The 67,500-nt window shown below is 37.3% G+C and overlaps 1 long non-coding RNA gene across 3 annotated transcripts; it reads right to left on the reverse strand.

The window, feature by feature from the left end:
- Positions 1-20,550: 20,550 nt before the first annotated feature.
- Positions 20,551-53,117, reverse strand: LOC107675877 (uncharacterized). 3 transcript variants are annotated; one of them, XR_001632646.1, is made up of 4 exons: positions 26,042-26,128; positions 25,365-25,436; positions 21,029-21,094; positions 20,551-20,948 (listed from the first exon to the last, which is right to left on the reverse strand). It is a non-coding gene; the product is annotated as an uncharacterized LOC107675877 (long non-coding RNA). The 3 variants fall into 3 exon arrangements; XR_001632647.1 differs by lacking the exons at positions 25,365-25,436; positions 26,042-26,128 and adding an exon at positions 52,990-53,117; XR_001632648.1 differs by lacking the exons at positions 25,365-25,436; positions 26,042-26,128 and adding an exon at positions 22,121-22,191.
- Between the last annotated feature and the right edge of the window lie 14,383 nt (positions 53,118-67,500).

Raw genomic sequence — 67,500 nt, forward strand, 5'->3', positions numbered from 1 at the left:
GCAAGAGTCAATGTGTCACACACACACACACACACACACACAGCATGCCCCAAAGAGCTAGTGCAGACAGACTGTATTTTGTTAGTGGACTTTTCTTGGCTACTATGTATTGTGACACTCTCTATGTCTACGTGTGCATGTGTTTTGGCACTTCTCTAGGCACCGTATTCTGGTAGACAGGTGGTAACATTTGTGGTGTTTAAACATTCAAGCATGTATGAGAATGTGTGGTGTAGCTACTGCAGACAGATGGTACATTTACTCTTATGTAACCATGTGTGCATGTGCGTGTGGGAATGAACAATGTAATCAGCGTCGTAAAAGAAAGCAATGGGAAGAAAATAAGTACTTTTAAATGTAAAATAATACTGTAAATTGTGTGTTCAGTAACACTGGCGGTCTATTCTCGCAATAATTAATATATTCTGTTCATTTACAGAGCAAAAGGACTTGAATGATGTGATTTCATACTACATTTCTGTAAATGATGACTGCAGTGTCTCATGACAGCCTGTTCTCTCTCTCTCTTTCTCTCTCTCTCTCTCTCTCTCTCTCTCTGTGTGTGTGTGTGTGTGTGTGTGCGTGTTAATGTTTTCTTCTGGACATATAACTGGTCAAGGCAAAAGTCATCAGTCATAGCAGACTGCAGTAACTGAAAACTCATCCATGCCATCAAAAAACACTCGCTTTTTGAGGATCCAAGCTGTATTTAGCTCGGTGATCTCTGCGTTTTGCCCCATTTTCCTTCTTTCTTTAAGTCTTAAGTGACAAATCAATAGCGTCCATACTGCAACGCATAAAACTAAAGTGTGTTTTTAAGTGTGTCACTAAAAAAAAAAAACTTATTTTCCCACTGTGCAGTAGCTATATATAGACTATTGTTTAAAGCAGGCTATTAATACATGAAAAAAAAAAATGTCACTTATTTACAGAAATAGATACTGTGGCCCCAAAAGAAGTATTTGGACACTTAAGACACAATGTATGAATGTTATTTCTTTACAAATGTCAAACAAAGCGTCATTTATTCTAATGAAACTTGGCAAATGCTCACTTTGCACACAACTAAAACGTCAAAAAAAAAGCCTTTGTTAGGCTAAAAACAATAGTTGTACTTCATAATTAAGAAGACAAAGATGTTTGTACACCTTCTAGTTGTCAGACGTTGGTGTAACTGATTTCACATATCCACTAAAATAATTGCTACTGCAAAAAAAAAATGGTTAGCTCTTAAAAAAAAAAAAAAAAAAAAAAAAAAAAAAAAAAAAAGCTCTAGTATAATTTATTTCTAATGCATTCATGTATTTAGTTCATCCAAAAATGAACATTTTGTCATTGTTTACTCACCCTCAAGTTGTTCCAAACCAGTATGCGTTTCTTTCTTCTGTTGAATATAAAATAAGATATTTTGAAGAATGTTGGTAACCAAACCAGCCACTGACTTCAATAGTATGGAGAAAAAAAAAGAAGATACTATAGAAGTCAATGGGGACCAGCAACATACTTAAAAATATCTTCTTTTGTGCTCAGCAGAAGAATGAAAATTATAGGGCGAGTGAATGGCAAAATCACTATAATTATCCATATACTTTCTGGGGTCACTATATGCACATTTTCTTCATGCATGACCTCTTCTCTGTCTCTCAGACACAGAACTGTTCAAAATGCTCCAGGTAACGTTCTCATCTCACATCCTTTTAGATTATCTGCTCATCAATAATCCACAAGGCTTTATTCCTCTGAATCTGTAGCTCTATATCACTATCACTGTGTTCTCACCTTATACCAAGCTAGAAAATCACCCCTCCGCTCGCACTCCACCTTTCAAAGATTCATTTTTCCTCCCTTACACTCATTTATTTCACTCCTTCCATTTATCCATACAGTAATCTGCCCTTCGGTGCGTGACAAGACAAATCGTAGTGCTTCTGTCACTCGGCACAGAGAAGCAATAATAGAGTTTGGAGACAAAAAAACCTGCTTGAATGCCTGGCCAAAAGTTTGAAAGTCCTGGAAGACACACAAAAAGCACATTTTCAGCCTCATTATGTTTGGAGAATTATGGGATTTGGACATTAGTTTAGCTTTGCATCATATGAGAAGTATGTACATTATTATAATTTCCAGTGGTCTATAAATCTATTTCTATAATTTTGACAGTTTTACAGGTCTGGTCTACATTTTAGCTACTTCTGGTGAAGAAACACCAATTTAAACAGAAGGAAGCTGTATAACCGACAAAAACAATGCAAAGCAACTAACCACAGTTGTTTGACTAACATTAGACAGTATAAAAAAAAAATGCAGAAGAATCGGTGTTATTATTGCATGCTACTACAGCATCTCAAATAAACCTGAAACTCTTGACGATTTGAGGGCATGAAACTTACAAACCTTCACTAACTAGTTCTTCCTCAAAAGCCTGGGAACTAATAAATCGTAGATTGGTTAATAAATAAATTACAAACATGCTACAACAATTAAGTAAATTACAAACTAATTAAAAACAAACAAACAAATAAAACAAACCTCTTGCAATCCAAAACTGAGATTGGACATCTAATAACAGTGAACAAAAACTAATTACAAAAATAATTGCAAAATTAAACAAATAACAAAATAAGCAAGCAAGCAAACAAACAAATAAACTAATAAATAAATAAACTATCAAATACATGTAATACATACATACATACATACATACATACACACACTCAATTTCACACAGCCAAGCAATAGACTGTGGCTTTCTTTGAGAAAAGATCCTGCAATCTGAAACTGAAATTAGATGTTAAATAAAAAAAAAGAAAAAAATAAACTATTGCGTACAGAATAATGAAATACATTAAAATAAATAAAAATAACAAATGTACAACACAAAAATGTCTGTGTGTGTGTGTATGTATGTGTATAAATAAATAAATAACACATTTATAATAAATACAAAAGTGTATGTATGTGTGTGTGTGTGTGTGTGTGTGTGTGTGTGTATGTATTTATGTATGTAGGTAGGTATAAATAAATAAATAAATAAATAAATACCAACATAAATTTCCCACAACCAGCCAGATTATAGTTTGCTTTTATGAGAAAGATCATGCAATCTGAAGATGAGATTAGACGTTCAATAACAGTGAAAGACTATTCTAATAATGCTAAATAACATACATCATATCTGCTAACCTCCTGCCTTTAGGACTGTGTAGATAAGAGAATGTGTGTCAAATTCAACATCATTCTGAAGCACATAAACCAATATGATGAAGAGTGTGAGTGACTGTATATAACCGCAGGTGGCCTGACCTCTCTTTTCTAATAAATTCACTCACGGTTCCCCAAGTGAGTCCAAACATCTCGAAACAACATTTCCTCAAGCACCGATCTGAGACCAGAGTGCTCCCTTAATGTTTAACACCTGCCGTTAAGAGTGAAGCAGAAAACTGCTCTCAGATCAGTATCTCCAGGCGTTTTCTCTGGGGCGCTGGTATCCATCAGTGGCTGGGTGATTTATAGAGGTAATATAAAGTTCATTCACAGCACATTGGCCTGCTGTTTTTCTTTGTTTGTGCCCCTGTCAGCAATCACGATGCAAGCAGGAAACGCCGCTCTCTAAATTCCAACTTTTGATCAAGACACCAAACCACATATAGATGAGGGTCTCTAAGTGCCTTTTACAGTCTCAACACATTTAACTTCCAGTCACATATTGAGAAAAGAGAATTAGCTATGACAGCTATGATATTATTATTTATTTTTATTATTATATATTATTTCATATTATTTTCCCCCATGTATTCAGCCTGTTTTACATCAGTAGCAAATCTCAAGCTATAATATTTTATAATAATGTGAACTTATGAATAGAGGACATAAGAAAATATAACTGGTTGGACCAATAATGGTTCCATGTTGAAAACTACTGAAAGTCTATAAATAAATCAAATAAAATAAATTCAAATATAAACCGATTATAAATAAATAAATACATTACAATAAAATAAATAGATTAAATAAATAAACAAATAAATAAATAGTTATCTAAAAAGTTTACATAAAAACAGATTACATAATAATAATAATAATAATAATAATAATAATAATAATAATAATAATAATAATGTTTTACTATAATATTATTGAATAATATTTTCCCCACCCATTCCCCAGCCTGTCATAATTGTCTCCAGACACTTACATCAGTAGCAAAACGAATTATATTACAAAATAAAATAATTAAAATAAATACAACAAATAAAAACAACAAATAAAAATAAATAAATAAAATAAATGAAATATACAAACAAATAAAAACAAACAAACAATTTTGAATGGGCCATCAAGACATTTTTTTTTCTTGTAGAAACATGTTTTTTGCTTGCATAATGATGTAGCTCTGCCAACAAGTTAATTGGCAAACATAACCAGCCAACCCTGAACACTTGCTACATGACATTCCATGGTAACTGAACCCTTGACCTTGTTGTTGCCAGCGTCATGTTCAGAACTACATATTTAAAGAACTACATATTTAAACAATGGCATGTCGAATGCATTTAGTAAACATTATTCTACATCCTAAAACTGCATCCTGTCGGTATGCTAATACAACACACTTACACGCAAATGCCAATTTGTGTATGTGAGAAAGCAAGAGAGAGATTCGGGTGAGAATGTGTGCAGGAAATGTGTGAATGTGTGTAACTCTTAGAGAAGGCAGGAGCGCAGTGCAGGGCAGATGTTTATGAGCATTGCTAATGAATGAAATGTGCCTGGAGTGACAATTGTTTTAACAGTTTCTAGCAATCGTTGAGAGAGGTCAAGGAGTGAATGAGTGAAGAAGAGGAGGTGAAAGCAAAGCATTACAACACAAATAAAAGCTGGAAAGAAATATCTGTGGATTTATGGGCTAATTACAAGTCTTCTGCACAGCAGTAACATCAAATTTACGGTTTAGAGAGAGTTATCTCAGAACTCACAGCTAAACATATTCAAATGCATCCAAATATAGTTAGTGTCTCAAAATGGTGAACTGTAGCATAACAGTTTCAGCAAAGCTTTCTAAGGGTTTGGCTGGCTGTCAATAACACAATGCATTTCCTGTCCTCTGATTATCCACGGGCACATCAGGCAGCTGTGTAACTACAATCCAACAAAAGCCCTGGGAAATAGCGAGGCTAATTGCTGAATTTGCATAGGTAATCAGAGTTTTGAAACGAACCTAACTAATTCTGAAATTGCATTCAAAGGTTCCGGCTATTGTCAATAGTAGTACGTTCATTAGTGGCACCCACAATTAATGCAATCAACAGTGTGAGTGTGTGTGCCAGGAATCATTAACGAAAGGTCCCTCCGATCCTGTTCTCGTCAACTGACTGTTTCCAAAAAAACAAGATATAAAAGATTGTCTTTTGAGGGCTTATATTGAGACGAGAATTTCTTGAGGGCCCGCAAAGGTCAATTTTAGGCCCGCTTTGGGTCATTTGGTTCTTGAGAAGGTTCTCCATTCAGAAGTTCTGTCTATAGTCAAAAGTAGCACATTCATTAGTGGCAACCACAATTAATGCAGTCAGCTGTACATCTGTGCCAGGAATTATTAACACTCTGCACTCTGTTTCTGTCCTCATCACAATTAATATTTAAGAAATGAAAGACATTTGAGGCCACATATTGAGACCTACTGTAGAGTCCCAGAACACCCAGAACGCGAAGACTTTTCAGAACTTCAGAACTAAATTGAGAATGATATGAATTATTTGAATTTGAAACGGCAAACAAGATGCAGAATTGTAATTTAAATTAATAAAATACAAGAAATTCAGCCATTTTTATTAAAGATGATAGAAGATTTGTATTATTATTTTTTAAATGTCATGATAAAATTGTTTGAAAGTTTAAAAAAAAGTTAAAAAAAAACATAGAACTATTTCATAAATATTTCATATTATAAATTGTATAGTTGAAGTAGAATTAAAATGAAGTGAAATTCAAAGAAATTAATTTAACTAATTTTTTACGAGAAAAAAAAAACGTTTCAAAGTTTTGGGAAAAGTTTAGAAAGCCTTGGAGTATAAAGGTTTATAAGATAGAATGATAGATTAATCAAAAGAACAAATGATAGAACAAATGATTGACCAATAGAATAATTGACCAAACAATAGACAAAATGATTGAATGATAGATAGAACAACAATGATTGAACAATATATACATAGAACAATAGATAGACAGAACGACAGATAGAATGATCCAACAAAACAATAACATATAGTACAATAAATACAGAGAACCGATAGAATGATCAAACAAATTAATGATAATGACAGAACGATAGAACGATCGAGCAAATGTATGATGAATAGAACAATAAATACACAGAACAACAGATAGAACAGTCGAACAAATGTATATATACTGTATAGATAGATAGATAGATAGATAGATAGATAGATAGACAGATATACAGATATAGAACACCAGAATGATAGAACGATAAATACACAGAACGTTATATACAATGATCAAACAAACTAATAATAGAACGATATATACACAATACACAACTATATAACTAATAACAACATAATACACAACAAACAGACAGACAGATAGACTCAGAAAACATTCGGTCACACAGATACACATCCACAGTGTGAGCATCTAAAGTAAAGGCCTCTGGCTCTCAACACAATGAGAAACCAGAGAACAGAAGAGGTGTTCAATGAGACTGAGGCCAATTGATGAGAAAAAGAAAAGAAACAATGAAAGACCTACACAAGAACAGAAGAATATCAAGCTGTGAAGCTCCTGGACCCAACAACACACAAACTAATCCATGAAACGTGTGCAGGTCTGTGTAAACAGACACTCAATCACACACACAATGGCAAAACACCATCCCTGATAATCGCTCACTTGTGCCACCTCACATATCACTCCTTATTTGCAATTAAAGAGTTGATGACAATCACTTCAGAGGCTCTCTAATTCAGCAGCTGTCTCAGTACGACACACCAGCATTTAGCGGCTGATGAGTCGGCTGCCTTATCTGCGTGTGTTCTCCAGATGAAAGCTGCGTTCCTCTACCCCCCACCCACCATGTTTGTTTGTTCCTTGTTTATCGACTGGCTTCCGATTCATGCACGCCAAAGTTGAAACTGTCGAGGTTCAAACAAAATGCATTCGCCGCTAATTACCCACAATTCTTCATCTCCACCGGTCGATTCTTCTCCCCCCTGCTTAAACATGCATGTATTTGCATAATAATGAGAATTGCGGTTAGTGCTGAGAAGGCTGCCCTATTTCTGGGGTTTGTTAGAAAGCGGTGCGCAGAGGATGCAGGTACGCCTCTAGGGGGCATCGCTCTGGGGTACGTGAATGCAATGGCATTAGGCTGAGGGCTAAATGTGGACGGCCCTGGAGAGGGAAGAGTGTCGTGTCAACACACATCAAACGCTGAGATAAATGAGCAGTCGTGTTTGAGGCTTCACACCCACACCCTGAAAAGCCTCATGTGTTACAGTGGCATAATAAAGGGTTGTTTTTATCAGAGTTCATATGCAACAACCAAATAACCTCAATACTTAATGGTGCTTGTTAAGATGAACACCACTACTTTTGATCAAACTACGAATGATAGCATTTTAGAGTCAACAAATTATGAAATAAATAAATAAATCCTGAAAAAAAAAAAAAAAGACTTTAGTAACCACCTCCACTCAGATATTGCTAGCAAAGTTTGTAACTACACATAAAATTAAGTAGAAACACTGACATTTTATTTTAAAACAAACTCCAGTAATCTGTGTTTTCAACTTTTAAATACAGGTCTTTATTCCTAAATAATTTCTACTTACAAAAATACAAGTTATAACAAATTAATGTAATATTTTGAGAATAATGTCAAAATTACAAAAATAAAATCACAGCATTACAACTTTGTGCTGCTTTTTTAATATTGTGGTTTTTCACAAAAATACTCCAATTATTTTATTTACAACTTTTTCTTGTAAAACACGCCAATAATATTTATATAATAATATATTATATAAATATAATATATTTATTTACATCTTTAAAAATATATATTTATACAGTAAAGGCCTATATTTCTAATACACATTTCTTATTTACAAAAATACAGCTGAAATACTAACAAATAAATGTAATATTTTGAGAACAAATGTTAAAATTATGATAAAATCATAATGTTTACCATTTTTAATGTTGTGATGTTTCCCAAAATATTTCTACCTAATTACACAATATTTTGGCTTTAATTTCATAATTGCAACTTCAATCTTCATTATTTTTTATTCAATTCAATTTTTATTATTTTAACTTTTTTTTTAAATGCCATGTTTTAAATGTCATGTTTCATTTAATATATAATTATAAAGCCACTGCGCGTTTATTATATTAATGATACCTCAAATCATGCTATTTGTTAATAGGAAGCCTGCAAATGTTACAATACAAAATAAATCAGACTTTACAAAAAAAATGGTGGAGTCTCTCATAGATTTACTTTGAAGGAAAGAATCCAGGCCATATCTAAAGCACAACAATCACCAATTACTTTATCTCCAGAAAATATAAAAATCTAATTCTAACATACTATTTGCAAAGGAGTGTATCAGCAAAGCAGAATTAAACATCACTTTCTCAATTTGAAACCTTTTTTTTTCTCTCCTTCACAAGACATCACTAGAAAGAAAATGATTAGTGATTAAATATATCTAATGAAAAAGCAAACTCAAGAGATTCTCAGAACCCGGTGTCAAAAGCTTCAACTTCTTAAAAGCCTTTTTGTTTTCAGTGCCTGGAGATTAGAAATGAGGCATGATGGGAAATATTCTAACAAATTCACAACATTTAATGGCATGCCAGTTCGTACTATGCAAAATCCACTGACTTTCTCCTTCTACTGAGCTTCCCACAAATGGTTCTGACACAGAAAACACAGGTAGCATGTAACTTCAGGCAATTTATTAACCTGACCATTATTAATGGCGACCTATTCGACTAATGAACCCGGTGTCGTCTTGAGCCTATTTCAGGGAATACTTTTTTTTTGCACATTTATCTTTAAACCACTGCACTTGCATCCAAGATGGATGTGCTTACCATTTAGTAAGTAATAAAAACTCTAATAGCAGTTTAATGTGGATTGAAATATTCATATGCTGTGATCGAGGTTATTACAAATCTGCATAAAAACACAATAAAACGGGAAGGTGTATTAAAGAGAAAGAAAGACTGTCTGCAAGTTCTATTACACGGACAGATTTAGCAAAGCAATTGGTACAGGTCCCTTAGATTACAAACGAAGGGCACCTCATAAAACGGACAAGGCCAACACAAAACATGGATGGTTATAAAAGCGAACGGAAACCTTGAGCTCTGCCACATCAATGGCTTTCACAATCATCAATCAGAGCAAGAGCAAAGCCGTTCTGCCAGGAGGACGGATCACAGGAGAAGCACATTTTACAGCATCTCTCGCCTCTGAAGTCAATGACAGCTTGATCTGAGTGCAGGTCCTCATCATGCTCTAAATCTGATTATTTGACTTCTCCAAAACACACTTGGCTGGCAGGCTACATATATGTGACAGCAGAATACAGGTGCCTGATCTGCAATTTATGAGGTAAATATGGTTCTGTTCACACACAGTTCTGTTATAAGTAAGACTGACAAGTCACATCACTCTTTTGGGCTGCGTTTCTCAAAAGCATCATAAGCCTAAGTTGTTCATAGCTCCATTGATGACAATGGTTCTATGATCAACTTAGGCTTACAATGATTTTGGGAAACGCAGCCTTGGACACTTATAGCTTGTCTGAAAAAAAAAAAAGAAACATCCATGTTTTTTTTTTTTTTTTTTTTAACTATGCAGTGTATTTGCCTATTTGCCAAAAAAAACTCTTTTAAACTTTGTAGTGTGTATGTGGCTTATTTGCATAAAAAACAAACCAAAAAAGGAATGTTTTTAGACTTTGTTGTGTGCATGTGGCCTATTTGCGTAAAAAACAAACAAACAAACAAAACAAAACAGCCACGTTTTTAAACTTGGCTTATTTGCATAAAAAACAATCCAAAATAAAACAAACACCAAAACAAAACAAAACAAACAAACCAAACACAAACAAAAACAGCAGTTTTTAAACTTTGTAGTGTGTATGTGGCCTATTTGCATTACATACAAAGTGTGTTAGTTGTGCTTAAGTGAAATAATCACAGCTAGATTTGTCTCGTGTAATTTTTAGAACAGTTAGGGCTCATAATTTACTGTTATTTGTGCTACATAAAACTTTACAAATGCATACTGTGTTGTAATGCTTTCATTACTTGTGTAGCAGATGTCTTCAATACTTAGTGGGATTCTGTTGTTTGTCATTGCCAAATTTAAAAAGCACACATAAAAACTAAAGCACTGTTTGAAGGTTATTTTGGATCTGAGTGTCTGCTTAACACTTTAAATAACTATTGGTTAATTAGTGTAGCTGCTTTGTAGTTTTATTTGAGAAGGATTTTGCAGCACTTACTGACACAATCTGGGATACGTTAATATTAGCCACCAATGCCTTTTAAATAAAAACTTGATTAATAAATATAATAATAATAAAACCGATTTTGAGTTCCACTGGGTTTCATTTTTGAGTGAACTATAACCTCAACACACCCAGACATCTGCTGTCTGACAAATGTTCTCATTAACTTGCTGATACCAGAGAGGCAAACTAAACGAAAGGTTATGAAAGAGCATAACCATCCATTTCCTTCATGACATTAGCTGACTTCATTCACATTTAAGTTGAGTCTTTACAGCTCTGAAAAGAACCTTTAAGCTAAAGTGCTAAACTCTATTAAGGCAAAAGTAAATGAATAAGTAGACAGTGCCTGAATTAAAGGAGAACATGAGGGAATCAGGGAGGACGCTTGGCAGAATTAATGCACGTTACACACTCACCATTAAAATGCTTTTTGATGAAATCCATGGAACTAGATGAAAAGATAAGGAAGATATATTCCTACATTCCCATCGCCACTAATGACAACACATGAATATCTTTGATGGGCCTCCTGGAAGAATCTGCATTTTCTCCTTTTTACTTCTGTAAGGGAAACAGGTCAATTTAGCTCAAAGGGAATCATTTATAATTGATAAATAAATCTCAGTAAAATACTCCTTGGTGGAGGAGTAAAAAAACGTCTTGAAGGCTAATAGAGCTACTAACAAATCTCATTAAAAACTCATTAAGGGATCTGAAATTCATGATGCTAAACTAAAAAGTTCGGAAATGAATGACTGGTACATTGATGCCTGAGCTATTGCATTCAAGGGAGGGCTCAGATTTCAATAAAACACAGCTTGGGGCTTTATAATATATTTTACTTTTGACTGTCATTGCAGACTTTCCCTAAAACCTCCTTTTTAAAATCAATAGATATTTGTCTCCTAGATTGTCCATAAAAGTGAAGACCACTGCTTTTGAGGTGTAATTGCTATTTGAGTTCAGAAAGCATTTACGACACTGTGACTGTGAAATCTTTCCACGATGGTGTTCTTTGGAGTCTTTATGAAAAAGATCTTGTCAGTCACCATTCAGGTGGCTCTAGAAAAAGAAAGAAGATCTCTGATATGATCTACCAAACATGCTGTTGTGAATTCCAGTCATGAAACCTTCAAATCGCTTCCTACAGCATGTGAGTTGTGTTTCAAGCCTGGTTGCCACTTTCATTGATGGAGATAGTAGAGACGACAGGAAATGATGGAGATATCATGGTGAAAAGGGATTCAGAAATTATATAACTAAAAAAAAAAAAAAAAAGGCAGTAAGAAAAGACAAAAGTAAGACACAAAGTAAGTAAATAAATATTATTGTATTTTCAGTATAGTTAGTTATTTTTTTAGTGTGGGGACATAAATCATTTTTATTTTATTAAATAAATGCATGTATAAATAAATACATTAATTAATTAATGTTTTTTTTTGTTTATTTGTTTATGACCCTACACTAAAACTAAAAATGGCTACACATTACTAGTGACTTTTTTAAAATATAGAATATATTGTAAGAGTTTAAAAATTCATAACACGACTGCATTAAACATGGAAATGGAATTAGATAAGATCAAATGGCCCTGAGAAATGTAATGCTGCTATTTAAATAATTCAGTTAACATTAAATTTGGCAGCAAGTAAGTAAAAGTAAATACATAAGTAGATAAATAAGTAAATGCATACATAGATACATACATACATGCATTCACATATACATTCACACAAGGCCAAACTCAACTATTCCAAGACCTCATCGTGTTTTACAAAAAAAAAAGTGGATTTTTTTTTTTCCCCAAATTTTGTTTGCCAACAAAATTCAGCCAATGTAGCCAAAACCACTACCCTCAATCTTTTCTTTGGAACCAAAATCAGAGAATTCACAGCATGCTTCTGCCTCCAGCTGTATCTGGCTCGAACGTGGCCCTCCAGGCTCAGGAAGAGGTCCGGTCCCACATGCTGGTCCCGTGTAGACGGGGCCCCGCTGAAAGGCGGCCATCCCTCCTCCACTCCACCCTAAAGGCTAATCTAGCTATCACCTTCCTCCCAGCACAGCTCCGTTTGGCTCTAATCTCTCAGCCAATGTGCGGCTCCACCGTGAGCTAATGCCATTCGACACACTCAAACCAACACACACACGCAGATGGGGTAATATGTGCTTGAAGAGGGTGGGGTGGGAGGCAAGCTACTCAAACACACTGTGAATGAGGAGGATCAAGAATATGAGAGCAGGATTAGCCCACTGAGAACATCTACTCATCTAGTCATCCAGATTAACAGGCTAATGATATGTGGGTTTATTGGAAGATAAATACAAAAAAAAAATTTTACCAAAAATTCCAGATGAAATGATTATAATAAAGTATTCTGCAGTTAATTTATGAACAAATGTTCAATTAAATCAGGGTATTTTTTGGGGATAAATTAAAAGATAGTCTCCAGCTAGCAATCAACAGTCTGGATTAAGAACAAAAAGATGTGAATAAATAAGTAAATAAATAAATATACAACCTTCATTTAAAAACATAAAAATAAAAATAGGCTGCCACAAACATTATTGGAACTCTAAATCAAAGTAAAGCACCGCTGGCTGTGTTTCTTTCCACACACACCTACTTTTCTTGTTGATGTTGTTTTGCGTGAGCCGCTCAAAAGGGAACTGCACCCACAGGGAATGTTTAGTTCCACTGGTGAGGGCATATTTCACATAAATATATATCTTTTTCCCTAAAACTGGGACATTGCTTCTTGGCATGTAGTGATGTGGAAGCGTACGGCTTAGTAAACCATATTGCTCGGAGTGCTGAAAATAATTGACCTATTCAGGCTCTCTTCAACAAGCTTTCTGACAAGGTCATCAGCAGATGACACCAGCTGATAGCAGAGCAGCGCGGCTTGATGGAAACAGACTCTCAGTCTCTGGGGCTCGCTGGAACTTAGCCATGATCGCATTTAATCATCATGAGCCCATGCTTCACGAATCCATCCTCAACAGAGCCCAGATCAGACCACAGATACATGACCAGAGGAAGGATGAATGCATGGGGACGAAAGAGAGAGAGAAGGAAGGAAGGAACATCTAGATTTCTAAATATTCTAAAGATGCTTGCTATGCAGTTGCCAGGGTGTTTCTATGTTAGATTTTTACATGTTCTAATAAAAAGGTGATTGGTACTTGAACAAAAGTCAGTGCAAATGCCAGGGTATTGCTATGCTGCTAAAGTGTTCAAAGTGATTATAGCATGTTGCTAGTCAGTTGCCAGGGTGTTGCTATACTGTTGCTAAAGTGTTCAAAGTGATTATAGCATGTTGCTATGCAGTTGCCAGGGTGTTGCTATGCTAGATTTTCTAACAAAAATGTGATGGGTAATTAAGAAAAAGTCAGTGCAGTTGCCAAGATGTTGCTACGCTGGTGCTAAAGTGTTCTAAATAATTCATAGCATATTGATATGCTGTTGTCAGGGTGTTGCTATGCTTGATTTCTACATTTAATGAAAATGTGATTGGTACTTGAGCAAAGGTCAGTGCAGCTGCCAGGGTGTTGCTATGCTGTTGTTAAGGTGTTATAAGTGGTTCTTAGAACACCTTAGCATGTTGTCATGTGCATGCCAGGTTGACGCTAGTATGCTGTTGCTGAGTGATTTATAGCCTGTTGCTGTGCTGTTGCTAAGGTGTTCTGAGTGGTTCTTACCACATTGCTATGAACTTTCCAGGGTGTTGCTATGCTGTTGCTAAGGTATTCTGAGTGGTTCTTAACAGTTGCCAAGGTGTTGCTATGCAGATCGCAAGGTTTTCCGAGTGGTTCTTATCACATTGCTATGCAGTTGCAGGGTGTTGCTGTGCTGTTGCTTAGTTGCTTTGGGTTTAATTCTTCAGGTTAAAGATTTTGAACCCCCTAATAGCAATAGTGATGGTTGCATTGCGCATAGATATAATTGTAACCTACTTTTACATGTTGGAAATAAATTAACTTGGCATGTTGTATTCTTGATTTTCAAGAAATCTGCATATGTGCTTGTTTCACAGATATTATATAGGAAATAGTTATGCAGAACAGTCTTTACAGAGCACTGAGGTTCACACAAGTCCTCAAATTTCCTAGATTTCTCAGTCATTCTTCCCATCAACCGATCATTTCCTCCACCCACCACTTCTACATGCCACTCCACCCTGCTATGTCTATTTCCAACACTTCTGAGAGGCAATTACAGATGAATAAAAAACTTGTCACCCATGTCATCATAACAAAAGCGTGACCTCATTATCATACCAAAAAGTTAACGCATCTCATCTGAAACATCATAGCTCACTATTAAATGGCATATTTGTGCTTACAGTGCCGTTTCAGCCAGACAAGAGTCTGAATAGATTTCTATAATGTCATGAAGCAGAGACGATGAACTCTTTGAAATGAATTTATTATAGAACTGTTTTATTTCATGAGGCAAGATGTCTGCCAACTGACCTTAATTATTGTCAGTAAAATGCCTAGAATGATATCTAAAATCAAATGCTTGGATTAAAGGAATAGTTCATAACCGAAAAACACATTTACAATGTCATTCCAAAAATATGTATGTCTTTCTCTCGTCTGCTGAATACAAAAGATAATTTTTAAATATTTCTTGTCTATACAATTACAATGAGACTAAAGTGTTCAAGCATCAGTATGTAAAAATCATAAAGCAATTATAAAAGCAGTCTACACGACTCATCTTCTGCTGTATGTTCAAAGTCTTCTGAAGTCATATGATAACTTTGTGTGAAAAACAGACAGAAATTAAAGTTATTATTCACTGACAATCTCCCCCTCCCTTTTGAACTCAAGTACCGGATCAGTTTGATTCGTCAGTGAATCATTCAGGAAGGTTTTGTGAACTGCATCAAATGATTCATTGAAAAGATCCAATTCAAATGACTTGAAATATTAAACCGTTTTGAATACTATTTGAGCTCCATGGAAAAAAAGAAGATACTAACTACATAATAATAATAAAGCAATAGTTCACCCCAAAATGAAACAGTTGCCAGTAGCCATTGACTTCCATAGTATTTGTTTTTTTCATACTATGGAACTCAATGGCTACCAGCAACATTCTTCAAAATATCTTCTTTTGGGTTCAACAGATAAAAGAAATAATGACGATTTTCATTTTGATATGAACTATCCCCAAACAAAGTTTTATTAATTTTCCTGTCATTTTCTCTAATGATCCCTGCTCAGCATCTGCCTGCTTCCTCGTCTCTGTCCGGATGGCTGCGAGCGCATCAGGTCGAGCGCACCTCATTTGCATTCAGCGGGCAGCGGGTTCCGCTTCAAAGCCATAATGAAGTATGAAGTGTGACAACATTTAACAGGGAGGTAGGATCAGTTGATCTGCGTCATTTCCAACTCTCCCTGACAGGTGACGTTTGGCTTTCATTACGCCTAATGTCCAGGCAGACATGTGAGACAAGAGGTAGCTGGGGAGAGTGATTTGAGCTTCAAGCAAGACACATTCAATTCCAGGTAAGTCCTCTGCATGGGTGAGTGGCATACAATACACTCTTGGGTGTGCAGTTTTTGATGATGGCTGAATTCCAAGCTGTGTTGGAGAATGTAATGTTTATATGATGATTCAGAATCAACCGTGCTGAGACCCTGAACTACACATGCCAGACTAAATTCTAATCTCAACAAAATAAACAGGAAACGTGCTTCACTATATTGAAAATAAGTCAATTAAACAGGCAATTTCATGCCTTCCACAAATTGAAAAGATCCCTTTCTCTACATCTAAGTAAAAGTGATGTTGCATGTATAGTGCATGTGTGTATGTATGAATTTATGTATGTACAGTATGTATATATGTATGAATCAATGAATGCATGTATGACTGTATGAATGGATAGATAGATGGATAGATGGATATCACTTTTTCACTTGGTTACATTTCACCTTGTAATCTCAGAGCTACAGTAAATAAAATCAAATAAATTATTTTGAATATAGTATCTTTATATATATATACACGGATATATACATACATATTGACCACTTTTAAAATAGTTTCATTGGGGCTTAATATATAATTTTTCAAGCTTAACAGCAAACATAGTAGAAAAATAAAATAAAAATAAAATTGTATATATAATAATAAAATACAATAAAATAAGTGACCTGATATGGACCACTTTTAAAAATAATATTATGGGCTTTATGTCATTTTTAATATGCCAAAAAATAAATGGTTATAATAATAATAATAAACATTATATTATATGAGGCTGAGAAAATGCCGACAGGAAATTCAATAATTATCAACTCAATTCAAGAATAATGAGTATGGGCTAAAGGGATGAGCCAGATTCAAACACTTTCCCACAGGAGCACCACAGCTCAAAGTGTCGGAGCACATGTACTAACCGCTAAGGCTCTGACCATTTATTTCAGCTAATCAGAAGACAGAAATGGATTTCTCCTCTCTCGCCGATGGAAGAAGATTTGAAGCATTTGCTTAAAGCAGCCGGTGAGAGCTGAGGATCCAGTACTGATCTGCTGTGCCATAAGGAATTCATTACACTTTTACATCAAGCCTCCCTCCCCCTTCTTTCCTGTCTTCCTCTGTCTATCAGTCTCCCTGAGTGATGTCACACTGCAACTTCCATCTCCGCTCTCTGTAGAGTCCTTCGGTTTAATAACGGACACCCTTCTGGGTCTCCCCGTGACCCTGGTCTCATCCGCTCAGCCGGCTCTTAAATTACTCTCCGTAAGCACTCCGTCCACTGTAGCGCTCTCAGAGTCATTATGCCATTCGGGACACGAGTGTGAGGGTAATGCGTGCATGCGTGCGAAGTACAGCCTGTAATTGAAAAAGTGTAATTAAGTGTGTGTCTACTAGCATGTATTTGTGTTCAAGTGTTGAATATTGATGTAGGAAAGTGTGGGGCTTGGCATAAATGTATCTGTGCAAGTGTGTGTGTTTTGCTTGTGTGTAGCAGTTAGGCCGCTGTACCCTCTCCTCCTTAGATTACCTCTCATTGCCAGCGGAAAGCTAATCACAGGTCTGTTGGAGTCAGCATCCTGGGAGCATTTCAAGGGGAACATCCCTGACCTGCTCACTTCAGCTGATTCTGGCCATGTGAGAACACACGCGCACACACCGCAACCCAGATCAACGGACACCAGTGGAAACGTCTTCCTGTGAACACTAACCAAACAGTTTTCATTCTGGATTGCATAAAAATATATAGCAATCAACTGCAATTAAGAAAGCAATAATTCATGAGAGCCTGTGAGTTATACTAATTTGACAATAGCTTCACCGAGCAACAGTAAGGTCATAGGTTCGATTCCCAGGGTGTGTGTGTGTGTGGGGGGGTGTGATGGGATGAATTTAGATATATATCATGCTCTCCCTGGGAATCAAACACATGATTAAATGGGATGCAAGTATCTGCCACATGCATAATGTGTATTTATATAAAATAAACAAGTTTGGGAATTGAACACATGACCTTATGCATATATGAGTGTATACAATGTGGACAATAGACCCGATAACTACATCTGAATTTTAAATAATGAATATGTATATATATTCTATAATTTATTTACACATGGTATCAAAACTAATGTTTTTGTTACATAAAGCATACCATGAAATTTATTAATTTTACATAATTTGCTACAGGCTTGCTTCCTGCTCACTGATGCAGATTATATTACATTATATATTAATTTGATCATTTTATAGATAAGCATTTCTGCCATATTTCGTTCCACTTGTAAATATATATTTGCTTTGTCATTCATTTATATTCATACTGTAGGAAAGACAACAGAGTGCAACAGAAACAAAACAAAAGTGCAAAACACTTTTTAAGCCATATATAGAAGTAGTTTTCTCATTCGTTATTTATTTATTATTTCCAAAATATATTCAGTCCAAGAGTCCAAAGCCATGAACCAACCAAAAAAATAATAATTGCACAATTACAACCTTTTATTTTAAGCGTATGAATGTTTCTTGGGGAAAAACACTACCATATTGCGTGTACTTAAAACTACAATCCCACACTGTAAAATAGATTTTTAATTGTAAATTAAACAAGGATTCCTGGAGCATGTTTTACAAGAAAATACTATTTCATTTTTTTCTATTTCAGAATTTAAAGGTTAATTTAATGTTACTTGCTGTTTCATTGTACTTGTGAAATTTACTAGCAATTTCAAATTTTTTTCTACACAATTTTTTTTCTGTGCATGAAGCACTGCGAAGTACATAATTTAATCGAAGACATAGGTGCAGTATAAAAATGTCAATGCATTGCCATTTGTTTATGAGCCATTTTAAATTAACTGCTAAATAATACACACACACATAAATGTTTAACAATTTTGAGTGTGGGGACTGACCAAATTGATTTTTGTAGATTTTTAGCTAATATATGTATCAGAAATTGGTTGGATTGTGGCTAACATCATTCCTAGTCCAGAAGACATGAGCAGAAAATGAGATAGCTTCAAAAAAAAAATGTATCACCTTAAAGGGGTCCTATTATGCTCTTTTAATAAGTCTTGATGTTGTTTTGGGGGTGTACTAGAACAGACTCTCATACTAGGTTGTTCGAAAAACATTATTTTTTCACATATTTTACATTATTACAGCGCCTGCGAGCTTCAGGGTAAATATTGCATCAAAATCAAATCAATTTGAGCGCGATTTAAACCCGGATGATTGTAACCACTCTAATGGAGCTTTTCCACTGCGTGGTACGACTCGGCACGGCTCAGTACGGCACGGCACGGTTCGGCTCGGCACGGGTTGCGTTTCCACTGCAGTTCAGTACCGCTTTAGAGTGGGCGGGATTATTCACATGTCGTTATAGTTGCGCCACCTTATTGCGTCAAAATCAAATCAATTTGAGCCCTGATGATGGTAACCACTCTAAGATCGTCTGCCTTGGGAAGGCTAGCGTGTCTCCGTCTTAGTGATATCACTTGTTGCCTTCTCTAGTGCAGCTCAACCAGGTCTCGTCCCATTCGTAGATATTTGTGATATCACAAATCCCGGAAAATATGCGTTGTAGTCCAAACGAGTCGTTCGTTGTAGTTTTTGAAAAGTGATTTCTGTTAAATAAAATATCTCCTTTTGAATTGGACTTTGAGCTTTGTAACTTTGCAGATCTTTTTTATGCTCAAACAGCAACATTACAGACTAACTAAAGTTGAAAAAGTGAAAAAACATAATAGGACCCCTTTAATCAAAAACCTCAAAGCTCATGGTAGGTCTATCTTGAACGGTTTATACAGTACCATTAAAAATACATTTAAAAATACAAATTTTTTACTTCTGAGAGCCACCAGTTGCACTGTATTGCATGCTCTGAACCATTCATGGGATCTTTAAGAACACATACTGCATATATTCAGTGAATTTATTGACCTCTGTTACATCGTTATCACAGTCTATGTAAAATCCCTCTGTGCGCAGTCAAGCAAGTGGTTGTACTGCAAGTCACGTAACTCTCACAGTGGGACGGACAACATAAAGATCAAGGCTAGTTACCAAGCTCATGCATTGTAAGTATTGCTTCATTTCAGTAATTCATAGTTTCTCATGCACCCAATAAAGGCCTCCAAGTTTAATTTTCCAGCATGTCGTCCACTCATGTTTTCTCTTGCCTCAGGCACAACCATCTCCCTGCCCTCAGGTGGAGGATTAGTCTTGGTGGCATCCAGCTCGCCCTTGGTTTCCTATGCGTGTGCCTTGCCTCTTTCAAGCCTGTCCCTCTGCAAGCTGTTCCTGGACCCTGGCACTGCCCTCTGTTTTGCCCCCCACCATGTTCATTTATCTCCATACACTCCTGTGACAGCCTCGGGTCTTAAGCTGGCGCTGCGGGCGACGCTTCGCCTGTCCAAATCCACTCCGGTCCTCCCATCTGTTTGGCTCTGGACCGCAGGCATCTGCTGAAGGCTATTGTTGGGAACCGTCATATGCTGGGCCAAAAGGGCCCCAAGAGAGTCGTCCCGTGTATATGTCTGAGGGTGTGTTCAACAGTGTGCGATTGTGTATGTTTGCTTGTGGCACGAGCTCAGAGGAGCGGCGGCAGGTCTTGGCCCCAGTCAGGGTCTTTGTTCTGGAGCGGTCCGGAAGCAGGCGTGCTGTGAAACCCCACGCTGCCCTGGCGGAGCGGACGGAATGCCCTCCTGCAGCACGGACTTGACACTGGGTCAACATGCAGCCCATCTCCAAAAGGCACCGGGCGTATCTCGGAAGGAGGCCATCACTGATGAAGTCCGTCCGCTGCTGCCAGACTTCAGGAATTGTTTACCCTGCTGCTTGTGGTGTCTTATTGATTGCATGCTTCATGAGACTTGATCTGCAGATGACACGGTGAGCTGCTGAGATGTGCAAGAATAGAAAAATCGCTCACAAATGTCCAGAATGAGGATGACTTCTATACTGTTGTGGATGAAATTACCTTTTAAAAATCCCTTTAAATCAAAATTGGAGTTTCGGGGCAATGTCTGATAACGTTAAGATGCTCCTGAATCGTACAAATTTACAAAAATAAAATGGACAGTCTTTCACTTCCAGAAAATTAAACCAAAAATACTGATGCAACCTATCTGGTTTATGACTGACAATCCAAATGAAATCCATAAAGAAAGAAACTGGTGTTCGTCAAACCATTTTGGTTATGGTTTATAAGATATAAATAAATAATAAAATATAAATGAACAAACAAAAAATATTTAGTAGTCAATATTAATTCTACATGCTTGTTTCCTCTATTTTTATATTTAAAGTACAATGTAATGTAATGTTCACTTATGTAATACTCGCTGATAAAGTATATCTTTAAAAACAGTTATTAACTAATAATTAAATAACTAAATTAACTAATAATTAAATAACACTGTTAAATGTAATCTTTAGAAAAAATAAAAATGTATATACATTTTTTATATTGCACATTATGCTGCGAATGCCTAAACTCACCTGTAGCACAAATGTATTGACTACAGAGCTTTATTGTTTTATTATTTGTTATTTTAAAATAAAATAAAATAAAAACAGCCATTTATCAGTAAAACTAATACAAGAAACTGGTAACAACTTAACAATAACCTTATTGTTACATGTTACCAGTTTCATGTAATTATTTTACTAATAAATGGCTAATATTCATTAACATTATTAATGCATTAGCTAACTTGGATGAAGAAATATTAATAAATACTGTAAAAAAAAATCTATTGCTCATAGTTTATGTTGCTTAATAAAAAATACAAGTCTTCATTGTTTGCTCATTTAAGTTTGTTCAAAGTGCATTAACTTAACAGAACGATTAAAAAAATAATAATTCCAGGGATGCAAAACATTCAAAATTAAAATTTAACAAACATTTTCAAAACATAAAAATTAATTGCGATTAATTGCATTCAAAATAAAAGTTTGTTTACATACTATATGTGTGTACTGTGTATATTTATTATGTGTTCATTTCAATATAAAATTTTCGGCTTAACAAAAACAGACAGATTTATATCAGTGCATCTCTAATACACACCCTACAAGTATGCAATCCATTTGGTGACCTTTGTATTATCATAATCAGTCAACTTCGATAGCATCACATGCTGAGCAGGCTGTACAGGAGATCACATAGCTTGCCTAGCAGGGTGGTTAATGTAAAGATCAAGGCAACCAAACCCAATGAGCAGCAAACACACACACAATCACACCTGGATTCACCCATTTCCCACTGTTGCACTTCAGCGGATCATGGTCAGAGATCTCTTTAGCCCATTTAGTTCACTCTATTCCCTGCTACGCCTTCTGCCACTGCACATTAACATTTCATCAGGTAATTATATCCAGCAAACAGCCCAAAACATCACGTGCCATTACACTGTTAATGACAATGCGGAGAGCGAGCAACAGAACGGGAAAGCCAGAGGAAGTAAGTCGTTTGACAACAATAAGAGCAATAACAATGACGATAGAGAAGAATATGAAATTCCTCCAGCTTATCGTCTTTCTCAGGATGTGTATTCTGTCTCTTTGCCTTTCATATATTTTTCCAGCCGTCTCTTATATTCCAGTTTTTCCAGTGTTTGGAAGCGTTGTATAATTGAAAATGTTAGTTCCCATGTCATGAAAGATTAATGTATGAAGGATGCATAATTAAGCAGTTTAATTTCAGGCTTTCCGAAGCATTACTCATTCTTTTCACTTTCATTCTCTCTCTCTTTCCATCCCTTTCCTCTTTTCAGCCCCACACCCCATTTTTGTAGGCTTGAAGATAATCAGAAGAGACAAGTGGCTTTCATCTGAGCAATGGAATGATCTGAGAAGGGAGTTGTCTAGTGGGTTAAAACAAATAATCTCAAGTGTATTTGAGAAGGAGGATTGTACTGTATGTGTGACCATTGAAGTGTATGAAGGTAATTTCAGAAAAAAGTAAACAAAATCTCAAAATCTTAGAAGACTGCAGCACAATGCGTTTCGCAAGCCTGCTGAATCTATAACAGCACAATAGCAAAAGTGAAATACATGTTCGTGTATTTAAAAAAAAAAAAAAAAGGTTCCAAATTGTGCATTTTGTGGTGATAGAAGGACTAGTTTCACCATAGAATATTTCTGAAAAGAACCATTTTTCTTAGTGTGAAGAGCATTTTAATCATCTTAAGAACCTTCTTTCACTAAAAAGAACCTTTTGTGCAATGGAAAGTCTCCATGGATGTTTAAGGTTCTTTGTGAAACCATCAATGCCAATAAGTGTAAGGTGAACTCTAAAGTTTTTGAGGTTAAAATAGGCCTACTTCTAACCCAGTTTAATATGCAAAACGATAACCATGAATAAACCATGTGTAGGTTGATTCCTGCATTAACATGGACTATTTGGCTTTTTAGACCATTTCTCTGCTTGTTTGAGAACCGCCAACCCTTTGACAAAACAACATTGGCTCAAAAGATGAAGCAAGTTTGAGGTAAGACTGCTTTTCAGAATTGTAATGCTAGAAGAGGAACATCAGTTTATTTTTAAAAATCAACATAAAAAATCATTCATAGTCCATTTACTTTTGTTACATGACATATTTCTATGTGAAAGAAGACAAACAAGAAACAAAATGGACTTGATTTTATTCATGTAGAATTAATTTAATTTTGAAAAGTGGGCTTTCTGTTCTAGAACAGACACAGACTTCAATGTAAATTTGCTAAAATAGCAACAAAAAAAAAAAAAGCCTAAATAGCTTTTATTTTCAGTCTAAGAGATCAAAAATGTTTTTAGAGGCGAAGCAAGATTTTATATTTTGATTAAGATTAAGCTGACAGATATGCTTCTTCTTGGAATTGCATGCACTAATGAATTATGCATAAGAAGACCAAAATTTTTAATAATAGAGTAAAAAGGGACACTTTGTATTTTACGTTGACTTTTAAAGGATGTCCGATGAATAAAAACATCTACCACTTCACTCTCTAAATCAATCTTTGACTGTACTCCTGCATGAGAAACTCTTTTTTGCACATCTTTGTACCAGTTGCAGTTTGTTTGAGGTTCACTAGCTTACCCGAAATGCTAAGTTGTGGTAAAACATTTTTAACAGTCGTCTCAGCAAAGCAGACTCGACTACACTCAGCATTCTGTCTCCTTGAACTGCTTTTCAGATCCAAACGCGAGACACACTCGTCTCTCAATTGCTACAGTAGAGAATTCTAAAGCTATGATGCAAAATAAAACCCTCAAAACACAGCGCCTATCAAAAAACCAATTAGCATGAAAAATTCACACATAACAAAAGGACGCTGCATTTCAAAATAGAGTTCATAAGCAAAAAATCATTTCCATCCTCAGGGTTACAGAATGTATACTCCAACATTAATGTGGCATAATTCATGGGCACTATTATTTGTAAACAGCCAGTATGAGGCACAGCCTTTCCAAAGAACGCCTAAATGCAGAATATCCTACAAAGGACAAATGACATTACATTTGTCTGTAGGGTGCAGGTCGGAACAAGTCTAATCTTAATTCAGGAGCCTGGAGCTCGGTCGCCCTCCCCATCTAGTGCAGTCTCTTACACACACACACACACACACACACACACACACACACACACACACACACACACACAGAGAGAGAGAGAACTCACACACACACAGAGAGAGAGAGAGAGAGAAAACACACACACACACACACACACACACACACACACACACACTGCACAAGCCCAACAGAAAAGGTAAGAGTGCTCACTTACTCCACAACCAGGGTTGATTGCCCAGCAGACGCATCACATATTGGTGTAAATCATTAATTTATGTTACTGGATGAGCTACTCTATAAAAGCACAACAATGGAAACATATAATTAACAGCTACTATGGCGGAGAAAAAAGAGAGAGAGAGATGAGCCGACGGGGACTGAATTGCTAAGTAGCTTTATATAACACCAGTTACCATTTAGATCCATGTTTTCATAATCTGATTAAACATATACGCCACAGATGATTTTGGAAAAGTGTTTCATGGCGACCAGAATATAGGAGTGTTCAGAAAGTGTAAAACACTCCTAAACTCTGATAGCTACAGTACGGCTATGAGTCCACATTAGCCTGATTAGCGTTCCTGCGGCTAAATTTGATGCTAGTAACAGCAATGTACATTGAAAATACATATCCTGAATCCACTGTAAGTCACTTTGGATAAAAGTGTCTGTAAATTACTATATGCACATGAAAACATGATAAAGGCACTGCTATGTTTTACAGGAGGAAGCAAAGATAAGTAGCAACAAAAAATACCTAGAAAAATATATTTGAAGCCACAGTCTTCAGCAGAAGCTGAGTTTAGATTGAGTCATTTTCACAAGTTCACTAGCAGGGTACAAAACAACAAAATTTGTTAAACAATCACCCTCCTGTCGGTTTCCCACAGCAGCGGTTCTGCTCTGGTTACAGACATTACAATTGTCATAAACTGGATTTTTACATTTTATGAAGAACATTTGAGTGGTGAGTGTTGCACCCTGGTCCACAAAAGTTCATTCCTATTTTCTATAAATTTCTTTGAATTAATTTCAATCTTGTTCTAACATTGAAATTAAAATTACAACTTGTATCCTGTTTGCTACATTAAAATAAAAAATAAAAAATCTCAATTCAAATGAGAATTCCACACAAATCTGGCTGCTGACAATATTATTGTCTGCCAGTTGAAAGAGAACCACACGTTTGTGCAAAACACCCAATAAGCTGCACAATTTGAGAGCAAGTTACATGCTGAAGTGTAATACTTAGGTTAAAGGTGTGCAAGCATTACTAACAAAAATAATAATAATAATAATTAATTGAACTGCTCAAAAGCTGTTGTACAAGAGATGCCTTTGAGCTGTGCAATCATCACGTGGGTGATTTGGTTCTTTTTACAGAATTTTGCATTTGGCATCTGGCTTTAGCATCAATGCATTTTAATACTTCACCTGGCAAAAAAACATGTACACTCTGAACTCCCAAATTGGAGAACTGGAATACCGTGGGACGCAGACACTATGTCTGGATTGGGAATGAATGTGTCTTGCAATTCCTCTACCCTGGGAGAAGAAACACAGACGTAGTGTTGCCACTGTGGCATACGAAAAAGGTTTTTATCCAACAATAATTAGAACCCAAAGGAGAAAAATGAGAAACTGAGATACTGAGAGAATAAAAGCACAAGGAAGCTTCTTTGGAAAGTAAATAACTTAAAACGCACAATAGATCTTTAATGAAGATTCTAAATATCTTAAAGATTATGATGTTTTCCAGTCTACAAATCTTCAATCAGCCTAGAAGACCGATTCAATCAGATGTGTGTATCCTGTTTGCTACATTAAAATCAAAAATAAAAAATCTCAATTCAAATGAGAATTCCACACAAATCTGGCTGCTGACAATATTATTGTCTGCCAGCTGAAAGAGAACCACACGTTTGTGCAAAACACCCAATAAGCTGCACAATTTGAGAGCAAGTTACATGCTGAAGTGTAATACTTAGGTTAAAGGTGTGCAAGCATTACTAACAAAAATAATAATAATAATAATTAATTGAACTGCTCAAAAGCTGTTGTACAAGAGATGCCTTTGAGCTGTGCAATCATCACGTGGGTGATTTGGTTCTTTTTACAGAATTTTGCATTTGGCATCTGGCTTTAGCATCAATGCATTTTAATACTTCACCTGGCAAAAAAACATGTACACTCTGAACTCCCAAATTGGAGAACTGGAATACCGTGGGACGCAGACACTATGTCTGGATTGGGAATGAATGTGTCTTGCAATTCCTCTACCCTGGGAGAAGAAACACAGACGTAGTGTTGCCACTGTGGCATACGAAAAAGGTTTTTATCCAACAATAATTAGAACCCAAAGGAGAAAAATGAGAAACTGAGATACTGAGAGAATAAAAGCACAAGGAAGCTTCTTTGGAAAGTAAATAACTTAAAACGCACAATAGATCTTTAATGAAGATTCTAAATATCTTAAAGATTATGATGTTTTCCAGTCTACAAATCTTCAATCAGCCTAGAAGACCGATTCAATCAGATGTGTCTTCTAATACTATTAATAACAATAATCCACCCTATCAAAGTGGAGATTGACTGTCACGCCGACATCACAAGAATCAAATGCATCTTAAACATGATTATCAGTGCAAGATATAAGCTCGGGAACACTCATAAAACTCTCATTTGGCCTACTTCCTGTTAGATAGTTTAGCATAGTCAATCATACCACACAATAATATTCTATGTAGGGACCTACTTGATTCAAATTAGGCTTTCCTTAAGGCAACTTCGCTAACATGTAATTAAGGTCAGCATTATGCACACTGAGACTGGTTTCTCCACTAATTATCACCGTTGGATGTCACAGGCTTTCCCACATACACCCACACCCATGAAAATCTCATGCTATACTATTAATCCCATCAGCTAACATGCCTTGACATCCTACTGATTTAAACTATGTTTTTTTCACATCTAAGAACAAATCAGCAGGAGGCACGCTACGTAAATAAGGTATTAATCTCTAATGTGAAAATTTAGATTGCACCACACATCGGCAACCTTGGAGTTGCACCTCTTCTTAACAAGACTCTAAACATGTTACAAATTCTCAAGCAGCCCATCTCGATCGAGAACTTCTGAACTAAGGCTCCAAAGAGGATGTCCCGTATGACCTCTCTGTCTCCGGCAGGTGTACGCAACCTCTGCAGCATCCACAATCCAGGCTCTTCTGTAAGTGGGTCAACATGAATGCTGCAGGATGCAGGTTGTATATACATTCCTATGCGTGACAACATATGGCGCTTGTGGCATAAATATTAATAATAATAAAATGCTAAAACAGATTTTCTCTTTTTCTTGGTGTGAAGGGCTAAATGGAGATTGGGTCTCTGCAATTTTTCTGTCCTCTAGCAATTAACTCGTTGATGGGGGAGGATGCCGGATTCTTGTAGAAAATGAGGGAGATAAGAGACCCAAGCCCCAGTGTCAGCTTTAGCTCCTCTGCCCCGATGCTGGCCGCAGGCTCGAGAAGATAGCAGAAGCTCTCTAAGTTTCCCCGAGCTTAGCTAGAGAAAGCGCATGGTGAAGATTCACAGATAATACAAGCTGCCAATCACACGGCAAGGGAGGATGAAGATGTGGGAATCTTAAGAAACGAAAACCACGAGGGGGACATCATGTGAAGGTTAGAGACAAGGCTAGACAGAAAGAAATTCAGAGTCAGGTGAAGCTAAGACAGACAATGAGAATAAAAAAATCTAAGCTGAGCAACAGCAGATGCGTCTTTGGCTAGACTGTTAGGTTGTTTAGGAATTTCAGATTTGAGCTTTGAGCAGCTAGGTCAGTATATATTTTTAACGTTTGAATGTATTTAGTAGTGGTGCTTTCCAAAGCACTTTTATTCGCCCAAACTCAAAAATCCCACAGTGAAGAAGACTACCTACCTACGGACAAGAAACTTGGAAAAGAGACTTGGGTTATGGGGTATTTTGAATAAAACAATAAGCAACCACCGACAAGACCCTTGGAGAACACCTTACATGCATAGCAATGCCCTGGAGACCATGCAGAAGCATAATTGCATTGTAGCAGCAAATTGTGCACAGGTAAACACACTAAATAAATCCATGTCAATCCTCAAAATCACATTTAATTTATATTAGCCATACTTCACTGATGGTTCTTGGACATGTTTGCCACTGTCCTCGCAATTCAATAAAAGTGAGGATTCGCTGCCCATGGCACACGTTTCAAACAGGGGCGCATTGATCTGTCTAAATCCTTTCTCAGCTCACCTCTCCTTCCCACAACACTCCGTGAAGGATGATACCTTCAAACCACACACACACACACACAAAAAAGATCTGCAGAAAACGGTTTTGTTCTTCAATAAAACAAGCGCTCGATTGGAACCAATCCAGGCTGACCCCTGAGAGACCAAGGAGAATTGTGATCTTTCTTTTTTTCATACCGAAAGCCAACTTGAGATAAGCAGTGCTCTTTCACTGGTGTACCTGACCAACACGGTCTGGGTTTTTTTCTCTCTGGAGCCCTCCGTAGCCAATTTCACTGCAACAGGAGGCTAAGAAGATAAAGCTAACCGGCAGCCTGCTCTAATCTGGAGTCTCTGTGTTTCAGCTTCGTGCATAGCTGACGTGAAGGGAGCCTGCACTTTCAAGGACTTGACAGATAAACCTGACTGTGAGATAAAGATCAAGAGCCGTGATACCCAAGATATGATAGCAGAGGGGACAGGGACAGGGACGCCATTCCCACCAAACCCATCCGTCTCCCCTCACCCTCTGCCCCGAGGGCTCTAGCAGGTTGTCACGAGAGAAGGCGGCAGTAAGGGTGCATGTGAAAGCAAACACCAAAGAAGGTGAGAGAGGGAAAAGAAGCATTTTCTTCTTTCTGGTTGAAGCAGTCCCATAGAGCTCCCCAGTGCAGACTAACACACATGCCGCTTCCTTTTTTTCTTGGCGCACTTAAACATGCACAGCATAGCTTTGAATTACAGTGGGTACGGAAAGTATTCAGACCCCCTTCAATTTTTCACTCTTTGTTATATTGCAGCCATTTGCTAAAGTCATTTAAGTTAATTTTTTTTCCTCATTAATGTACACACAGCACCCCATATTGACAGAAAAACACAGAATCGTTGACATTTTTGCAGATTTATTAAAAAAGAAAAACTGAAATATCACATGGTCCTAAGTATTCAGACCCTTTGCTCAGTATTTAGTAGAAGCACCCTTTTGATCTAATACAGCCATGAGTCTTTTTGGGAAGGGGGTCTGAATACTTTCCGTACCCACTGTATTTACCACCAGGTATCCTTTCCTACAGCTCGGAGCTACTGCCAAGGCTTTTATGATGCACTTTTTTTGGAAAAGGGGGTAGGGAAGAGAAAGAAACATGTCACTGTTTTTCTTGTTAGCATTGAACTAAGTACGCATCTCCCACCATGTATGCCGCGACTTTAATCATGCGCGTAACACCGCATGCTGTTTGATGAAATCATCTCCCTTCAACCTTAGACATGTGACTCCTGCATTGTTTGGCTACCTGTAAATCAGTGGCTCAGGTACTGAGGGCTGGTTTTATGCCGCAATCAACTGGAAATGGCTGGCGCTACATTAATGAGATTGTCCGAATACAAATATCCAAATGTATAATGTTCGTTCTCGGCTCAAGTAACAAACCCAGGCTGCAACTATCCTGCAAGCCATCCTGCAGAGAGAGGCACATTAAAAGCTATATATCTGGATATCTCAGGGATATTAGAAGGCGGGTTGGCAGGAGATTATCTGGTTTATCTGTTAGCCTGCTTTATATCTGAGGAACATCACGAAGACGGATTTTATTACAGAAAGTGCCTCGCTAGACCGCAAACTATTACACAAGATCGTGCTGACCAATTTGCTTTCACACTTCACCGAGTGCACGAGGTCTGGCCGCAAGCCGTACGTTTTCATCAGCGGATGCTCTAACCGCCGATTCCAAGTCGGTTGACGTGTACCATCAATAACAAGGCGCCGTCAATGAGGCAAGACTAGACAAAGACATCACTTGTGATCGGTCCATATTTCATGAGATTCATTACCCAGGACGCTGCGCAAATGCGCTAATTGCTTGTTGCCTCATTGCAAATTCACTTTGATAACGGAAAGATGTTGTCTCTATTAATGAAGTGTTGTTCAGTGCATTATTCAGACTATGTATCCCTGCAATGAAACTTGGCCCCCTCTCAAAACACCCTGCTTGGTAATTGCCGTGCAAATGGGCACATCGGCGCTTTCTGCTTTGCACAATGCCAGTCAGCAGCTAGTCGTGCACAATCGAGACTCTGGCTGCCCATCAAAATGTGCCAGGCCATTTCAGACCAGGCGCTCCTGAGTGGAGTTACACCTCTCCAGAGCTGGGCTTTATAAGAACTGACAGGCTCCTCTGGCTTTTCACGGCACCTCGGAGACCCTGATTTCCCGTGTAAGTGTGCACAGCCAGCAGGTTCAGTGATTTTGCACAAACCATGCAGAGGAAGGTGCACCCTCCTCATTTCCCGTTCATCGGCAGGTATTTACTATGAGCCAACTTTAGCGAGAGCTTGACTTCTCAAGATTGCTACTGCTGCAAAATGAAATGCAGGACAAGTGTGTGCATTAACAGGTCCTGTTTACACCTAGAACTGTATTAACATTTGTCTGTAATTTTTTCCTGTATGTATGAATATTTATAAAAATCCTCCTCTTTGAGAATGTTTCACTTTGTAGAGTAACTAAACGCAGTATATTTTGGCTGAATTCACAGATTCAGGCCTTTTTTATTTTTTTGCCATTTTTGCTTTTATTGTAACAGGACAGTATTAGACCGGAAGCGAAGTGGGAGAGGGGGGACAGGATTAGGAAAGATCCATGAGCTGGGACTCGAACTCGGGACGCCCAAAGCGCAATGGCATTATATGTCGGCATACTGCTCACAAGGATATTGGCGCGACAGATTTGGGCTAATTTTTTGCAATTCTGTGACTAAAAAGTGGCCTGAATTTACCTGAACTCATACATACTACGTGTTACAAATACTTACAGTAGGTTTGCTGTTGATCAAAGAGGATGCTAGTTATTTAATATTGTCAAGTTATTTAGAGGCCATGCATCACTGTTATGTTTCTCAAGGGAAAGGCTACATACTGTAACTTGGTTTGTCAAAACTTTTAACAAGAAAATAAAATCCAGATCTCATGAAAACCAGACAGAAAAATAATAATGCATTACCTCTGGGGGCTTCCATATGTTTGGAAACAAACTTGAACTTCTATGAACTATGAAGCCATCCTTGTCTTGTGTATTAATTAGCTCTAAATATTTCTGTGCAATATTTCTCACAGCTTCAGCATATTGAAAATCAATGGGCATGTGGATAGACTCCAGATGAATGCTGTCCATTCATTCAGCTCTAATTCAAGAAACATATTTTTTTTTTAGTCTGCCTTCTGCAGAATTGTTTATTCTGTACAACACCAGAAGTGCAGTTTAGAAGAAACATCAGCCTCAGGTGATCTAATCACAAGTGCACAGTGCAAAATACGTAATTGGGGTCCAAAATGATAGGAACTCAGTTAATTAGAGAACATGCATGGCCATCTATCTTGACTGATCACTTTTAATCGGATCACCTGACCCTGAGGTTGCATCTTGTTGCATCATTAACTGTGAATACAATTTAATTAGGCCTTATTTTACATGCAGAATCAACATTTTTACAGGTGATACTAAAGGGGTGTTCACAATTACAGTGATTTGCATCGACAAAGTGATCTCAAATCTCTTTTCAGTGAGAGATTTCTTATGACACATGTGACAGAGACCAATGGTGATGCAACAGAGCTCAACTTTATGCAAATGAGCAGCAATGTGATACAGTGACTACCAATGACACAGCAGTGTGAATGTGAATACTAAAAGAAGAAAAACGTTAAATATTACAGAATTGTCTTGCAGGAAATGTTTAAGCAATTCTGTGCAAAACATTTCTCTTTATCTATATATTTTCTTTCCTCAGGATCTCAATCTCAGGATAGTTTGTTCATTAAAAAAATTCTTCGAAACAAAGTTTCTCAAAGCATTTCATGCTTTACTAGACAGAGAATTATGAGACAAACCATCACCGCAACCATCAGATTCTGAGATTTTAATTGAAATGCGGGATGCGTCGCTCCTCTGGGGTCAACCTGCCAGGAGGTGTTTTTATTTATTTTGCCTGCAGTTGTACACAGCTGTAACATCTCGAGGAAGAACTTGCCGAGTTGTATGTTCTTATCGAAACAAGGACTTCACCGTACCAGATTTTTAAACAAGATTTCATCCTCAGCTCTATGGATTAGGAACCGAAAAGGATCCTGCTGTCACATTTTATCTTTGTAGCATAGTTATGAAGCTGAGATGGAAGCCAGGCTCATACAAGTTTGACGTGTAATCTCACATCGCTGCCATAGGTAAAAAAAAAAAAATGCATATAAATAGCAATAGGGGTATGTGAAAAGCTCAAAGGGAACATACTGCAGCACTTTTGATCTTACTTACACAGATAAACATTGTGTCACATGACTGGTAAATGTGCTCGTTATTTCACAGGTAAATACTGTATAATTAATAAAATAGTTAAAGGCTTAGTCACCTAGCATCTTTGTAAATATTGTATTGTAATTGAATGTCACTGGCAAGAGAGTCTAGTTTGCATTAATCAGCTATTTACAAATGCTGAGTCAATTCGGTATATTCATATACTTTGTAGCAGTTAAATTTACTATACTGCATAAAATAAGTCTTCAATGATTTCATTTCTGACATGACCTAATTGTTCATATACTGATTTTCTTGCCATCTCAACATAATTTTACATTTCTATTTTTAATATTCATAATCAAAAAGTCAAATATGGCTAAAAAAATAAAACAAAGGAAAAAATAAAAAAGAAAACTTAAAGAGCAACTTTTTTTACAATGCAAACAATCTAACAGTTAAACCACGGCACTCTGTCAGCAGGATAATTCAAGCAATCAACTACTATAACTGCTGCCACGTGCAGTAAAATTTACTTTATATTGCATGTGATTTTTGTTGCATATGCTTTCTTCCCAGTTATTGGACATTAGAACAGACACAAAAAAAAACAATTTTCCACCACATTCTGAAAATCAAAGAACCAACAAATCAAAGACTTCCCTATCTTGTTAAATGTATTATTCATTTAAATTCGGTTTTGAATGCCTTTTTAATGAGGCATCGGGTGCAGCTTGTAATTTGTACAAAGTACATTTTTGCACAGAACAAATACAAAAGTGACAATAAAGAACATCTGGACCTGATGGCATCTAACTGCATTTCTAAATAATGAATAACTACATTAACTCATTTCCACTCATAGTGCCATGGGGGGAAAAAAAATGATGCATGACTTGCTGACCCTTTGCATTGATACATTATACATAATCTGGGAGTCAAATTGTTTTCCATAGCTCAAAGCACATGACAAAGACAAACGCATTTTCAAAGAGGACAATGAAACCGGTGCAGACCAGTGCATGACAGATGGAGGAAATGTGAAGGAAACTTGTCTCATTCCAATAACCAATAACCAATCTACATTTTGAGAGATTCTGCATGCTTCAAATGAGAAAACAATCTCATTCAACAAACACTAGCTTACTATGAACAGCCTGCTATATATAGCCTCAGTCTCAATGTATTTAATGTTTTAGTTTATAATGTCACAGAGGAAAGCTGACCTGTGAAAACATGCTACACTCTTAAAAATAAAGGTGCTTCAAAATGTTCTTCAAGCGATGCCATAGAATAACCATTTTTGGTTCCAGAAAGAACCATTCAGTCAAAGGTTCTTTAAAGAACCATTTCTTTCTTACCTTTTTATAATTTGAAGAACCTTCTTTCGCCACAAAGAACCTTTTGTGAAACCGAAAGGTTCTTCAGATGTTAAAGGTTCTTTATGGAACCATTTAGACCAAAAGGTTCTTCTATGGCATCGTGAAGCACCTTTATTTTTAAGAGTGTAGGTTTAATTTCACACTCTCATTTGCAGTGTGCCTCAGTAATCATTTAAATGCAGATCACATGAAAGCATATCACGCTGAAATTGCTTTGAGTGAACTAACCTGTGCTGTCTTTAAAAACGCTTCTGAGCGGGAAAGCACTAAAACAGCAACTCAGCGCCGCTTGAATTAATGAGGCTAATGTGTGGGAATATTTTCTGAGCGCTATCTGAAGACGCGTGCGTCCTGCAGACTAGGTGGGGTGTTTCGAGGGGACCTGAGAGTTGTAATTGCCTCTGTCTGAGCCTCCAAAACCGCTGCTGACATTAGACACTGCTCATTTCAAAGAGCGCGTCAGATGCAATGCCTCCTTCAAACGGAAACCACGTCATTTCATCCACATCGTTTGAAAACTCGCCACACGCGGGTGTCAGGAGTATGCAGCTCTCGCTTAAAAAGGTTTGTAACTACAGAGCTGAGGGAACAATGACAACTGAGAATTATAAACATAACTGGAAGCCATGTTATTAATTACTCTGTGAATTTGGTGTGTTTTTCTTTGATTCATGCGAGCAAAGTCACAAATACCAGAACAAAAATGCAAGTATATGAGGCAGTGTTATGACAAGCATGTGTAATGCTTGACATGATGTCTTGCTATAATGATTCTGCAATCTCACAACACAATCACACTCCCATAATCCACTGACAACAATGCTGTAAACACTGCCACATGCTTCTCTTGTATACAGTATATTATATGATTGCTCAATAATCCACAAGTGACAATGTGTGGTCAGCTAACTAATCACAAAACAGACATCAACAGTGTGACCAGGACCCCAATTCAAAGCAAAAGCTTGGCTGAAAGAGACTACAGGATGATACCAGACATATGAAACTAGCACAGATGTGTAAGAAATCAGTTAAGATGGTCAATTATATAGTTTATCATCACCATCCAATAACATATAAGTGCAGAATGCTGCCATTGGCCAATCAGAATCAAATATTTCAGAGTTTACTAATGAAATATAATGCTAATATTAAGTACTCCACTGGGGGTGAGTACAGTATAAAATCAGACAATTTGTAAAATACATAAATGGTCATATTATTATAAACTGATATCATTATTGCAATATTATATCGGTCATGTAAGTTGAAAAAATAAAAGGGAAAAAAAAGGAAAATAATTATTCAAATCTGTTCCATTTACAGTAGTCAACATTTGAAGAGGATCAAAAAAAGTTCAAAGTTGTTCTAAGACAAGAATGAGTATTGTTTTGGTTTTAGGACAACTTTGATGAAAGGTTTTGATCCACTTCAAATGTTGACTAGTGTAGTATGATAATTAATGTGGCTTAATTGTTAATTATCAATATCAGATAATTATATCCAAAAAGTACAGTACAGTTCAGCAGTGTTGTTGTTATTGACTAAAAAACTACAACTTTTTGATTAAAAAATAACACTAAACAATAGTTAAAAATAATTATAAATATTAGATAAACGTTGACTTAAAAGAAACATGGAAACAGAAATTAAACAAACTGAAGTACTGAAATTACTGAAACATTTCAAACTAAACAGATTACTAAATAGATTTTAAAAAGACAAAAATGCATTATATATAATAGCATATAAATAATATTAATCACTACAGATTTTTATGTAAGATAGTAAGACATTACTTTACATTACTCAGGCATTTCATCTCCATACTGACAAATAGATAATGGTGTTTCAGTTTTATCATGATCATTCTCAATTTCTCAAATGTATCTATGCATGTAATGACTCCTAAAAGCAATGACCAAGAATTTACTAAAGCAAAACTGTGCAAACAAAACCATGATACAAGCTGAATCATGATAAACCAGAAAGAGTGCCCGCTGATAATACTAATAAAATAATGCAATAATATATATTATAAACAAAGAAACACTAACCACACAAACACAATTAAATGTAGTTCAAGGCTCCTTTTCCCTCACTTAAAAAAGTGCTTCAGGTGACACACAACAGGTGAAAAGCCCCCAACAACTGTGAACAAGAAACTCATTCTGGGTTAAACTGCTCCGGGTGAGGAAGGGAGAAAGAGAGCGTGCGAGGGGGGTATGATCTGTGACATTTAAGGTACTGTGAAGGTGAGCTGCTGTGGGCGCCTGCTATGAGTGACAGGTGATAAATACAATGGTCAGCCCGCAGCTCTGCCTCACACGCTAATCGTATGGAAACCTTTCACGCCGTGTCCCACCTGCCACCAAAACCCCTCACCTCCGTCTGCCCTGAAACCACCCTCCCCCTCTACTCTCTCGAAAATTACACTTTCCCCTTTAATTACCCTATTTAACTGACAGAAAACAGGAAGTAAAGAAATATATAAATACAAAGTACTATTTCAAGTAGCATAAAACAAATATACTCTCATTCACCTTCTGCAGTGCGTTTAAACAGATCCCGGGGCCACTTTTTGTGTTGTTCCTTTCTCCATTGGTCATTTGTATGTATCCAAAGCACAAAAGGAAGTGCCAACAAACAAGACATCCATCACCTTGACAGACAAAACAAATTACACACTGAAGAGAACCTTAATGTGTCACCCAGGCTAATAGTGTCAAGGCCGGCTGCCGGTGAACCTGCGCTCTCTCCCCTGCGTCCGTTCATCCGCTCGGGCTGCTTTTAGACGTGAGGCTAACCACAAGACACCGCTGTGAGCACAGAAATCTAAAGCACTTCAAAAAACACTGTTGTTACATCAACACTCTTTTTGTTTTTGTGAGTTTTTTTCTGAACCGTTTCATATTCAGACATTTCACTGAGTTTATGGAGGTTGTTTCTTCACAGCTTCAAAGCGAGATAATACTAAAAGGATGTCTTTCATCATTTCGCTGAGCTCAAGCTCAGTTTGATGATGACAGTCCGTGAACTTTATGCAATATGTGACCTGCTCCATCATTTTGAGCCGTTTGACCCAAAAACACACTGAGTTGCATGCACTGAATGAACAAGGAAAGTCTATCTAATGGTACAACTATTGTGCTTCTACTCCAAATCGTTATATTATCAAGATATAAGCATCTACATGAAGTATAATTGAATTCGTTAACTTCAGATATTTTACTGTTTTTATGTACAGTATTACTGAAAATGGTGGCTGTCATAAAAATTTGCTTCTCAGAAAATGGTCTCTAATGATTCTAAACAACTTTCTGAGAGAATCGGGACTTTTATTCAAATATATGTTTAATATAACATACAAGATCAAATTAAGATATCAGTAGTAAAAATGCAAGGAATTTCTAATATAATGCATATATACTGAACAACATCCCTGTTGAAAAAACCAGCATATGCTGGTTAGGTATGTTTTGAAGCTGGTCCTTTGCTGGTTTATGCTGGAGCAAAGAACCAGCATAAACCAGCAAAGGACCAGCTTAAACCAGCATCCCAGCAACAAGTCTTTGTTGCTGAACTCAACAAAGACTTGGTTGAGTTCAGCAAGTAAAATATATCCATGATCTATAAGCATTTGGCTAAACAACCAAGTCTGCAGAGTGGATGGATGGATACAGAGGGTTTTGTAAAGCCAAAAGTATAATTACATGCCTTCGGCTTTGGTGACTATGCGTGGCGCTGGTGACAGCTACCAGGGCTGCAAAAAGGCAGGAAGGATTACCGTCACCCAGCCTCTAGTCACCTCAGCGGGGGTCACCTTGAATGCAGCCTTACAATTTTACCAGTCATTAAACAGCAAATCCAGTCTCTACGCACACCTTCCTCATCATCGCTCAAAACTGACAAGGCCGTCACATTAGAACTGCAGCATCTCCCTCTAGACGAGCAGAGACACGGGTTGAGGCGTCTTTGCGGCTAAGCTAAACTGTGTTTGACATAATAACGTTGTGTACTCAGACTGTACTCCCTGCCAAACAGATTAGGGCTCTGAGACTCAAAACAAGCCCTTGGAATTAGCATTTATTCAAATCAACATGATGAAATTGACATTTCAAGTTCAGCGTCTTCATTGTCCCCTTGTTTTTTTTTTTTTTTCATTTAGCCAGCTTGTACTCTCCACAACCAGCATCTGGTGACATAGTCAAAGGTATGTGTTGATGTCGCTTACTTAATATTCTTCGTGTTCAATATCTGAAGCGCCGAGCCTTACATATTCAGCAATTGGGAGATATTTTTCAGGCCAGACAAAGCGCCCATGATAAATTGGACAATAAACACTCTAATCTAATATGGCAGACGTGCGCAGGAGGCTAATGGGCTGCTGAATATGAGCTTAGTGTACGCAGGGATGCCTCCTGAAGCGGGCCAGCAAAGGATTAGCACAGCTCGCAGTTAGCACCATTACGCCCAGGCTTTTATTCCACAGAACTGGTGTCTTTTGTCCCGAGTTTAGTTTTTTAAGTGGGCGCAGTATGAACAGGAAATTGGTAACAGGAACTGATATGCAGGCGGTATTGAACAGTCAAATCATAGGATGAGCAACACTGAGATCTAATAGCTATATTTAGACCACTGCTTTGGACTATTTTTACAGGCAGATAATTAAAATCAAGGACCACGGATGAAGACAAAAACTTGTCAAACACATGAAAAGAATTTTCTGAAGGATTCAGCCTTTACTGTGCCACATCAATGCCATTTACATCCCTAACGCCTGAAGCTGTTCAGCAGGTATTTCAAGTTCAAAGTATTTCAAGTATATTCGTAAACTTCTGAGAATGTTTTTAAGTTTGTCGAGATGTGCACTGACTTTAACAGCACAGTCTCCTGGAATATGAGTATCATGTGGGTGTTATTTAATATTCGACATCCTGGTTATACAATTTCTTAGGGCATTTTTTTTCTTCTTTTACATGAAATTCATTAGCCTGGTGCAGCAGCTCCCCGGAGCGCTCGAAAGCTTTCAACAAAATACATTTTGATTACACAAAGCCCAAAATAATCGCTTTAGAACCAGAAGCGAATCTTGCTTTTAGCTGGAAAAAAAGTTTCATGCCCTTCAAGTCCATCTTTCTTTATTTGAGAACAATGAATTATGAAACGTGCCAATGAGAAATGCCCAAACAGAATGATACTTCATATATGTATTTTTTTAATTTGAGCCAATTTAATTCAAGGCTGCAGCTTTGCATGAATTCAGTCCTAACTTGCCAAACTCCTGTAAGAAGAAATTATAAATCTCCTTAAAAGCAGTGTAAGATAATATAACCTATTACATATTAATGATAATAAGTAATCTTCATATATCAATGTGACCACTGATAGCCTGAAGTTATTTTATCATTATAGTCTATTAGTGCATAAATTAAGGTCTTAAGGGTTAATGAAGAGTGAATACGTTTTGTTAATAATGCAGAAATATCATACAGCAGATAGGACGATCCCTGGTTCATGACATTGAGATAAAACAGGATTTATCTTCGTATTTTCTGCAAAAATGGGATCTTAACACAATAGGGTATGAAATGAACACCCACCAAGTGCCAAATGAGAGTCAGGATGGAAAATAAAAATTTGCCGGTTGTCTTATGCAAAATATTTAATTAAATATGAAATCGTTGCAATGATAGTCTTGCTGATGCAAACGATGTGGTTAGCTGAAATCAAAAAGACATTGAATCGGCCTACAACAGAAAACATCTATTGCGATTCTAGTGCATCTCACTTTTACCTCAATGAAAAATGTACAGTCATGAGTGAATAAAAAAAATATGGTGCCTACAGATATTTCACTATAGAACTATGTTTCAACATATTAAGCAATGAAAATGAAAATGTGGAACAACACTACGCATCTTCATGTTTCAGTATCACAAATATTTAAGGGGAAAAAAACAGCTACATTTTAAAAAGTAGTTTTTGTCAGTGTTTTTGCATATATAGAGTTTCATTACTAGAAAAAAAAAAAAAGTTAATTTTGGACCTTGTCACACAAAGAGGTACCTTTTTTGGCTACATTTTTAAATTCAAGCTCTTTTTTTGCATGTTTACGTTGATATAGAACAGCGACACTAGATTCCCATCTTCCAAGACTGCAACTCAGGGACACTGTCATACGTTAAGCCACTTAAACTTTCCTTTCCTGAAGAATGTACAAATTTAGTGTCACTTCCACTTCTGAAAGCTCAGCAGAGAGTGCTCTACTCCCACAAACCACAGGGAATCGCCCTTTAGCTGTCCTGTCCACGCTACATTCCCGGCTTGATGCGTACTGATCTCTCCCGGTCCAATTTCTCTCTTTATTCTGGGCCAGGACTGTTCAGCGTTCCACAATTGCTTCCTAAATGTTATTGGATGAGACAGAGACACGAAGCATTTGGAGGAAGAACAGGCCTCGCCAGCTGCGATAACAATGTATAATTTAATCCAAGACTGTGTACCGACCCTCTGTAGACCTTCAGCCACTCCTCCTTGACTCTTTGCATTATTCAAGCTAATGGTGACCCTGAAATAGAAAAACAGCTTCTTATCTCTTAAAAGTTTTATGGCGCTGAGCTCTCAGAGAGTGGGAGGCAGGCACACGATGCAAAGACGGAGCATGAGGAACCGAGTAAGTGACATGTTTGCTCTAATGCAAACTGAAGGATGTTTTTGGCCTAGAGAACGTCAGCCTCCAGCAGAAGAATCCCATTGGATGAAAAAGTGAGATAATTCCTTGAGGGATCTTCTCGCTGGTCTCGGTCCAAGCTGAGCTGGTGATGTTTAAGACTAATGACATGATTTGGGTTGTGACATCATTTGAGGAACAAGGAGGAGGGTCATCGGACACTGTTTATCCTGTAGGGGGGTTTTAAACAGGATCATGGAGCAGCGATGAAGTTCTGAAGCCAAATCTTAGATGCATCAAAATAATGACAACTTCCACTGCTCTTGACTATAATGCTAAGACGCACTCAAAAATAACTCACAGCGAAAATAAAACAAAGATATTTAAAGAGGTCATGAGAAGGGTTTAAATAACTCTAAAGTCAGCTGACATGCACCGCATAATCTTTTTAGGAGCAAAAAGTGAAACTAAAGCACTTGTTACCAAAAACAGCATCTCAGATCTGCAATCCCGCAAAGAGAGAAATAACACTTTATTAGATGGCCAACTTGACCATCTGTGGGTACATTGAAAAGTCCATTGGGTTCATTGTGATACTGCTCATAACTAAATATATATGTACTGTACATTGAAAAGTCCATTAGGTTCATTGTGATACTGCTCATGACTAAATATATATGTACTTGCATATACTTTTCTTAAGTTAAATATATATAAACATCCAATGCCAGTCAAAAAGGTTTGATTGATCTCTCCTCAGCAAGCCACACAATTTAAGATATCATTCATGTCCACTTGCTTGACTTGGCAAGCACCACTAATTAAAAAATGAGTATGCATGTCCAAACTTTTGATTGATATAAACCCTTTTGGACTAATGTTAGTGTGTCTTTGACTCAAGAAAAAGCAAGAGAGAGAAAGAGAAGGAGAATGGAAATGAACAGAAGACAGAGGTGAGAGGGTCTTAGGCCGTAAAAATCTACGTCCTCCCATCCATCAGCCTCTGCTGTCATCTCTGCAGCATAAAATCCCCCATAAAACACTGTTACTGTTGGGAACGCTCCCCACAGCAATTAGACAGCAGCTTCATTAGAGAGAGTGTGACGGAAATGGCAGTATTCAGAGGAAGGGGCAGCGCGGGGCAGATGTGCTCTGATCATAGAGTCCAATCTGGACAAATATTTCTTCCCTTCTGTCCATCAAGACCCGAAATAGAATATAACATGGTGTTTTTAATGATGAAATACGTCCAGAATGAATAATAGCTATATGTGCCAGTTAAAGTTCAGTCAGCAGATCAGATCTCTCACGAACACACACTATGAAAATCTCCATGTTAAATTGAATACTTGGCATCAATATTTGGTCAATGCTGGTGAATAATCAACTAAAAGTAGTGCAACATTCATCAGAAGCATGACAATAGCACTTGTAGCTTCTTGAGTTGCAAGCTAGATGTTTAGCAATTAGCTGTGTAGCATGACAAATTGCTACAGCTATTTTTATTGCCACTCTATGTTGCTCAAATAGATTTACAGCCAAAGAAACAGAGTCAACAAGCAAACAAAATCCTCTGAATAAAAGTTGTGAAACAAAATGATCAGTCTCAAAGAAATACAAATTAAATATTGCGTACTAAATGTCAATGTAGTTAACTATGTGTTAGCAACTAGTTGTTTAACAACTTAAAACAGAATAGTTAAATAAAAGGCAATGCCTCCTTACATGGTGTCGGTTTAGTTTGCTACTTTTTTAGCAACTAGTTTCAAAAGAGTAGCTTGACTATAGTTTTACCTTTAATACAGGAGTATTTAGCTGCTTGCCAAAGCACTGTAGCTTCAAAATAACTTTTGGAGTGGTGCAGTGCACATGCTGTAGATATGTTGGAGCCTAGGTGTTTACACTAGTAGTGTAGGTTTGAATCTGGCTAACGTGTCCCGATTCCATCCCCACTCGCTTCACAATAATTTAATGCAATCTCCACCGTATCTAATAAAAAAGCAGCAAAAGCCAAATGCAAAAAAGATTGAATACTTGGCAAAAACTGTGATAAGCTGAAAATTGCACCCAAATCTGTCACCCAAAGCTTCAAAAAAAGAATACTGTTCATTTTAGTGATAAATTTCCCTTCTTTTGAGGTGTGTCTGCGTTGAGCATGTACATGTGAGCATATCAGCACCCCATAGACCACCACACTTCAGCTCCCCGGAGAGACATTATTACTAGTTATGAAAGCAGCGGTCTGGTTGGGGGCGCTCTGTCGAGATGTTGCGACATTGACAGTGAGGGGAGAGAATAATTGAATGTGCCATTGTTGCGCGGCACTCTGCAAGTGCTCTGTGCGGCAGACTGTCCAGAGGAACAGAGAAATTATTATTCTCCCGTGCACAGTTGGTATCACTTGTCTCGCAGGCACATAATGGTGAGTGTTGAGACATCAGTGAAGCACAGGCCCGCGAGAGAGCCTGAAATCCATTTTCACACGAGCAGCAAGTTGTGAGAATTGTTAATTGCTTCTCCGATTCTAGCCGCTCTGAAAATCTGGCCACCCAGGACCCCAGGACTCCCAAGTCGGAAAGGATCGCGAATTGGGATCCATAAGCGAGACATTGCTTTTCCTCATTAGTCTCCAGGCAGCAGTAGTGACTTGCATGAAGGTGCTCCTTGGTCACAAGCAGACGGAGGCCTGAAGAGAGAATTACTCTTCTGAGCTTTGGGTTTATGTTAATTTTCATGGACTAGTTTCACCACGAAGCCAGACAGCCAAGTGCATTAGAATTCAGTACACTTCTGATGGTGTGTCTCAACGTCTCCTCACAGTGGGCAGACTACAGGTCCTCATGCGGTCCAGGGTTTGCCATATGGAGGGAGTGCATTTCAGGAGTTCAGTGACCTGAACAATAGGAAAGGGAAAAAATATCTGGTGGAGAAAGCAGCGGTGGATATTTCCAGGCTGAGTTTGAAGGGAATGCTGGGTTATGGAGTGAAACAGATGGAGGGTGACATTGAGTGGGTTCGGTTTGCCCTCTAAATGCCATGCCCCTCAGGTGGCCCAGGAGAATAAACCTCTATTAGGACGGAGAGATTGACTGGCACATTCAAATTTTGTGAGGGCATAGCTGCGCAAGAGTGTGTGTTTATGTCAGGGAGAGAACGAGAGATGGCGCATGAGGTCCGACTTGGCCCCTGAGAATTCCCCACTATCAGGAAGTCCATGGTGACAGTCACATTTAAATACATTGGGAGACAACATGCTTGAATTTAATTTCAGATAACCTGGGAGACCACGGAAGCAAAACAGAAAAGCACAGACTTTAAGTGCAAGAGTGCTAACTGGGGCCAGGGCTACAAGGTGCTCTCCATTCAGCCCTTTCAAAAGCACTAACAAAAAGTAAAAATATTTAATGTGCTGTACTCACACACAAAATGTGATGCACAATGACATATTAGGGCTGCACGATATTGGAAAAAAACTCACATTGCGATATTTAGTTTTTCTGCGATATATATTGCGATATGGAAAAGAAAAAGAAAAAAAAAATCACCAGATGACTTGAATAGCTCTATTTGGAAAAAAAAAAATCAATGATTGGGGTGATTTTGTAGGTGAGTAAATCAGCATAGAAAATTAAATTACAAGCATAGATAAATATAATAGAACAAAGATACAAATGAAATGAACAGTGATTTACTTTTTTTCAGGTAAGTCTAACAGTATTCAGGTACAGAAATTGAATAATCAAATGTAAAATAACACTGCAAAGTCTTCACTGTATAAATTAAAGCTAATAAATCTGTGTTAAAGGTACAAAATTGTCTCACACATCCATTTTCTTTCTCAATTGTCTGCCTTCACCTAAGCCATAAGCAACTGTGTTTACAAGGATACTTGCAGAGACATGCATTTTGACAATTTCACGCGTATGTGTTATTAATAGACGCGGAAGTGAACGGAATTCAGAGTTCACATGCATCCGCGTGGCTCTCACTGTATCGACACTAGACGCGAGCGGCGTGGCGGGGCGCAACAAAATACTATGAACCAATTATAATCAGTGATGCTGTCTACACTGGATGCGGCATGGCACGTCAAATCCCCAACAGTAAACTGATGCCGCATTCTATTTATGACGCACTGACACACAGTTCAAATGATTTGCAAAGGTCCAAGTCACGTCCAGTGTAGTAGACAGACTAGCTTTTGCGGGCTGGGGCGGAACGACACGATAGATGTCGCGTCCGGTGACACAGTGTCTGTGTGAGCAAAGAAAACGATCAGAATAAATGTAACGGTCAGTATACTACACATGGCACATCCTGTGATGTGACTATCGCGGATGCGCACATCGCGATATCGATGGTGAAACGATATATCGTGCAGCCCTATGACATATGCTAATAAAAAAAATGCCATTGCTGCAAAAAAATATAGACATTCTCTCACACTGCCTTGATTTGGAGATCCTCATTTAGTCTTAAAAATAATTAACTTTGCATTGATCTTAACTCTGTGCTGTTTGGTGTCTCAGAAACCCCAAGTTTGTTTTATTGGCTCAAAAATATACTTACAAGTGAGAAACAACTTAATTAATGCCTACATATTGGGTTTTGATTAGGTCTGAGGGGGGTATATAAGAGAAACATATAGGAGGTAAGGGGGGGGTGCAAAGAGAAATTAAGCTGAATTTGCATTGCTAGTGGTGTTTTTTTTCCCATAAATACGTGACAAAATCAGAAATGCAAAGCGTAAGTGAAATTAAAAATGTAAATAAACCTGCCAAACCTGTAAAAATTACTTTTTACATCATTAAAAAAAAAAAGACAGCAACCACTGTTACCGGGAAAATACTATCACACACAGAGCAAACTAGCACTAGGGATTGTTCCAAGCGCTCATAATAACAGTACAACAACAAACAATTGTCCATGATAGGCTGATCTTATCGTATCCACAGGTAAAATTACACCTTTTCAAGTGTGGCATGAAGAGTTAATTGGGCGTGCGGTGTCATCTTTACAAAGAGGAAAGCTGGAGCTGAATTCACACAGCTGTTCTGACCATGCCCTAATTGCTCCATGGGAAGCCTCTATCTCACCAGAGGCCAACGATTATAGGCATATCACATTTATTTACTTCCCCCTGAACCACGGATTATACTATTTAGAAAGTATAGGCTAATACTGTGTCTTGTTTTCCATTTCAAACCGAAATGGGCTAAAACTAGGGAGAGGGAGTTCAGATTACAGATGGCAACATGCTTTCCACTCAAGGACAACATCCCTGATATTTACAAAACACAGACAGAGATCAGCCTCTTAATGTATTATCACTAATTAAAATGAAATTAAATGGCACTGCTTTTAATAAATGTATTCAGTTTTGGATTTAAAGTTCTTAGTAAAATAATGCTAAAACATTATTTCAGCATACACCATGTCATTCCAAACAAGCAGGGCTTTTCTTCTGCAAAACATGCAAAAGAGTTATCTGCCCATTTCCATATTATAAAATATAATTGTGACAATGGCTGTCATTTGCAAAAAAGCAGCATGGACATTCCAATAAATACCTCCTGTCATGTTTCACAGAAGAAAGTAAGTCAAATGGGTTTGGAATAATGACAGACCTTCTCTTTATACATTGCCTAACTACAACATAGTGTAAACAGAAATCTGTCTGACCAACCCTTGAGTCAGATTTCCAAGCTTTCAAACAGATAACACTCAACAAGACGTGAGTCAGCTTTGAAGTCCATCTGACACCTGCTAAATCAGAAGAGCCAGAAGAATACGCAGAAACAAAGTGAGTCTCACAGGAGAGAGGAGGAACATCTCAGGTCTCAGGGGTCGAAGGTGAAGGTTCTTCACCTGCCCGTATTTATGCCCGCTGGAGCACGAGGGGCGCACAGAACCTGGCTCGTATGTCCAGTCATCAGTCACAGTCCAGAAGCAAGCGTGAAGTGTGCGTGTGCCTCCACCACGCTGCCGAGAGCTCCCGAGCTCTGCCCGCCTAAGAGCGCACGTGTGAGAGTGAGACCCGCTTCTCAGTCAAGCTCCATCATACGCGATCGAGAGCCTTCATCATCCGAGAGTGAGAGAATGAGCGTGTGAGAAGCACAGCGCAGCTCAGTCTTCCCTCGAAACATGCGCATGGATGCATGCACACACACGCTCCCTCTCGCTGCTGCCACCGCTGTCCAAAGCCGTACGCTGTTTTCACTGCAGTAGTGGATCTGTCCAAGTCCACAGTGAGAAATCTCCCACACGATCCTTCTTGTTTTCCTGCTTTGCACTCCAAAAAGCTCCACAGCGTGTGTTCGTCTATGTGGAAGAGTTTCCAGAGAGGGAAAGGAGGTGGGGAGGAAATAATAGCGTAACATGCACCGTGGGTCACAAGGGATGCGCCAGGAGAGAGGGAGAGCGAGGGCAGGACGGCAGAGAGATGCAATGTGGTGACAGCACTAATCCTGGAGCTCTGATCATAACAGACGTTGCCGAAGCCAGAGAGGCTCTTTAAAGACTAATAACACTCTCGGCTTCAACTCTGAGAGAGACAGCAAGAGAGAGAGCGAGTGCAAGAGAGAGACTCTTGGAGATAAGAGTAGGGGGAGAAGGAGTGATGTTGAATACTGCAATAGTCAGCAGGTTTGCCTAAACATGCTGGTTCTCGGCTTGGGGAAAGTTAGTAGCATTAAACGTCCTCAGGGGGCTCATGCAAATGAACATTGCCTGAAACTCTCGAACACACACACACACACTTGCAAAACGCTTACGCTAAAGACTGTTATTTTTTGCCAAGCTGCTGTCAGAGGGCGAATGCACACTGGGCTTGGGGTTTTAGGGTGTGAGAGACATGCGTGAGATTTATCATCATTTGGATTCATACAGAGCATATAAATAACGTCTGTAGCAGCAGCAGTGCCATTAGTAACGACTCGGCTGACAGTAACAGCAAACAATGACATATGAAAACATTTCCTGTTATCTACATGAATAAGTCTCGATTTATGATGAGCACTAGATGACCTTCCTCTTTCAACCACTGCAGTGGAACTATAAATCATTTTATATCAATCAAAATGTCTTGAATTACATTCCAAGTGCAATGCTAGGCTCTTTGCTATATGAATAGAAAAATACATATTCTGATGGTACCCTTTCATCACAGTCAAATCTTACATAAAGAATAAATATGGCACTCAATCTTACTGCTTAGCTCACACTTTCTTCATCCTGAAGAACATTTCTCATCATATCTGTTTAAGTATGAAGAAACTCAATGGCTAAATGATTCCCTGAGAGGCAAAAGAAGTTTCTCTTCAGCTGCTTCTTTTTAAATGTCAGTGACTAGGCACCCATCCAAGTGCTTGAGGGACACAATAGTAAGGTTGTACAAATAGACATGAACATTCATTTACAGATTCACACAGCAGTTATAAAAATCTGCACACTTGGGTTGGGAATCAGTTCTTATTGAAAACAGTTCCATTTAAAAAATATATTGGAACCAAACAATTTAAGACATTTCGCTCTGTTAAAGAATCTTGAATGTCTGCATTCTTTTGCCAAGGCAGATGTAATGACAGAACTGATAAAACCTGACAGTGTTTTCCACACTTCAATTCAGCAGTCACTGTGCCGCTATTGAATCCACAGTGCCACAGAAAAAGAAATTGTTTTAGCAGAGTTGTGAGCTTGCTGTCTCAATTGAATGTGATGAGAGAGAGAGAAAGCCTGAGCACCATAAAATAATATAAAGACAATAAGCAACAACATTGCCTCTTTCTGTTGTATCATTCTTGCTTGTTGCAGCAAGCAACAAACACAGCGCAACCTGTGCAGTTCAATTCGCAAATGAATGACTGTGACCTGATTCTTTTTTTAATAAGTCATTCAAAATGACAAATCACCAAAATTCACACTGAACACTAGAGAGATTAGAATACTGCAATAAAAATCCAAACGTGACTACAAATTTAGTTCTCATTTGCTTTCACTAACTGTGCACATATAATCACATAATTCAAATACTACACTGTATATATGCATTATTTTTTTTTTCATCTTGCATCCAATATAGCCCTCTTGGATACTGGCTGATTAATAACACACATGCACTTGCCAACTTCATGCATTATACAGAGTGAGAGACTAACCAGCTTTCTGTGTAATAAACTGAAGGGTACAGATGTGCTTGCATTATATAAAATCATTTTGAGATTGACTGTATTCTGCACATCATAATGCTAGCATCATCATGAGTCAAAAAAAGATGTCAGTCAAGACCTCAGTTTCAAATAGAGTTTCTTTAAAGCCAATATTACACTGCAAGCAAACAATCCGTAGAAAAACTTGTATTCTGTCAGGACATCCGTTATGTTTATAGACATTTCTTTTAACCCTAAAACACCTTAATGCAAACAATTCAAAATACAGGTGAAACGTGATGTTGTTGTCAGCAATATTTTAAATTGGATTTATTTATTATTAATTTTTGGCATTTTAAAATGGTACATATATAATTTAAATGGTAAGTATTATTTACTGAACGTGTTTACAAAATAGTACTTATCTTTACTATATAGCAGTACATTTGCTTGGTTGCTTAAAAGTATTAGTACTAAAAGAATCATTAAGTGAATCATTAAGGAACCATAACTATTAAGTGGAATCGTAACCAGAAACATTAAACTCCTCACTCTTATCTGTAATACACACCATAATGCCCTGATTTATCCATTGTTTTTAATTCAACATGGCTAATAAATACTCTGAAATTACACAGAACCTTGAGCAGTAGCTGAACCTTTAAATGTGCAATTGCATCCAATCTTCAAACACACTATCACACCTCAATTCACACAAAAGCATACGTTTCTTTTTTTGGATCGTCACCTCTCTTGCAAAATTCGAAGCAACATGGCGGCCTAATTACAGCCTCGCTGAGTGAAAAAGAGCATCTGTTCCTAATGCAAACATGCTGTAAAACTGAAATGGAGAAAGATAAATCTGATCCTGAGAGAGACACGAAAACCACCTTAATCAAGACAAACTGGGGCTGCAGGCAAACTTTTGTGGCAACTCGGCACAAGTTCAGCCGCCTCTCCACAGCAACACCTGAGCCATTGACTGCATGCAAAACCAAAACGCTATCATTTCAAATGGTCCACTGTGAACCAATCATCAATAAATTAATTAAAAACACTGTTATAAGGTTTGGTACATGCGTGGCATGTGCTTTTGTGTTACGACTGCAAAGCTGAAGGCCACTGAACAGATGTACAGACTCTTCAATAGGGCTTCTCAGCACCTGTACAGCACCGTGAGCCTTAGCAGCATGCTAAAGACTGGAAAGATTATGTAAGGTGCATTTGTTCACATCATTGTACTTTACTTCTCACATCAGGACTGCCTGAGTGTACCATAAATGGCTTTTTGTCATTTTTTACAATCAAATCACAAGCTATTGTTTTCAAAAGCATAATGTGTATGGTGACAAAACTAATGCCGTAAAAAGCCAAGGCCTTGTGATGTGAGGACAAAGTCAATGCCACAGCCAATGAAAAGAGGAATAGTCTTTCTCAGCATGCTCTGTAATTTAAATTACAGCGATTGTCTGATAAATGAAGGCTTATTTGCATAAGCTGCTAATTATTGCCTTACCAAAGCCCAAGATGGAAAATTACAATCTTAGGATGGGAAAATAGAAATGTTATCAATAAAAACTCTTGGCGCTCCAATACTTAGGAGCTCCTATGATGCTAATATAATGGGCATAAGCTCTGGTGTAACATTAACTCAAAGAACAGCGTAAATCCTGAGGCAGAATGCCAGTTAGCGCTAGTGTCGTCTATGTCAAGCCTTCCCGGGAGCCTATTTGCTTAAACTGTTTGTAGATGGGTCTGTTTCGCGAATACATTTTACCTCTTTATTTCTGCATTCGAGAACAAAAGAGAAGGAGATGAGCCATTTGGAGGATGACAGATAGACGGAGGAGAAGTGGAAAGCGTAGTGATAGAACGTCAGGGGAAACAGAGAGACAGGGCCATTGGATCCATGTAGGGGTGAGCCTGACGGCTTATCGCCCCAGACAAGAACCCCCTGGATAAACTCGGTCCGAACAGAAGCGGAGTGCAGCGTTGTGATAAGCAAGGAAGTTCGGTAAGGCAAAACACGAAAGGAAGGACAGCGAGAGGGAAAGATATAAAGAGAAATGGAGTGAATAAGCCTTGGGAAGACAGTGCCAACAGTGGCAGCAGTGCCAGGAATGCCTCACCAGCACCACACGGCTAAACCTCTTAAAAAATGTACACAGAAATTTGGCCAATGTAGGTTATCAAAAGCACATGTGTGTAGCAGCAGCGTTCGTTACAGCAAAATGCTGAAACATTAAAGAAAGACAGACGACAAACTATATGGAGAGTCTAGTTCCAGCGAGGCCTGACTCTTGATGGCTCACCATGAAATGTGCTTCAGGCGCTGGAAGTAGCATGGAGAACAGTCAAAATATATCACCCGATGGCAATCTGGCTCTTTTGTAACTAGTTTCTCAGCTTGGGCAACTGCTTCACAAGATACTGGATAATCTATTTTCTTCTCTGTCTCAATAATCCAAACCCACTTCTCGCACAGCGTAGTTTGCAAATCCGGACCCAATTTGGTTGTTTGTCTTTGTATGCATGACTGTTATGCAGCACTGAAATAATAATAATAATAATAATAATAATACTAATAATTATCTACCATCTGGCTCACGATTAACATTCCAATTAGAATTCGCTGCAATCAGAGTGGTGCAACTTCCAACGCAGGAAATAACTGCTGTGACAACGGCTATTATTAGCCTTGAGTATCCCGGCTTATGAATTTTAATTCTACAAAAGAACTGTCTGCATATGTCACTATAAAACTGGCAAACGGAGCATCAGAAACAAAGTGGTTTTCCAAAGCAGCCGAGGGCTTATTGAAAAGTTGCATATGGCCAAACTGAAATTCAAACAATGACTTTGAGCTCATGCCTCACTGATTCGTTCAGTCTTAATGGATTTTGTAAATCAATATACACAATGGCTTTCATATACTGTAATAATAAGAGCTTTGGTCAATGTTGCTTTTTGTTATGAGGTAGAGCAATTATATGATTACATCTTATGGGATAAAAATTCACAGGATATACCTTTTGAAAGTGGATGATCTAACTGGACAAATGGTATATGATATGACATATGCCAATTAATCAACCAAATTAAATCTTTTAAGAAAATTTCTTCTGCAAATGAAGATAATTTACAATATTAAATTAAACTGGCAGTCAAAATCATTGAATAGCATTGCAATAAGCACTTTTTAAAGTCAATAAATTATTTGTTTTAAATGCATATCATTAAACAGAACACTGTCACTGGTCTAATGATCGACTTCAGTTAAAAACATGAAGGTGAAGATTAAGATTTTTTTTAATAGTAGGATCATTAACATATAGATCAAGGGGCTTGATTAATTGCATTCTTTTTATAAATCACACTAATTGAATGCATTAAATTGACAAGCATAATTATAATCCAGCTCTTCACTGTCCGACAGGTAGCACTGGCAAAAGTATGTGTGTGAGACAGCGAGCGGTGATATTCCCCACCACCTGACACCCTAATGTCATAAACAACACACAAATCTTTGTCAACAGAGCTCGCTGTGACACCTGGTATCATCACAAAAACAATATCCTCAGTGCGTGTCATCTTACAGGAGAAAAAAATAAATGCTGAATACCTGGAAGAGGATTGTACTGAAAAAGCTAGCACTGCATGGCTTCACCAGCTAGACTACATGAATAAGACATCAAATCCATGGTAAAATACAGACTGTATCTCTATATCCCTGAATGGCATAGCTGGAAGAGAAATCTAGACGCTGCCACATTGTTTACAAAACTGCAATATAATATATGTACACAGCATATATTTCCTGGAAAAATCGAAAAACAAACAATAAGAGCATGTTGTAGGTCATTAAAATTCATCCTGTTTGTCTTTTCCTTGAATCTGAAAACAATATATTGGCCCCAAAAAATATGTGGATGCTTAAGTTTAACTTTAAACTTTTAACTTAACTTTAGACTTCATTATTTGCCAAAATATCAAACCACAAACATACATTCAAAGCAAAGTTTGTTAGGATTCAAATGATGAAATGAACAGTAAATATAATGTTCGCCTTAGCATTTGAACACAGTTAAAAACATGAAGGTTAGATTAAAGATTAAGATTTTTTTTAATAGTAGGATCATTAACATATAGATCAAGGGGCTTGATTAATTGCATTCTTTTTATAAATCACACTAATTGAATGCATTAAATTGACAAGCATAATTATAATCCAGCTCTTCACTGTCCGACAGGTAGCACTGGCAAAAGTATGTGTGTGAGACAGCGAGCGGTGATATTCCCCACCACCTGACACCCTAATGTCATAAACAACACACAAATCTTTGTCAACAGAGCTCGCTGTGACACCTGGTATCATCACAAAAACAATATCCTCAGTGCGTGTCATCTTACAGGAGAAAAAAATAAATGCTGAATACCTGGAAGAGGATTGTACTGAAAAAGCTAGCACTGCATGGCTTCACCAGCTAGACTACATGAATAAGACATCAAATCCATGGTAAAATACAGACTGTATCTCTATATCCCTGAATGGCATAGCTGGAAGAGAAATCTAGACGCTGCCACATTGTTTACAAAACTGCAATATAATATATGTACACAGCATATATTTCCTGGAAAAATCGAAAAACAAACAATAAGAGCATGTTGTAGGTCATTAAAATTCATCCTGTTTGTCTTTTCCTTGAATCTGAAAACAATATATTGGCCCCAAAAAATATGTGGATGCTTAAGTTTAACTTTAAACTTTTAACTTAACTTTAGACTTCATTATTTGCCAAAATATCAAACCACAAACATACATTCAAAGCAAAGTTTGTTAGGATTCAAATGATGAAATGAACAGTAAATATAATGTTCGCCTTAGCATTTGAACACTTTACGGTTGCCATAAAATTGTGGATTGATTGACCAAATTGTCCAAATACACTTTAGGGTCACTGCTTTACTGTATACATGAAATAACATTGGTCCAGCTGTGGAAATAAACTGGAAAATAAGGCCACAATATAAAAGTATAAAATGACTTTGTTGATCGACTGGCCTGCAAGAGAAAGGAACAGAAAATATGCTTGTTTTTTTGTTTTTGGACTCACGGTTGTTGATTGATGTTTGTGATGTTTATTTTATCCTGGTGATTATGCTTCTTTTAGGTTTAATTTGGGTAAGCGGTGTCACAAAAATATCCCCAAAAAAACAAACAAAAAAAAGATATTCCAACTCATTTGCTGTGTGGTTTGGCCTTTCCTGGAGGACTGGCTGTTTGCCGTACCAAACATTCAAACGTCCTACTTTATGTAGCACTTCAACCACCTGACTGGTCACATGACCCAACCAGGTTATCCTCTAGCCTACACAAGGCCTAGAATTAACAGAAAATCAGCGTAAACTAAAAACTTTAATAATTAAAGTTTCATTGCACTTGCATATTATATTTGATGCAAATCAATTTCAGGATACATATTTAACCAATAATTATTCATTCTCAGATAAAAACAGGCCTAGTCAGGTAGGCAGTCATGTGATTTTTTATTTTAATTGTATTTATAAATTAACACTAGAACTACTGGAATTCTATAACTGCTAGAATGGCCATAGCGGTCATTTTGGCCATTCGTACTAGACTGCACCGAATGGCGATTTTGACATGTCATATTTACATTCTAAGTTTCTGTTGAGGTTTTAGAATAAAGCTTTAAATGTCTGTCATCATATTTTATTATGATAAATGTCAAAATCCTCAATTTGAATAAATCGGGTGATATTGATTAAATGGAGCATGGAGAGCCAAGAGAACGCAGACAGGTACATCATATGCACTCCAACAAATTGCTTATCATATGCATGCGAAAAGTGCATATTATATGCACGTCAAACACGTGTGTATCATATGCACGCTAAAGGTAATTTTTGTGTATAAATAGCACACCAAATAGACAGAAAATCATGCTATTGATATGCACTTTCAAGAGATTGGTTAGGGGATGTTTTTGAAAGTCTAAATGGCGACACATGGATTGAAGCAGAATATTTCGTTAGATAAAAACATTATTGCATTATTACATCTATCTTTTTTCAATACATTTTGACTTTTGGACTTTACAACGCTCTGGAGTTATTGGAAATATTTGGATCACACGAATCGTAAAAACAATCCGATGCATCACCAGCATCATCAAGTCTCTGAAGCAAGTCTAAAACATCAGTGGCAGCCAAGCTCTTTCTTTCTTGCTGAGATTTCAAAGGTAAAGCTAAGTTTTATCTTAGCAATAGCATAAAAAAATAACAACTAGAAAGTTGCTAGACAACAGTGACGTGCTTCTTCAATGGCGGAGAAACGAAACAATCCAGTAGCCCCTCACTGCAGAACAAAGATCCAGGGGGCGGGGTTGGATCCACATCTAGGGGGTGGAGATGGTAGGTTTAGGGGCGGAGATGGGTGGGTTTAGGGATCAGGTGGTGGAGACGGGTAGGTTTAGGTATATGTAAGGTGAGAGGAGTTGGATCTGGATCCAACCATGCCCCCTGTGGGAGGAGTTGGATCTGGATCCAATCTCACCCTCTGGATCTTGTGTTCTGCAGTGAGGACCATCTCAAACAATCACTGAAATGATATGCGGTACACGCTGTCTGTAATGTATGCGGTCTAGAGCTAGAGCTCAATACTAGAGCTATATATGGGTTTTATTTCAACAAAGTTATTACATTGCAAAATGGTCAAAATGAACGTCTTGGTAGTTCTAGTGTTAAAATGTATATTTTATATTATATTTAAAAAATGTCAATAAATATTTATATGGTAACATTTAAAGATTCATATTTTGGGTAATATTTACAATACAATTCTACAAATTACTTTTAACAAACTAATAATGAGTAATACCATTTTTAATATGATAATATAATACCTATAATATTTGTATAGGTAGAAAGTAACATTTCTAATTTTTGGTTCATGTAAACTATTGCTAACTAATGTTAACATAAGCAATCTAATTGTTGCTTACATTATTTTATAGCAGCATATAAGCAGAAAAAAATGTATATTTATTATAGAATATGTAGTCGCTATTTAATCATTCTTTTTTCAAGACTTAAAGAGATAATTTTACATATCTATACTACTTCAAGGAATGCAAATCACAAAAAATGCCTTGATATTTCCTGTTTTTTTATGTCAGTGAGTACCTAAAACATAATTATAATTAAAATAATATGTGTACAACTCAGCTTCTGTGAGTGATTTCCCTCTCATTGTAGAATCAATGACTTGCAACAACATTTTAAGAGTAAAAAATGGTCAATACTGTGAAATATGAGAACACAGCACTGGCAAGAAAAGTTATTTTCATTTTTTTTCCATCTGCCACATAATCCGCCAACCACATAAAACATCACGTTCCTCGATCATCTTCCAAACATCCTCCTTTTAAAAAGACTCCAAAAGCCAGTTAGATTCAGCGCAACATTCCCTTCGGATCCATATGTGTGATTATGAACAAGAAAACAAGCGATTTAATTAAATGCTGCGGCACTGGTTAAAGACGCAGTTACACCATCGCGATAAATCCCACGGCCATCAGAAGTTTGGGCAGCGCAGAAGAGCCAGGCACTGGTAGTGGCAGGCGGGCCATTGGCGGCGTTCTAGAGGCAATAAGAATCAGAATGAGTTAGTGATAGCTGTCGTAAAAAATGGCAGGACCGTCTATTTACAACCGGCAGTAAAACTGCCGCTTGTGCGATTTATGCCTACACGATTTATGCCTACACTTGGCCTGCAACGACTAGCCCCTTTTTTTGCCAAGGGCACGCCAATACCCTCCACACTACATTCGAATAGTACAGATGGATGTCATATCTGACCAGAAATTTGGAGAACACAAGATGAGCATGGAAAATTAGGCAGAAAGGTGGGTGGTAAAGGTTAAACATTTTCTTCGCCACATGTGGAGCACGTACATACGGGCGTTTGCGTATGTGCAGTCATTAATGCACATGAATGTATGTGTGTTGCCCATCCCCTCCACCTTCACACCCTTCAAACACTCCTTCCTGTCAGGATCGCACCACCCACAGTGAGGAGTTATTAACACCTTGGTCACACCTTCAGATAATGGCAGCAAATATGCTTTGAGTTATAAGGTACGTATTTCAGCCTCTCTGGCCCCTGTGTGTCTTCCCTCTCTCTGAGTTATGCTATTGATTTAAGAGCTCAGATCCTGAGTTAGAGCCAGGACGAAGCTTCTGTGGCCTGGATGAGAGAGGAGGGAAGACTCATGGCAAAGTTTGAAACTTGTGAAGGTAATGTTAGCGATTTGAACAAGCTAACCTTGAGTATCTCGTCCAGAACGGTTTATGTTTTTTTTTGTCAATGGCATTTGCATATATGGTTTGAGTGATCTGAAACACATTTTTTCATTCTTTTTACAATATTTATGAAGTAGACATCATATTCAGAAGTATTATGGGAAGTATGGCAGTATTTGATTCGAATTCAGCCTCTAACAAACACATGAAAGAGACTCAATGAGAATCCTGAATGTGCGTTCTAGTTTGCGCTGCATCACAAATAGAGAATCTTTCAGTTTTCATTCAAAACATTTTTTTTTTTTTCAAAAAATGTAATGGATGTTATCTTTTGAACTATTTGCATGAAAATTAATGAAGGGTTTTTACAGATTTTTCATGATTTTACATGTGCATCGCGGTTTCAAAATAAAGGTCAGAATTTGCTTACTGACTCTGATGAGTACTCTTGTCACAAATTAATAAATCACGGTTGTGTTGTAAAATATATTGAAAATCAGTCACCAAATATGCAAATTAGAGGGTTTAAGCTTTCAAATTATACATAGTTTTTCAACATTACTTTAGGTTTAGACTATTACTGTTTATATATATATGTGATTAAATAAAAAAATAATAATAAGACATCTATATCTGTCTCTTATTATATTAACTTTTTATATTATCATATTAATTTTACTATTATATTTAACATCTGAACAACAATTAATCATTTATAATTAATCATTTAAACTTACTTTTTCAAACCTTCTCTTCAAGGGGGAAACTATTTATTTAATGGGGTCTTAAAAAGACAGATGAGTCAGTGAGAGAGACACCAGGATACAGAGAGAGAAAAAGCTATAGATTCTCATATTTCAATACTTTGAGATGTGATCATAGTCTCTGAGGATAATTAGGTCATGCATTACTTTAACTGTTAACTACTTAGTGTCTGCTAAAAATAAGGATATTACTATCTATATGAACACTTAAAAAGGCTTAATTGCAAATAAATGAATCCATCTTTCATTGACTGGATATCTGATGTATGTATATGACAGCTACATTTTCCACCCGGATCTTCTTTGCTATGTGTTTATGAATTGGCAGGCCTGAACCACACAATCTGACAGCAATCAGAAACACCTGAAATTTAACACACTGGACCGGAACAGCCACCCTGCATATTGAACTTTATCTGCAAGGCTCCCTGCGGTAAATACTGCCATGCCACACGCCGTGTTCACACAAATGACATTTAGCCATGTTTTTTTTCTCCGTTAAATTGCAGCTCATCCAAAAGGTACACATTCAACAAATCAAACCTCTGCCATTTGAGTAACCTTAGGGCCTTTTGACCTCTTTTTGTGATGGGTCAAGTGTCGACTGAACCCTGCAGCCGCCTCATTGTTTTTAAAGGTCAGAACCTTGTTTTGACCAAAATGAGTTTGGTGTTCCTATTTTTTCCTATGCATATATGACCATAAATGGAGTCTGAGTAAAAAAATATTAAAGGTTTAACTGTGAATTGGCATTAATAGTTGAATACAAATCTCACAGGCAATGGTGTCACCTACTTTATATACTTAAAAAGAAGTTCTCTTTGTCAATTCTAATTCTCTTCTACTTGGGATCTTTTAATTTTCCAGCTCGCAACTTCCATTTTTTAACTCCCATTTTGCTCAGCAGTGCTACTAAAAACCTTTTAATTTTTTGATTGCTGTCAAATCAGTGGCTTTGTGTCTTTTTTTAGTTCAATCTGTTCACAACGTTGCTTTTGAAGCTTTTCCTGGAATAAATAAATAAACAGTCAGTTGAGGCTGAATAGAGAGCCATGGATTTGTCATCGGCACTCAAAGGGAATCAGACAGGTGATGATAAAAAATGCAAACACAGATCTAAGCTCTCGCTCTGTTTTGCTGCGCTATTACTGTGTGCGAGAGAAAATCTGGCATCCGTATCACTGAAAAATCATCGTTTACATCTGGGATAAGGCAGAGGACAGACACATCAACGTTATCACAGCCAAAACGAGACCCAGAGGGTTCAAATCGATGCTGTTAATGAGATACAGAGAGAAAAACAGTTAAGTAAAAGATAAGAAAATGTTAACGGTCTTCCGTGTTTGTATTCAGTCACAACTTTATCCATAAACGAACGACTTTACAAAGGGAAGATGTTGAAGACTTTATTATCGCTGGAAACCGCATTAAACCTGAAAAGATGGGCCTCTCCTCCTCATTTGGCTTGGAGGAGTTCACCTGTGCACAGAGCGCTAATTAATGCCCATGTCTGTGCTGAAGGTCGTCTGGTCCTCAGACAAACACACTCCACGCTCCATCTCACTGACTCAATTAACAGGCCTGTCTAACGACTTCCTGCGGTCCCTCCTCAACACTCCCCGTCTGTACCTCTCGTGCATTTTCCTTCTCTCTTCCAGTTTCTACCGTTCTCTCTCTCTCTCTGAAAACTCCATTACAACACACGGCGGTCTGCTAAATGACCGAGCTCACTCATTTCTAAACGAGCATGTAGAAAGCATATTTGTGGAGCATATTGGTAATGAAGTTTTGCAGCCGCTGGTTGCTGCGAGAGGAACCGCATGGTTCCAGGGTAATGAAACCTGAATTTAAGACACCGTAAGCGAGCTTGATGCCACATTAAATTAAAAATGAAGAGATGAAATGAGGTGAACATGTTGTTTTCCCATTTAGCCTCTTCATGTTTCTTTCAAATGGCTAAATACAAAAACAGTAAGAGTCCTGGTTTAATGAATGATCTTGATTTAGAGAAATGCATATCTCATGAGTTCTTACGTCAGATGATTAAGAGACTTTAAAACATCATTAAGAGATCCCAGTAAACCTTTTGCGTAAATGAAAAAATGCATAATTTTGAAAGTGCATTCTCAGGACCTTTTGTTCAAATATTTTTTGCTTGGTTTTAAAGGATAGTCCACCCAATATTTAAAATTCCACCATTAATTACTCACCATCATGTTTTTTCAAACCTGTATGACTTTCTTTTGTGGCACATATGAGGATATTTTAAAGAATGTTGGCACCAAACAGTTTGAGACCCCACTGACTTAAATTGTATGGATGAAAAGACAATGGAAGTCAATGGGAACAGAAACTGATTGCCAACATCCTTCTTTTGTGTTCCACAGAAGAAAGAAATGTATAAAGGTGTTGAACAAGATGAGGGTGAGTAAATGATGACAAAATTTTCATTTTTTGGTGACATACCCCTTTGGATTTTGGACACTATATCGCCATCTATGGCTGAAACATAAAATTACAAGTTACCTGCAGAGATTTATATATATATTTTTTATTATTATTATTATTATTATTATTTAAATGAAGACTTTCAAAGTATTGGTGGCAATAGTGAAACAGCTCTTTTTTAGGCATTAAAAGGCAACAAAAACTTTAGTAAATTTTTTAGGCAATGCACAGCTAGTAAACGGCTGGTAAAAACAATAGGCAGTAAAATTTGCTTTGCAAAATTAAGAAAAATAAATCTTTATACATTTCAAACTTTATAATGGCAGATTTGTCAGAAAGCCGGTTCCTTATATATATACTAGATAGATATAACTATCTTTTCCTTATTAGATGCAACCTGGAGAAAAAAAAATGAAGCTCATTATTTCTCAGAGTAATAATTTCAAATTCAGTGTTAAAACATATTGAAATAAATTATCTTAAATATATAATTATCCACACATAAACTCTGACATGGATCGTTTAAACAGTTACTGGTCCCTATTGACTTCCGTGGAGGGAAAAAAAATTACCAAAAATACCATGGAAGTCAATGGGGACCAGAAACTGCTTGGTTACCCACATGTGTTCAACTAAAGAAAGAATCTCATTCAGGTTTGGAGCAACTTGGTAAGTAAATGATAACAGAATTTTCATCTTTGGGTGAACTAACCTGTCAAGATTCATTTTCAGCACAGCCATTGACTATATCCACAGCGCCATGCACTGGTTCCATTCTTAGTCCAACGTGTAGAAGCATCTTTACTAACCCAGTAATGCCAACCGCAGCCAATGTGCCCATGCAGTCTAGACCGGAAGACCATCTTTAAATTTATTCTTTGATACATCTCCATAAGAGTGTATCTGCAGATGAGTGCCAGTTTGGCATTCAACGAAGCCCCCGCTCCCTCCATTAGTACTATCAACTTCCTCGATTACACGAGGCCTCAGACTCACTCAGGTACCGCTTGGGCTTCTGTGCTCTCCCTGGTAGCGTCTGGCATCCAGACAGGCTCTATCAACCCTGGCACTCGGGCCTAACACCTCAATAACCCTCTTGATCATAGCAAATCGAATAAGCATAATAAGGTAGTCAATAGGTAATTTATGGTCCCATAACTGGCTGGAAATATGGCTTCTCAGGGATAAGCAGCAGAGAGGCGGCACTCAGACTGGAGTCAGATGATTCTTAATGAAATATTTCTCCTCTTTCTCTCTGCCTCGCTCTCAGAAAATAGGATCGCTTTTCATGTTAGGCAGTGAAATGCCTCTGGATGCTTCTGCTGGCATGACTCAATAAGTAATTTTTTCTTTTTTTAAACCTCAAGTATAAAGTGTCTAAATTTGGCCTACTGTATATTAGTACAAACAAGTTTTCTGTTTAATTTTTTTTTAAATAAAGGTAAATAAAAGTAGTAAACTTAATCTTTTACAGAAAATGAACAGGGAATATAAGAAATTGTGCAAAAATCAGTACTACAATGGCATGGTTGCATAACAGTTAAAAAAATTACACATGTACTATAGGCTATTAGGCTACCAAGACAGCAAAAACGGCAGATTAGTGCATGACAAATTATATAAATTATAAAGGCTGATTAAATAATATCACAAGTAAGATTGATGTTGTTCAGATGACCATTTGACCAACAGCATGACAAAAATGTTTCCAAACAAAGTCAAGTACTAACCGTTGCGTCTGAGCAAAACACACACGATAACGATGCTTTATTCCTGAGTGAATCAGTGACTTGAACGAATCTTTTGAATGATTGATACAATGACTCACTGATAAATGTCACTTATTTCTTTCCTGAATGAGTTGGTGTTTATCACTGACTCGACTGACTGAATGATTCACTGCCTAACTCATGAATAGTCATTTAAAAATAAACCCTCAAAAAAGTTGCCTGTTTTGTTTCTGAACGAATCAGTGTTTTTAAGCAAATCAATAAAAGTGCGGTCATATAGGCAAAAAAAGGTCCATAGCCCATTGTCGATAGTTTCGTGATACATGAAGCACTGCTCACACAGTAAATCCAAGCAGATTTCTGTAAATGTGACCACACCTTAACTCACTCCTGAAGATTGTCACTTACTTCGCTCGTTGACTGAATGATTCACAAATCACATTTTAGATGATCACCTTTCGCCAACTACTGGCATATCGATGTAACTGCAGAAAAAGTCACTGAATATTGTTATTGTGTGTGTGTGTGTGTGTGTGTGTGTGTGTGTGTGTGTGTATATATTAGATTCTAGATTCTAGAATCCTTTTTCAAAAGTGCAAATACGACAATACCTCAAACTAATTCCAAGTCCATCTGTTTTTACAACTGCCGAGCTAGCATTTAGTTCCAAGAAGTAACAGGAATATGATTTCAGAAAACGTGATATGGATTTTATATAAAAAAAAAAGAGGCACCCCAGCAATGTAGGGAACACTTGCCACGGGCAGAGAGTAATGCGCTGAATTTATGTGGCACATAAATCCATTAGGGAAAAAATATACTTGAGTCAGAGTCAATGGTACAAGACCGGAGAACACCTTTTGAAATCCACTGGATAACAACATTCCCAAAGCTCTCAGTGCAGGCTAACGGGTGAAAGGCTTCCATCACAAGGGCAGGGAGAAATGCTAGAGGAACCGCTTTTGACATCCGCCTGATTTAAGGGTTGTGAAGTTTTTCTGAATTAATAAACTGCTCTGCCCCTGAAAATAGGGAATCTCCCCAGTTAATAAATATGGCAAAAGCTAAAATAAATTCACAGCCGAGCACAATTTATTTCAGACCTAACCGAGGTGTGATGACAGCTCGGGGGTTTTGGGGACGCTCAGAAAGCCTGTGACCACAAAGGTGAGGTAAAGAACCATGGTAAAACATGCCACGGACAGTATTTGTCACCGGTCTCCCGCGTTTGGCTGAAAATGAATCCGTTGGAGATAACAAATGGCCTATCATACACCACCAGCAGCCAGGTTGAGGCGCTTTCTTGCATGTGTATGTATGATCTATGTTCATTTTCTGATGAGTCCTGCTGCATTGCTCACTCCTGTTAACATCGTACCACGGTCAATAATCAACTCTCGTCGGGCCGTATTCCTCCCCGCTTTAGCCGTGCATTAAGTCTCAAGCTTCAGAGGAAAGGAAAGTTCACATGTTCGATAAAATACACATCTAAACTAGTCGACCAGTGGCATATTGCGTTGCATCGATCGCACGTGATTGATTCTCCGAAGGGAATCTGACATGGATCAATTTTGCATTAAGAATTTATTTTCTTGAGCCGTAGCGAGCAGTCTTGATACAGAGATCCATTTATTAACAGAGATAATTGAACTATAGCAGTAAGTAACAAGGAAATGTATCTTATCAGCGAGGCACCGAGACAAGGCTCTCGAAGTCTGAAAAGCAGATGAGATGATAACAAACCTTGCTAGACTTTTTCCCTAGAGGTCACGGGGTCAGGTCTGTTTGGATAATGACTGCGAAAGGGTGGACATGGGTCAAACTCCACCAGGGTTAAAGAATAATTTTGATAAAGTAGCTTCTAACGATGCTTGCATGCTCAAACCCGAGCGCTAACAGAGATGGAGATGGATCAATACTACTTGAACTTCAAGGGAGGAGAAAGATGTGAAATTGGATGTGTAATGTATGTGCTGAATGACATTTTAACGCATGCGGACACGTATTGGATTAAAATAAATTGATTTATGGCTTCCTATGCAAGATATAAGATGCATCATGTAAAATAATAACACAATAATCGCTCTCAGAATGTGATTATCCACATCAGGGGTTTTCAATCTTTCATATGCCACGGACCCCCAAACATGAGCATCCTTGTGCGAGGGACCCCCATTCTAAAATTGACAAAGCACATAGTTTTTTGTTAAGATCCTGTTTATACTGTGAAAAATGTATGCTATGAATGTGTCTAAATATGATTTGGAAAATGTTTAGTTTCTATTAAGTTACATTGGCTATGTCTTTTACTCATTATAATACTGTACTGTTATACTGTATTTATTTATTTGTTTATTTTACTTATTTACTATATTACTTTATTTTAACATTTATTGATTTATTTTAAAATTTTAATTTAAAATTTTAATCTAATTTTTTAAAACCTTTTACAGAAGTTTTTACTTCATACTTTTTTCTCTAAACACATTTAATTACTTGTTTATGTTATTCTAGCATGTTCTAACAAGTAATCAATTTTATTTATGTATTTGTTTGTTTGTTTTGCTAATATATCTCTTGTTTGTTTGTTTGTTTGTTTGTTTGTTTTAATCCTATTTTTTTTATTTGTATTGTTTTGTTTATAATACTGTTTTTTATTTTAATAATTTTTATTCAATAATTTTTTTTTGTTCATTTATTTTTATTTACTTATTTATTTACTTATTTATTTTAATCTATTTATTCCGATTTATAGAATTTTATTAAAATTATTAAAATGAACAAATAAATGAATAACATTTTTGTTCGTTTTAAAAATTTTACTAATCATAATTTACTTTATTTTTTAAACTTTAATCTTTTAAACTAATAGTTTTTAGTTTGATACTTTTTCTAAACTCATTTATTTACTTATTGTAATCAAAATATTAATGTTTTTTATCTATTTTTTTTCTATCTATCTATCTATCTATCTATCTATCTATCTATCTATTTAATCTTCTTTCTATCTATTATTGTAATCAAAATATTAATGTTTTTTATCTATTTTTTTTCTATCTATCTATCTATCTATCTATCTATCTATCTATCTATTTTATCTATCTACTATCTATCTATCTATCTATCTATCTATCTACTATCTATCTATCTATCTATCTATCTATCTGTCTGTCTCTTTTTCTCTAAACATTTCTATGGCTCCCTAGTAGTCCCTTGCGGTCCCAGTTTGAAAACCCCTGATCCATGTCATATATTAGCACACAGTACTAAGAAAATCAGAACTTCATTCAATGAACTGCCTGCAGGAAACCGCAACAAGCACTGTAGAAGACAACCTGTTATTGCTGACAGTATAGTTCCTCCAATTGATGTCTATCATAAAATATGGTGAACATTCCAGCCTTTGACCTCCAGTCTAGCCCCATTGACCCTGCTGTATCCTCTGGCTGCTGACGGGCAGAAAGACGTGGCTATAAGCTTTAAAAGTGCGGTGGGCTCGCGTCCCATGGGTGCACGTATCGATACGGACAGCGGGAAATTTACTGAGGGCTATTCGGATCGTAACGATGAAGAAGTGCGAGAGGCGTCCATACTGACCCATTTGGAGAGGAACAGCCATGGGTTGAGTGGTGGTAAGGCGTCTATTTGGAAGACTGACAGCCCAATCAAATCGGTGTTAATCACGTACGAACACCTCGTTAATCAGAAAAAGTGTCAGGACTAACGACCGGACAACCATGGGCAAGAAAATGTACTTCCATTAAAAATTTGGAGCATCTCCAGCGAGCGAGTTTAAAAGTTGAACAGTCACGCTTCTGCGGACGTGGCTCAGAAGTTTCGGGGATTTTCCACTTGGTGCAGCAAGTTCGCAGGCCGTGTTTGAAGACCAAGAAGAATCTTCGCCTCAAAGAGCGATTGAAACGGGGCCGATCTTGTTTCATGTGATTTGTGTGGTCATGAATAAAATAATGAGTTTGCTTAAGCCCCCTTGAAGTTATGGGCGGTTTTACTATTTCATGCCTGTAAATCAGCCTGGAATATTTGTATTGTTACAAGGCCTTCACAACAAATCCAAACAAATGCTATGGTAATACAGCAGAAGAGCAGATATAATTTCAATTCTTTATTTAATGTCCTAGGCTGGTATATTTGCAAATCAAATAGGTGCATATGCATGCGCACATACATGCAAAACCCACACAAATGCATGCATTAGCGTCAGCATCCATACATTAATGCCTTCGCACATCACACATGCACATACACACAAGCACATAGCCATTTCTCTTATTTTCCACCCACGCATGCACAATCTTGACATCAATGTGTTGTTGAACACATCAGCAAAGTGTCATTCCCACACAAGCTCCCTGACATGCCAATCAAAGCTTAAAAGGTCACTTTACCACAATGTACACAGGTGTTACTCAGAATGCCATGAACAACATGCAGGTTTGTCTTCTTCAGAGCGAGTGATTTGTCTAGCCAGAACCATACGAGGACATTTAACATTTCAGCCCAGATAGGCGGATTGATTACCCAGCAATGTATACATGGCCAAGAGAGATTGCCTGTGCAGAATAGAATGCTTAAAAAGGCTTTTCATTGGTGGGAAAAACAGGAGATTGGAATAGCTTGTTCTGCTATTGCATCCTGGAGAGGAAGATGTACACAACAGAAGACACCGAGTGAAAATTGGAGTAGATAAAAAGCACAGTTTGAGTAAGGTTTTTTTTTTGTTTGTTTGTTTGTTTTGCAAAGAAAAAAAACTATTTTTGTTGCAAAATAAAATTTTAATAATAATAATAGTGATGTCAACCCGATTAATCGTGATTAATCGCATCCAAAATAAAAGTTTGTGTTTAC

This window comes from Sinocyclocheilus anshuiensis, unplaced genomic scaffold (genome assembly GCF_001515605.1).
Source record: "Sinocyclocheilus anshuiensis isolate Anshui unplaced genomic scaffold, SAMN03320099.WGS_v1.1 scaffold1832, whole genome shotgun sequence".
Taxonomy (NCBI): domain Eukaryota; kingdom Metazoa; phylum Chordata; class Actinopteri; order Cypriniformes; family Cyprinidae; genus Sinocyclocheilus; species Sinocyclocheilus anshuiensis.